Genomic DNA, 71,883 nt, shown 5'->3' with positions numbered 1-71,883 from the left:
TACATAACCTTATGAAAATCATTTCAACAAGGCGACAGCAATTAGGCCACTATGCTGGAGAGCCGCTAGAACCCAAAACACACCTCTTTGTGCTTTCGACACCAGGAGTGAAGACAGCTTTCTTTTTCGGGGACCTAAAATGTCCTGTAAGTAGCCTGTCTTGATGACGAGCAGCATACACTACCCTATCTTTATCAAATTTGTCCAGGTTCTGCCACAAACCCACAATGGTCGCAACTTGTTGGTTGGTAAGTGTGAGGCTTGTCTGTGTGCGCAGCTCCACCAGACACTCTGCCAATGCATCCACCTGGTCCATTCCAGGAATGCAGTGCTCGTCAACAGCCTGGAAATATATAACTGTTGGTTAGGTATTTACATGCTGTTAAGTAAGTTTACTGCTTAATGGCAAATAACTAAATGAGTCACAATTCGTATAGAAAAGGAAGTTTTACCATTGCTGAGGGCACTGGTGTATCTAAAGGAGCCTGGACACTGAGCAGTGGTGGAGTCTGGACACTGGGCACTGGTGCAGCTACACTGGGCACTGGTGCAGCTGAAGGAGCCCGGACTCTGAGCAGTGGTGGAGCCACCACACTGGGCACTGGTGCAGCTACACTGGGCACTGGTGCAGGTGAAGGAGCCCGGACTCTGAGCAGTGGTGGAGCCAGGACACTGGGCACTGGTGCAGCTACACTGGGCACTGGTGCAGGTGAAGGAGCCCGGACTCTGAGCAGTGGTGGAGCCAGGACACTGGGCACTGGTGCAGCTGAAGGAGCCTGGACACTGGGCACTGGTGCAGCTACACTGGGCACTGGTGCAGCTGAAGGAGTCTGGACACTGGGCACTGGTGCAGCTACACTGGGCACTGGTGCAGCTGAAGGAGCCTGGACTCTGAGCAGTGGTGGCGCCTGGACACTGGGCACTGGTGCAGCTGAAGGAGCCTGGACACTGGGAACTGGTGCAGCTGGTAGAACTGGTGCACCTGAAAGGACCAAGTCATCTGATGCCACAAGATTTGCCACTGTGGCATCCTCACCAAAGAAATCAATGAAACCCTCATCCCTTTCCACTTGCTCCTCCACATCTATCTCCTCCAGCAAATGAGAGGTCCTCTCAGAGGTAGGGCACATGTCCTCCAGGGGCTGACTATTCTGCCTCAACAAGTACTGCACTCCAATGAGCTCCCCTGAGGAAATATTTGTAACAGGAAACGTTTTTAATGGAAATTATGCAGAAAGGTTTATTCAGAAATGCAGTAAATATTTTTTTGTCCACTTCTGTATGAACAATATATATCTAATTCAGGTGGTATCATAAAAAGACAGGATTACTCTATATTCTACTATGTATTTTATTTTCTGCCCTGAAACCTAGAACACAGAATAATGTACAAATATTCTGGTAGTATAATTTTTCTCTGATATGTCAAAATTACATTATTATTGTCCAAAAGCAATTGTAATTTTAACAAAAACATGCTACATCATGAGCTGCATTTATCAAAATATTTTTACCTGTGTATACTGCAGGTCGAGTGAAGCTTGGGACCAATTTCCTGCCATACAACTTATTGTAGTTCTCATTGACAGAGTAAACCAGCTCCCCTGTGTAAGAGCGCAGAGTTGAACCTTCATCTGCAACAGCAGCTTCAGCCCGGTCCTGATTCCAGCGTAATAAACCTTCCAGGAGATAAATCTGGAAGTTGAGGCTGTTTGCGCTGTTCCCTAGAAAAAGAAATAGAAAGCAAAATATTGCTTTGAGAAAATGCAAAACAGAAAATTTTATCTGCAAATATCTTGATAAACAGGAGTTAGTGGCAAAATGTGGTATATTCTGACATGACAAACCTGGAATAAATCTGCTTAGGTGGCAGTGAAATGATTCCAGGGATGTGGAGCCTTTGGCACAACGATAGGTTTTTAGAACCACCCCACCCTTGTTTGTAGTTCCAGTTTCAGTATAGAGCGGCACATTTGGAGGATCTTGGATACAGGTGACGTGCCGCCTCTGGACATTCCAGATGTGCTGCATTCTCACACTGTCAAGTAGTGGAAAACCAAGAGCATCATTCCCCTTGCCACCCATGAGCTCTCTGATGAGCATATCAAGGAGGCGGATAGTGGTTTCTTCTCCTCGTGTTCTCCTCCTGCAGTGCTGGAGCAGCTCAGCTTTAGTTTAATGATGGTCCAGTTCTGCCTCCGTCAGTGTAGGCCAGCCCTGTTGGATGAGTTGCTCCCTTTTGGTCCGTCTCAGCAGAGTGAGATCCCCTGCATCCCACTCAAAAATACAGGATGACAGCCTAGCCATAAAAGTAGGGTACAACTGGTGGGCATCAGTGGTGCACCCTACTGCCAGACGTCGCATAAAATGCCAAATGTCTAGGCGGACGATGACATTGGTCCAGCCGCTGAACCGCCTCTTCAATTTAGTCTCTCCCACTGTCTTGCAACAATCACAGTCCACATAAATGACAGTGGGAGGATCAACACCAGCACTCCGGTATCGCTCCATGAGCCCTGCAGCCATGAGGTCTAACCCAGCCCCTTCATTCACAGTCAGGACACTCATCAGCACCTGACCTATCTCATTGCCCACTGAGGTAAGCCACTGTGCTGTGCCTTTCGCAGGCCCGCTCAACTTCTTGGTGATCTGAAAGAAACAATAAGCATAGCAAATAATACAACAGGCATCCAAATCAGTTACAATGAAAAAAATAAAGCTCTCTTGGTCTAAAAGTACATTATAGATAAGGGTACAGTCAAGTAAGCAGCTTATCTGACCTTCTTAGTTGAATACATTTTTAAAATTGATCCATACGTGGATGTTATGCTGGCCTTTATGTGATCGAGCCTGTTAAGAATGTCCTGACTGTATACAGTGAGGAGCCATTTGTAGCTGGGTACTGAAGCAAGTGGTGGTGGCTCCTGGAAGTGCACCGGACGCAGGCCACAATTATCAAAAAACTCTGATGTGTACCGAAGCGCACGTTTCAACCACTCCTCACTGTGGTTTTCTCTCAGCTGGCCGATGATCCTCACTGGGCCATTCCCCATGCCCCTCTCACGCAGCAAGCGAAGAACCCGAATGTGGAAAAAAGTATTCTTTTAAGTATCTTATTGTAAGGTATCTAATTATTGTAGGAAATATTTATCAAAAAATGTAGCACATAAGTGAAAATGACTGCAAAATAATTACTTGCATGTGAGGATGACCCTGAATTCAGATCGATGGGCCAGGTCCAACTGCTGCAGCACAGCATGACTCCAGGACAGGTAGCTGGTTCTACACCTGGTGCAGATCAGGGTCTCTGTCACCAGGTTGTAGTATCTGTCAATGTCTAACACCTGTCATACCCTCCTGTGCAGTCCACCACCACACAGCTGTTGTGTGGCACAGGCAGGGTTAGTACACTGGAGCCGCACCTTCCACAGCTTATATTGCATCCAGAGCAAGAGACGCTGTGAAAAAAACCTATCAGGTGTTGGAGCTTGGTGGTACAACAGGGCTGGTGGAGGGGGGTGATACCACAACTGTAGGTTTTCACGCAGCTCCAGCTTTCCCTTTGCACCAACCCTAAAAAGTGCTTCCGACACCCACTTCTGGTCTTGCTGTGGCATTGTCTGTGGCCACAGAAGGGGTAGATCTTCTGGCTGAGATGAGACCTGCTGATATTATCAAAAACACTGGTTTAAATAAAAGCTAAGAGAGCATTAAATGATGAAGACATCTATATATTTTGAATGAGATCTTACTGGGCTCCTCACAACAGTATTCTCAGAAACAGTTGATGGCGTTGCTGTTTCTTTGATGCGTTGTGAACTCTGAGGTGGAGGAAGGAAGAAGGAAGAGGAGGACTGGATGACAGGCTGATGAGGTTTGGGGGATGGAGAAGGATGAGGATGAGAGGGTGGACATGAAACTGCAGCTGAACTGGAGTGCTCTAACATCTGTGGGGTCAAACATTATGATTAATCTATTAAGGGGATTGCCATGTTTTTAATAAATTAAAATTACATAGTAATAAAGTCATGATGTCATTATAAAAGCCTTGATGTCTTTTAATATTAACCTGAGAGGTTTTCCTCTGGGTGCTCAAATTAGGTTTTGCTGCTGCCACATGTGAGCCTCCAAACCTTGACTTTTCAAACTGAAAAGATTTGTCATGGTTAGTGATAACAAAACCCTAACACTATAGTTAAAGGTTGAGATGTTTCAATATCTGCAGTGATGCATGCAATAGTGTGGTCTGCTTACCATTGACAATGTTAGTTTAGCTCTCTTTGCAGGACATGACACATCACTGACAGAGGGTGTGCTTTTGGTCGGGGTGCTCTGTGATGCTTCCACTGTGACTGGTGGATGAACCTGTGACACATGCATACATTTTAGATTTTAGATATAAAGAAATATTGATGTGGCAAACACATCTATCTATTTATGCAACTTGAACCAGGCTAATTCAAGTTACCTTGTGAAATCCATAAATACATGTCTGAGCTTCCTTCAGAAGAGTGGTCTGTCCCCTCATTTGCAGAGGGCACTTTTCTATCTGTGAACATGAATTATACCTCTGACACTGGATCTCAAAACAGCCATAAGTCATCATAATTATATCAATATAACATTGTATTTACATGGTAAGTAATTACTTATCCATACACATAAATAAAAATACCACACTGTATTATCAAAAAGTTTGTTAGTTTGCCCATGAATCTCGCTGCATAACTTACCTTCTGATACAACTCATGCCATCTTTTTTGTCGGGGAGAAGGTCTATTCCCCTGCGTAGATGGCCAAACTCCTGTTTGGGCAAAACTCTCCAGACGCGCAAGCCATTCAGCATTACTCATGCCTTTGTGAGACTTAGATGTGTATGTATGTATGTATGTATGTATGTATGTATGTACAAATATACAAAAAATACATATAAAAAATTATAACAAGAACAAAAGTATAAGAACAATTTATATATAGAGTCTTAACATGTTGTGATAGATCTTTCTATTATGGCTGTATGTCTCAATGACCTAGGCTCATACAACTCGTTTTTGAGTATAAATAAATAAATAAATATAGAGCATTATGGATTAATTTGACTAAAACAAATACTCAGATTAAACATATTGTGCTCTTTCAACTGTGTCCATGTGATAAGGGCATGAACCTGAATGTATAAACTTATTCATTCACTTCTTTTGACTGGTCATACTCATAACATATGTATAAACATATAACATATGTGTAAAAGTTAAACAAAACACCAACATTATCCAAATTTATTTTGTGTGTTGAAATGCCGCATGTGGACAAAGTTATGGAACCTTATGACAATCAGATTAAATAAAAAGCATTTTTTTTTCAGAGAGAAAACTTGTAAATCGGTTAAATTCGACATATTTACAGTTAGTTCGTAATAGTATTTACACATCAGTGACAGTTGACGTTACGTAGTCTATCAAGCGGTAATCATAGGCTAATTTACATGGCCAATCTTGCTATTCGTAAGGTACAAAAATCCTAAACCATTTCATTATCAAGACATAAATAACATACATGAGCGGAATGTAAAAAAGCTTAACGTTACCTGAGCGGAGATTTTGACGGAAAGATGACAAAAATTGACCGTGTGCGGTGATTGGTTTGCCATATAATTGGACGAGCAAAAATAGAAATCGCAACGTGATTGGTTTTTTAAAAGGTGGAAGACGGAACGTGCGTTATTGGTGTATGAGAAATAGACCTTGCCATATAATTGGACGCAGAAAAATAGAGATCGCAACGTGATTGGTTTCTAAAAGATCGAAGTCGAAACGTGATTGGGGTTTAAAAGATAGAAGTCGTACCGTGATTGGTTTTCAAAAGATAGAAGTCGTAACTTGATTGGTTTATAAAAGATAGAAGGATATTGGATTAATTTTACAGACTTGTGGCTGTCAGGTACCGCCATCCGGGCTCTTGTGGAGCACTGGCTTCTCACCTTTTATAAAGCAGCAGTTTTACAACAAGCTGCCCAGAAGAGACGCAGGTGTCACGAGGATGAAAGCTAGAAGCAGTTATGGCACAGAGAGCGAAGGACCATAGAAGGCACAATTACGGTCTCAGAAAGCTAAAGCTATACTGCAAAGCCCTCCCGTAGTCGGCAGGGTTCAAACCTGCACGGGGAGACCCCAATGGATTTCAAGTCCATCGCCTTAACCTCTCGGCCACGACTACGCCTAATGTTAGAAAGCAAGCCCCCTTGTCTGGTGGCGCCCTGCACAGGCCAAGCTTCAGAAACAAAATCACGTAGAAAGATGAGGTGGTAAAAAACTTTCAACATTCCCATATACTCAACGGCAAAGGGTTGCCATGACCTGGATTGGAACTGGGGTTGCTGTGGCCACAACGCAGAGTACTAACCACTAGACGATCACGGCATGCCACTGGCTAACCCAAGACTACCCCTGGAGCCCAGATACAAGAAGCAGCAGCGGCGTGTTTGTCCATCGAAGAGGGACTGGACATTTCGCAAATAAGTGCGAGGACCGTTAAAAATGCATGGATGCTTTGCCTCATGGACTTCAGCGTAGTCGGCAGGATTCGAACCTGTGCGGAGAGAGCCCAATGGATTACTAGTCCATCGCCTTAACCACTCGGCCACGACTACAGGAGTAGACCAATTTCTGCTCAGTTTGTGTCCAACACTGCTGCCTGACCTACTTGCAACCAACCCAGCTCAGTCATCAAGCGGAGATTGCAAGCTAGCCCTGGAAGCGGCTAAAACAGCAGTCCCACTGACGAGAAATCAGGCTGCCTTGTCTCATCCTATGTAATGGGGTTTTTCAGTACTGGCCCTGGGGAACGACAGCACTGCACAAATGGGAGGTCTGTCTTATTCTACTCACTCCATGAGCACTCTTTCCTAAAGGGCTGACCATCAGAATCATGTGTGCCGAACAAGGGAGATACACTGATCCCCGGGAGCAGGAAGGAACATCGCTCTAGTACAGAGTCAGCAGAAGAGATGGACCGTAGTGATAGCAAGCTGAGGCCTACAAAAAGAAGACTGAACTTCGCCCAAACAGGGACTTGAATTAAGCAGACCACCTTCTGCCCTGTTGTGTGTCACATTGCTGCCTGACCTACTTGCAACCTAGCAAGCCGAGATTGTAAGCTAGCCCTGGAAGCGGGTAAAACAGCAGTCACATTGAGGAGAAATCAGGCTGCCATGTCTCATCCTATGTAATGGGGTTTTTCAGTGCTGGGCCTGGGGACCGACAGCACTGCACAATTCGGAGGTCTGTCTTATTCTACTCACTCTGTGAGCGCGCATTCCTAACGAGCTGACCATCAGAATCAGGTGTGCCGAACAAGGGAGTTGCACTGATACCCTGGAGCAGGAAGGAACACCGCTCCAGTACAGATTCAGAAGAAGAGATGGACCGTAGTGAGAGCAAGGTGACACCGCCAAAAGCAGACATACCTTCACCCAAACAGGAACTTGAACCCTGGACCCTCAGATTAAAAGTCTGATGCTCTACCGACTGAGCTATCCAGGCTCTTGTGGAGCACTGGCTTCTCACGTTTTATAAAGCAGCAGTTTTACGACAAGCTGCCCAGAAGAGATGCAGGTGTCACGAGGATGAAAGCTAGAGGCAGTTATGGCACAGAGAGCGAAGGACAATAGAACGCACAATTACCGTCACAGAAAGCTAAAGCAATACTGCAAAGCCCTCCCGTAGGCGGCAGGGTTCGAACCTGCGCGGGGAGACTCCAATGGATTTCAAGTCCATCGCCTTAACCTCTCGGCCAAAAACAGGGCAAAAGGGACTGCTACAAGGGGGAAAGAAAGGGAAAAGAGAAGGAGAAAGAGGGGAAAGCAAGAAAAAGAAAAAAAATTATCCATCAAACTTCATGAACACTCACAAATGATTTAAGTAAAGTGTTTGATTGGTTTTTGACTATATTTTTAATAAAAAAATTAATTATAATAATAATAATCTGACAAACACACCACACACTCTTGCCAGGACTTGCACCTGGAATCTTCCACCCAAAGGGTGGATGTGTTACTATTACACCACAAGAGTTGTGTCTTTCTTTTTTTTTACAAACACTGCAAATTAAACACTGGAAACAGCAACTAAAAACAAAATGTTCACAGCACAACACACACACAGCACAACATATGCAACTATATAAAAACCTAACTATATACATTACTATATACACCAATGAAAAAAAAATCAAAGAACTCCCTGTACATTCTCCCTCCACTGTGCAACAGAGAGGCCTGAGGCTGGACAATACCACCGGCCCTTCAGCTGAGTGTGGCCAGTTGTCTTATTTTTTGCCAGCCCACACTGCTTGCAGATATAGTGATATATATCCTTTGCTAGTCGTTTCCGTGGTGGTTCACCTCTAGCCACTCGCTCCTCATCCTCTTGGGCAGCTTTCTGCCTTCTCCATGTGCGCTGCCTGGGCTGAGTAGAGGGACAAGTTTGTGATGGCAATGTATTAGGCTGCTGGAATTGGGGAGGGGGCTGGAATTGGGGAGGCAGCTGGAATTGGGGAGGTGGCTGGAATTTGGAAGGTGGCTGGAATTGGGGAGGGGGCTGGAATTGGGAAGGTGGCTGGAATTGGGGAGGGGGATGGAATTGGGTAGAATGAGGCAGTGGTAGACCTGGTTGGTAGCTGGGAAAGGGTGGGTAGGACCCAGGGGGGAATGCAAAGTTTGGTGCTGGTGGGTATATGGGAAATGCAGAGTAAGATCCAGGAGGAGGGGTGGGCATTGGGCACCTGTTGGAGATACGCTTACGAATGAAGGCCTCTCCCTCATGATTTGCTGAATCCTGAAATACCATGGCCTCATGCCCATGCTGTGCAGGAACAGCTGGAAGTTCGCGCACTTCAGGAAGAGCCTCCTTTGCCAAATATACTTGTTTGGGCAGTGCAGTACCCTGCAGAAGCATGTCTCTGTCTACACGTTTCTGTCTTTTTAGTAGCTTGCAAGAGAAACATTCTTCATCTTAAATTAGCAATTTAAGTGAATAAAAGCCCATTGTCTTTACTTCCTGTAGCATCATTTTTAAAAGCATGTACAAGAAGGTTTTATAAGTACAATCTTGATATACTACTGTGATTGTGCAAAAGTATCGCATAAAACAAGACTCACCACGAGGAGACAGTAGTGGTGTTTATCGGGACCAGAACAAGGTTAGTCTGTCCTAGAACCTCTCTGCTGTCCTCCATCAGCTGTTTTAAGTGGCTGTATACCACCACAATAGATTGTGGAATTGGCAGAGTTTTTCCTTGTGTGTCCCTGGGCCTGTTCCGTGCTTGCTGAAACTCTTTCAAAAGCCTTAGGCAAACACATTCACAGACCCTGTGGACTTCAGGGTCCTGAGCTGCCTGCCCATGAGTCATGAACAATCTATGGAAACGAAAGATGATATAATCTGAACTGTATACTGGGTTATAAACTAGTGACGATCCAAATAGTCAAATTACCTCTCTGCTGCCTGCTGTCCTGGAGCAGAGCCACTCTGCTTCCTGGATGCTCTCCAAGGTCCTGTCAAAGCCTTCTTCTTAACCCTCTGGCTATATTTTGATGGTACCTTGTCCATGGCATGCAGAGCCATGTACAGCTGGACTATGTTGGCCTCCTCTTGTGATGACAAGGCAGTGATCGTTCGGTTTAGGCCAACCAAATAGGCTGCCAGGGCATCAACTGCCTCCCAGCCCAAGACACCTCTGGAATCACACTGTGTACTCTGGAAATTGAGAAAAATGCCAAACACAGTCCAATAAACATATACGGTGTTGTAATAATTATTTTGCATTGTACATGCATATATTTTAACTTTACACATTGGTGACAATAGGCGTTTTGCACTGTACCAGATAAAAAAATTTTAAAGTAAAAAATAGTACAGGATAGCAATATTACCTGGCTTGATGTGCTAGGACTTGCAGTGTCATCCTCCTCTTCCTCAGTGACCTCCTCATCTGGGGATTTGGGTTCAGTGTCACCCACCTGACTTGTCACCTGGGCCTGCACGACAGCTACTGGAGAGTCATCAGCCCTAAGGTCAGCTGCATGGCACACAGTCGTGTCAATTTCACTATCCTCTTCGGGCTCCTCTGGGGGGACTTCAGGCATATCATTGTGGTGTGCAATCAACTGGTCGCCTCTATTGGACTGGGCCAACAAGTACTCCACTGCAATGCGCTCCCCTGCAATAATTTGTACCACATTGTTAATGGGGAGAGGACACACACACTCACACACACACACAAACAAACACAGGAGAGAGAGAAATACTCCAATGCTCAGCATTTTCCTGTGAGATATCTTACCAGTGGGTTTTCCTGGAGGGGTAAATTCTGGCATCAAAGCCCGACCAAGGACCCGTTGGCTCATGCTGTTTAAATGAGACATTGTGCAGACATCAAATGTCCTTAGGGTTGAGGCCCCCACCACAGATACAGCTTCTTTTGCCCGGCTCATGTTCCACCTCGAGGCCCCCTCTAACATGTACATTTGTGTGTGCATGGCATTGCATCTCCATCCTAAGAATGAAAATGCACAGATTCAGTCAGCAATTATTTTAAACTGAGGACATACAAATTTAATGACACAGTTATAGAACAGTAACACATAATAATGAGACTGATAGTAAATTCCATGAAAACAAGCCAAATCCAGGTAGCACCCAGGGTTCTGTTGTTGACACAATAGCGATCTTTTCAACGTAAAAATCTACAAAACATACTGCAATTTAATATTCAGAATTTACCAGGAATGAAGGCACACTGGTGGCGGTGAAAACTCTCCAGCGATTATGACCCCCTGCCACACCTAAGCACGTTTAGGACTTTGCCACCCTTCTGGAGTGTCCCCGTCTTTGTGTACAACTCTACATGTGGAGGGTCCTGGATGCACTCGAGGTGTTTTTGTTGCATCTCCCAGACATGGTGCATGCTGTCAGGGTTAACCAGGCGAAACCCTGTAGTGTCAGTTAGCTCCCACACTGATTCCAGCAGCCCTGAAATCATGGCCCGGATCTCCTCAGACCTGCATGTCCGCCGCCTACAGTGCTTCGCAAGTTCACCTGGGCTGATGCTGGCCATGAGCTGAGCCTCAGTGGGAGCCTTTCCACCATGGCTGCACTTCCACTCCCCTCTCTTGGCAGCCTTAAGTTCTTTCACATCCTCCTGATCCCACTCAAAGATACAGGAGGAAAGTTTTGAACAAAAGGTACCATAGAAAGGGTGGTGCTCTGTAGTAAGGCCACAGTTGAATCTTCTCATAAAATGGAAGATATCTAGCCTTACAATAGACTTCCATGGTCGAAAAAGTTTTAACACTGAAGATGCACCTGTGGAGGAGAAAAAATAAAAAACATGCATTTGATTTAATTTCAAACATACTTTTCAGTCAATATAATTTATTACAATTTTTAATACACTGGCTGTAAAAATAATACTAATTAATTACCATCACCAATAGGGAAAGGGGAACCTTTTTTTACACCACTGTTAATTTTATAAAATATATTGCAGTGCACATTTGATAAAGTAGTAATTTGAAAATCTCACCTGACTGACTGCAGCAATCCCGGTCAACATAGATGACCTCGGGCTCTTGCTTGCCAGCATTCTGGTAGCGTTTGACGACACCCTGGCAAAGCTCCTCCAGTCCTGCGCCTTCAGCTGTTGTCAGAACACTGTTCAGAACCTGGCCGAGCTCATTGCCAATGTTGGTCATCCATGCCGCCGTGTCCCCAATGCCACCAGCCAGCTTTTTGGTGATCTGAAAAACAAAAAGAAGGAAAAATAAAGACATTCTGACAAGCTTAATTATACATTTTCTTTGATTTGTTATGGTACATTATAATATATATATAACACAAATGTATATAACACAACATTTTTCATCATGTTGAAATTCTTTCTGGCTGAAAATAAACCTCATGCTGAAACCTTCATGTATTGTACCTTCTTTTTAGAATCCATCTTCAGGATTCGGCCATAGGTGGAGGTAATCACCCCCTTCATCTCGTCCAAATGGCTGAGGATATCGTTGGAGTGGACAGTCTCAAACCACTGGGCGAGTGGAAGTGGCCTGAAGGGTGCGGGTGCAGAAAAGGCAGGTGCCGTTGCAGATTGGACCAGGGTAACCTTTCTCAAATGATGCTCACAATCAGAGAGGTACTGGATGGTGCGTCGTGCCAGCTCCTCACTGTGGGCTTCCTCTACTGCTGACTGGAAGTAGGAGGAACTGTTACCACTGGTCCTTGGCCTGAGTAAAGTCACACATTTCCTGTCCAGGGCTAGCTGAGTGGTCAGCACCGCTGGAAACATGGTCCTGTGTGCCACATCCAGTTGTGAAAGGATGTCCTGGCTCCATGGGCATACTGGCAACTTGCATGCACTGCAGCGTGGATAGTCCCCACCCACAAGGTAATAGCGGCTATCCATGTCAATCACCTCCCTGACCTTCGGGTAAATTCCTGAATGGTGCATCTTCCGGCCACACTGTGGGCATTTAAGAGGATTGTCCCACATCCTCATTGGTGCCCACAAGAACATCCTCTATCGGAAGTACCACCCGGGCTCATGAGGACATGGCTTGGGCTGCATCGATGGATAAAACCAGTTCACCTGGATCTTCTGTCTCAGCTGCCCTGTGGGCTCATAGAGGCACTTGGCAATCCACACCCAATCTGCTGGCTGGAGGACTCTCTTGAACTGACTGGGAAGAAAGCTCTCCCAGTCAGTAATAGCCTGAGGCAGAGATGGTGTAGGCTGCAGTGAGGGTACTGGATGTGAGGATGGAGTGGGCTGTGGAGATGGAGAGCACCGTGGAGGTGGTGGTGAGGGCTTTGGAGCTGGAGAGTGGTGTGGGAATTGAGTGGGCCCTGGGGATGGAGACACTGGTACTGGCATTGGAGACGGCAAGTGCTGTGGAGGTGGAGGCAGCCATGGAGATGGTGAGGGGCAAGGAGATGGTGTGGGATTTTTTGAAGGGCTGACACATGGAGCCAGTAGAGCCCCATAATGGCTCGACTCAATGTGTTGGAGGAGTCTGACGGCACCCTGGACCCTGACCCCACAGCTGTCACACCTCTCTTCAACGTGGTGGTCAGAGAGGTTCTCGGAGAACTTCTCTGCCTCCACAACCACACTACACAGAGAACATTTCACCCCATGTACTTCCTGTGATGTCCCGGTCTCCTCTGAGCTGCCGCCTGCCTTTACCTTAGGCCCTGACTCAATCAAGACCTTATCTGTTGACTGGGAGAAAATTAATATTAGGAACAAAAGAAGGTCTTACTATTCATGTTAAATAATTACACCAATTACTCTGCAGAACTGTACTGAGAATATATTCTGAGAATATATCAGGGGTTGGTGCATAAAATAGTGTATTACACGATACAGGGACTTATCATGCCTTTGATATATTATATCGTATACCTACCTTATGGAACCCACAAGTGCACACTATGTGCCTGCCAAACAGGTCCACCTTATTCCCCCTTTGCAGGGGACAGGCATCAATCCGCTCCAGGACCTCCTTCCATTTTCTGCTTCCAGGCCTTTTTCCTGTACTGAACTGGAAGGTGCCCTGGGCATACCTGTGGCAGATGTCGTTCCAATAAGCAGAGGATTTGCCTGTTTTGGTCATATCTGAACAATAATGGGGAACAAATCAATGTGGTTAAATATGTGTTAATATAGCAACAGTAGAAAGGAGTTTATTGGAGTTTTATATTTATATACACACACACACACACACACACACATATACAGTATATATATATATATATATATATATATATATATATATATATATATATATATATATATATATATATATATATATATATATATATATATAAAGAATCACATCAAGTATACAAAAGCAGACATGTTGAGTGGTGAAATATGTGGCAGGTTAATAGTTTTCTGCAGTAAATATGTTCCTACCTGCAAAAAATTGCAAATAGCTTTTGATGTATAATTATAAAACTGTGTTTGTATATAAAGTAAGAAAGGGGGAAAAAACTAGATATTTAATGAATACGTGGAATAGTAAAAGATTTAAATACATTCAGTAAAGAATCACTCAGTCATGACTGAAATAACATAGGGAATGGATACTTGGAATACTGAATGATGAAATGAATTCTTGCAAAGATATAGAAAATAAAAACTTGTTATGAATCGAAGGCTTAACAAGCATCAGTTAGCGACACGTTAAGTTAGCTTGCCTTGCTACGCAAGCGTAGAACGATCAGAATAATCTTTATTCCAAATCATGAATTAATGTTTGAACAAATAGGATAACACTGATGTCACGGATTTGTATTGTGATAACGCTTACCTTGAATCTCCGCATAGCAGATGTCCAGTGAGTTACAAACAGCTGGAATATCACGAAACTCATTCAGCCAATCAGCGGCGAGATTGACATGTCAACTTGCTGATTGGCAGTTTCCTTTCAGTAGGAATTGATTGGCTCCTTTGCCCCATCTGTTCGAAAGTTTCGGATTTGCGTTAGGAACTGTTCGGATTAATTTAGGATGTGTTCGGACTTTCGTTCTGACTTTGTTAGGAATTGTTGTGACCTTGTTCGGAAGTATTCAAATGTTGTTAGGAAGTGTTAGAAAGTGTTAAGCCGTCCGATCGCTGGAAGGTACGGCCACGACTACGCCTAATGTTAGAAAGCAAGCCCCCTTGTCTGGTTTCGCCCTGCACAGGCCAAGCTTCAGAAACAAAATCACGCAGAAAGATGAGGTGGTAAAAGAATGAGGATTCGAACCTGCGCCGGGAGACCCCAATGGATTTTTAGTCCATCGCCTTAACCACTCGGCCACGACTACGGGAGTATACAAATTTCTGCTCAGTTTGTGTCCAACACTGCTGCCTGACCTACTTGCAACCAACCCAACTCAGTCAGCAAGCGGAGATTGCAAGCTAGCCCTGCAAGCGTGTAAAAAAGCGGTCCCACTGAGGAGAAATCAGGCTGACAAGTCTCATCCTATGTAATGGGGTTTTTCAGTACTGGCCCTGTAGACCGACAGCACTGCACAATTGGGAAGTCTGTCTTATTCTACTCACTCTGTGAGCACTCTTTCCTAAAGGGCTGACCATCAGAATCAGGTGTGCCGAACAAGGGAGATGCACTGATCACCGGGAGAAGGAAGGAACATCGCTCTAATACAGAGTCAGCAGAAGAGATGGACCCGTAGTGATAGCAAGCTGAGGCCTCCAAAAAGTAGACTGACCTTCGCCCAAACAGGGACTTGAATTAAGCAGACCACCTTCTCCTATGTTGTGTGTAACACTGCTGCCTGACCTACTTGCAACCTAGCAAGCTGAGATTGTAAATTAGCCCTGGAAGCGGGTAAAACAGCAGTCCCACTGAGGAGAAATCAGGCTGCCATGTCTCATCCTATGTAATGGAGTTTTTCAGTACTGGAAAAAAGAATGAATGAAAAATAGGCGGAAAATAGTTTATTTGAATTTGGCGCTCTCTCCTGAGAGCTGGTGACGCGCTCTGACGCACCGGTCAGCTGATGGAGGTGGAACTTACAGCGATTGCAAATTCCTGTCTTTCTTTTTATTTTAGAGAGTTTTTATATATGTGAGAGTGTGTTTTATGTTGAATGTTAATGTATGTGCATGATTACCATCTGTTTGAGTGCAAATCAGCCCAAATCAGCTCGCTATTACTGAATGGTCACGGCTATCAAAGTGAACGCGCACGGAACATTTTGTTATTAACACATGTTATTTTGTAACATGTGTTATTACCATCTGTATAAGTGGCCATCAGCACATCATTACTTATTTGCATCGTAATTCATTGTAAAATATGCATCTCTAGCAATCTCAGGATGTTTTATATTGGCAAACAATGTTAAATATTTTTTTATTTTTCTTATTATTCTTATTTTTCTTACTCAAATTATTCTTATTGTATTTTTCTACTGCTCAAATAAATCATTTATATGATGTCTAAGTTTATGTCTAGTGTTTTATAATTGAAAAAAACTATGCAGTGGTATGTTTACTGACTAAATAGTTTGTAGAAGTCTTCAATACTATTGGGAAATAAATTTTCTTATATTTGGGGGGGTGGGGGGTGTAGACATAGTCTCAGAAAAATATTTGCAGGAGTCTCATTTTTCATTATATTTTATTCAGATTTGAAATAGAAACTCATGAGACATGTGGCTTTCAACCCATTACTTTTCTAGATTGCTCCAGGACTTATTTCATGTATTTTTATATCAAATAAAAAAATATTTAAGAGTGGTAAAAAAAATTCAAGGCACTTTAGTGTCTATAACTTTTAATATTTTTGAGCATTATCAAATCTGGTTGATAAAAAGTGAAGCCCAAAGGGTCTTCTTTCTAAAGACACCACAATTATGTTTGTAACACACTGAAGTAGGAAACTATTACAATTATAAGTTAGTTAGAGCACTTTCAGCTGTGAGTCCCATAATGGGGGGTGCTGGCTAACAGGTTAAACCTCAGGTGGACACATATCTCACTTGCCATTTATTCATATTGGATGTACACCAAATTTGGGGCACCGTATCTCCGCCTCCCGGGGGTTCAGGGACTTGTGGCTGGTGGTGTCGGATAGAGGTCCCCCTGGTCTGACTTTGACCCGATTTTAGGTGCAGTTTGGCCCCGTTTTGGCGGAGTTACAGCTTGGCAAAGTGTGTGACATTTTGGTTAATATTCACCACATGTGGTGAATATTGAATATACACATTTTTTCTATGCATATTTCTACAGTGTTATGGGATAAAACTTACAAAAATGGATTCCTGGGAGCTAAAATTTATCTGTCCACGGAACCATTAGGAAGGGCGTGCTGAATAAATGGTAAATGGGAGGGTTTTTTAAAAAAATGTCCATTTACAATTTATTCAGCGGGACCTCCGTAGTGCTCCCGTGGACATAATTTTTTTATGCATAATTTACATTATTATTGGATAAAACTTACATGAATGGATTCCTCTGAGTGTCCTGAGTACAGTACAGGTGTTTTCATTAACCATATTGCAAATTTACCTCCTGACCACTATGAAAACAGATCCCGATGCAGTGTTATTTTCTGCTAAAAGGTTGCAAGCTATAGCAGTTTTAACACATGGCCAGTCTTCATTATTACGTGATAAAACTTACATGAATGGGTTCCCCTTGGTGTCCTGAGTACATTACAGGTATTTTCATTAACAATAACACACATTTGAAATAAATAAAGTTAAATACAGTTGCTATTTAATGAACAGTGAGATACGCACCACATGTGGTGCACATGTGTGCCAAAATTCAACGCTCATTTTTATGCAAATTCTACAGTATTATGTGATAAAACTTACATGAATGGATTCCTCTTAGTGTGCTGAGTACAGTACAGGTGTTTCCTCTAGGCCTCATCCTAAGATTTTTCTTCCGACTTCCACCCCCCTCGAGCTGCCTTCTCTAGCCGGGGAGGGTGCACCCTGGCCGGCATGGATGAGTACTTGCGAGGGGGTGGATGGTACTATTTATTGCTAATATCTCCGCGAAGCAGTGGACTTCGGGGCTGAAATTCAGGGGATCCTTAGAGGGTCGAGGGGCCAACCGTATGCGGCAACCCTCGAGTTCCTGGGTGGTCCGGTTCCTGGGTTATAACGGTTCAAATTCCACATTTTGGGGGGCCGTAACTCGGACCCCCGGGGTCATAGGAACATGGGGCTGGTGTCATCGGATAGAGGTCTCCAAGGTCTAATTTTTTTGTCCAGAGTTTGGTGTTTTTTCCCGTCTTTTTGGGTGAGTTATGGCCGGTCAAATTTTGGGACCTTTTGCATTTGCGGGCCCGTATCTCTGGCCCCTGGGGGTCTATCGACTTGGGGGAGGTGGCTTCAGAGAGGGCCCTTCGAGGGCTATCACGTCACCGAGTTTCAAGTCACTAGGTCTCTTCCTTCCATTTGACTATCAAAAATGTGGGGGGCCATAACTTCGCCCCCCGGGGTGTTATGGATGGGGGGCAGCGGTGTTCGGTAGGCCTTCTGGAGGTCTTACTCTGACCCGAGTTTGGTGCAGTTTGGCCCCGTTTTGTCGGAGTTACAGCTTGGCAAAGTGTGTGACATTTTGGTGAACATGCACCACTTGTGGTGAAAGTAACCAAATTCCAAAAAGTTTTTTTCTATGCATATTTCTACAGTATAATGGGATAAAACTTACAAAAATGGATTCCTCTGAGTGCCCTGAGTTAGACGTCTTCACGTTTCCAAAAATTTGTGCCCAAACCCGAAAGAGACCCGTAATGTACTACACCGAACCGACCCGGACCCGTCTAATATTTCAAAAGCTGGACCCGGACCCGTGTAGATCCGAGAAATGCCTACCCGGACCCGACCCAGACCCGTATATTATTTGAAATCTGGACCCGAACCCGCTGGGAAGACACAGACCCGACTGGACCCGACGTTCACATATTCCACCATAAAATTGCTATTACAAATCAATAAACCTGTTGCGAAAAATACAGCTTTTTGTCTTACCTAATTTAAAGAGCCGTAGTCTCTCCTCCTTGTACCTGACTGCCTGTGATGCATTACAATCCTCCGACAAGAAAGTTATTCATGTTATTCCTCTCGTTATTCCAAGTCCAAGCTGAATCCACTCATTATTTCAGTTTCAATTTTTTTCTATGCATATTTCTACAGTATAATGGGATAAAACTTACAAAAATGGATTCCTCTGAGTGCCCTGAGTTAGACGTCTTCACGTTTCCAAAAATTTGTGCCCAAACCCGAAAGAGACCCGTAATGTACTACACCGAACCGACCCGGACCCGTCTAATATTTCAAAAGCTGGACCCGGACCCGTGTAGATCCGAGAAATGCCTACCCGGACCCGACCCAGACCCGTATATTATTTGAAATCTGGACCCGAACCCGCTGGGAAGACACAGACCCGACTGGACCCGACGTTCACATATTCCACCATAAAATTGCTATTACAAATCAATAAACCTGTTGCGAAAAATACAGCTTTTTGTCTTACCTAATTTAAAGAGCCGTAGTCCCTCCTCCTTGTACCTGACTGCCTGTGATGCATTACAATCCTCCGACAAGAAAGTTATTCATGTTATTCCTCTCGTTATTCCAAGTCCAAGCTGAATCCACTCATTATTTCAGTTTCAAAAGTCCACTTGATGTCACGGTGACGGATGACAAATGCAACTGTGCATATGTACATTCTGACTTGAGTTAATTCGCATAATAACTTAGACTGGTTGCCCTTTTGAACTATAATAACGATCGCTCGTGCAATGCCATGGCCGCTGACGTTATTTATTTGCTATCATCTGATCTCTGTGCTCTCTGATCTGCATCGAGTCTGAATCTGAACCACTAAAATTTTAAGATTAAACGGTTCATTTATAATATTATAAAAATGTTTATAATAAAAAATTTATAATATAAGAAAATGTAAAACGCGATTTGGCGGTTGAAGTGTCCCTCACTGAAACATGAAATGCGCTCGAGACTGCACATGCGTGCTAGCTGTATCAACCGAAAAAGCTTTAACGCAGTTTGAGCGTCATAGAAAACATTCATGTGACAGTTCACCTCAGATTGTGTTGCTGATTTGAAATATATTAAATATGAGTGTGTCATGTCTGCAAGCATTATTACCGTGCGTGCACTTGTATTAACTCTGAGTCTGCACGCTCTGCTTCTAAAAGCAGTGAGAGAGAGAGATCACTTTTTTTGGCTCCCTCTTTTCTTTTCCTAATTTTACAAGTTGCAAGTTACAAAAAACACAAGCAGTCTTTGATCATGGCAGGGTGTTCTCCGAGTCCAATGACTCCGATCGCACAGGTATTACACACAATGTTAAACAGACCCGGGTCCCGAGGTAATAGATTCGGACCAGACCCGGCTGATGATTTAAAATATAGACCCGAACCCGTACGGGTCCCGGGTCGGGTCCGGGGTCGACGGGTCTCGGGTGCACTGTGAAGACCTCTACCCTGAGTACAGTACAAGTGTTTTCTTTAGGCCTCATAAAAAAATTTTCTTCTGACTTCCACCCCCCTCGAGCTGCCTTCTCTAGCCGGGGAGGGTGCACCCTGGCCGGCATGGATGAGTAGGTGCGAGGGGGGTGGATGGTACTATTTTTTTGCTAATATCTCCGCGATGTGGTGGACCCCGCGGCTGAAATTCGGGGGATCCCTAGAGGGTCGTGGACACGACGTGGACACGACTCCCAAGAGTCCGATCGGGCCGAATTTTGGATATGTGTCTCGAGGGGATCCCCTCGACTGGGCACAGAAGTCTGGTGGCCCTACCACCTTCTTTAGGGGTCAAACGGTCACAGAAGGGACCCCACGTCCACAAAAGCGTTACGCGTTTTGATGGGAGGTGGGACGTCCACAGTTCGGAGACGATAGGTCGTAGGGCCTCCAGATTTGAGATTCTGGCATCTCAGGGGACCCTCACCCAAGGCCCCGAAGCACGTAGTCGTAGGACTAAAGGGAAAAAAGTGCATCGCACTAGGGCCCCGCGCTTTTGACTGCATGATCCAGGGGCCCCAAAGATGCACCGTTCTGAATTTCGGGCCCCTGGGACTTTTCTAAAAAAAACCCACCTGCCATTTATTTGAATGTGTTCAGCATAGCGGGTTCGTGGACACTGATTGCAAGGGCTCTTGGGCCCCGGGCCTTCATAAGCTTACTGGGGGAGGCCCCAGGAGCCACCGTTCCAAGTTTTGGGCCCCAGGGATGTCTCAGAAAAAAATGTCCAACCGAGGCCCTTTTCTAACGCTAATGGTCAAATGGACAAATATTGGGTACGTGGGACCCGGGGGTGGGGTCCGCAAATGTTCCGCATGTGATCTGGGCTCATTCCGTGAACATAATGGTCAAATGGACAAATAGTGGGTTCGTGGGACCCAGGGTGGGGGTCCGCAAGTGGTCCGCAGATGATCCGCAGTCATTGTGTGAACATAATGGTCAAATGGACAAAAAGTGGGTCAGTGGGACCCAGTGTGGGGGTCCGCAAGTGGTCCGCAGATGATCCTCAGTCATTGTGTGAACATAATGGTCAAATGGACAAATAGTGGGTTCGTGGGACCCAAGGTGGGGGTCCGCAAGTGGTCCGCAGATGATCCGCAGTCATTGTGTGAATATAATGGTCAAATGGACAAATAGTGGGTTCGTGGGACCCAGGGTGGGGGTCCGCAAGTGGTCCGCAGATGTTCCGCAGTCATTGTGTGAATATAATGGTCAAATGGACAAATACTGGGTTCGTGGGACCCAGGGTGGGGGTCCGCAAGGGGTCCGCAGATGATCCGCAGATGATCCGCAGTCATTGTGTGAATATAATGGTCAAATGTACAAATAATGGGTTCGTGGGACCCGGGTTGGGGGTCCGACGGGGGTCCGCACCAGTTCCATGGTCATTCTGTAACTTTAAAGGTCAAATGGACAAAAATTGGTTTCGTGGGCAAAAAAATCGTCCACCCCCCATTCGGGTAAATGCCACTGTTTTAAACCTGAGGTGTACTGCTCCGTGCGCCACACTGTGGAGAAGTGCTGTATGGCATTTAGGGGCCTCAAATTTGGGTAAGCTTCCGCGAGGCCCCTTGGGGGACCAGATCCTCCCGCCGGTCAAGGGTCTCCCGTGGGCCAGCGCAGTCCGGCAAACATTGACACCGCGTCCGGCAAAAATTTTTTGGGGTCAGCGCGCAGTTCCCCTTAACCCACGTACACGAGCCCTCAAACTTATACCTGAATGGACGCTCCAAAAAAAAATGGACTTTATGGACACTCTTTCCTAAAGGGCTGACCATAAGAATCAGGTGTGCCGAACAAGCCAACCAATTTCTGCTCAGTTTGTGTCCAACACTGCTGCCTGACCTACTTGCAACCAACCCAGCTCAGTCAGCAAGCGGAGATTGCAAGCTAGCCCTGCAAGCGGGTAAAACAGCGGTCCCACTGAGGAGAAATCAGGCTGCCATGTCTCATCCTATGTAATGGGGTTTTTCAGTACTGTCCCTGGGGACCGACAACACTGCACAATTGGGAAGTCTGTCTTATTCTACTCACTCTGTGATCACTCTTTCCTAAAGGGCTGACCATCAGAATCAGGTTTGCCGAAAGAGGGAGATGCACTGATCCCCGGGAGCAGAAAGGAACATCGCTCTAGTACAGAGTCAGCAGAAGAGATGGACCGTAGTGATAGCAAGCTGAGGCCTACAAAAAGAAGACTGACCTACGCCCAAACAGTACTTGAATTAAGCAGACCACCTTCTGCCATGTTGTGTGTAACACTGCTGCCTGACCTACTTGCAACCTAGCAAGCCGAGATTGTAAGCTAGCCCTAGAAGCGGGTAAAACAGCAGTCCCACTGAGGAGAAATCAGGCTGCCATTTCTCATCCTATGTAATGGGGTTTTTCAGTGCTGGGCCTGGGGACCGACAGCACTGCACAATTCTGAGGTCTGTCTTATTCTACTCACTCTGTGAGCGCGCTTTCCTAACGAGCTGACCATCAGAATCAGGTGTGCCAAACAAGGGAGGTGCACTGATACCCTGGAGCAGGAAGGAACACCACTCCAGTACAGATTCAGAAGAAGAGATGGACCGTAGTGATAGCAAGGTGACTACGCCAAAAGCAGACAGACCTTCGCCCGGACAGGGACTTGAAGCCTGGACCCTCAGATTAAAAGTCTGATGCTCTACCAACTGAGCTATCCGGGCTCTTGTGGAGCACTGGCTTCTCACCTTTTATAAAGCAGCAGTTTTACAACAAGCTGCCTAGAAGAGACGCAGGTGTCACGAGGATGAAAGCTAGAAGCAGTTATGGCACAGAGAGCAAAGGACCATAGAAGGCACAATTACAGTCACAGAAAGCTAAAGCAATACTGCAAATCCTTCCAGAAATGGGAAGAGTTCAAACCTGAGCAGGGAGACCCCAATGGATTTCAAGTCCATCGCCTGAACCTACCGGCCACGACTACGCCTAATGTTAGAAAGCAAGCCCCCTTGTCTGATGGCGCCCTGCACAGGCCAAGCTTCAGAAACAAAATCACGCAGAAAGATGAGGTGGTAAAAAATTTTCATCCTTCCCGTATACTCAACGGCAAAGGGTTGCCATGACCCGGATTCGAACCGGGGTTGCTGCGGTCACAACGCAGAGTATTAACCAATATACGATCACGATGTGCCACTGGCTCACACAACAACCCCTGGAGCCCGGATACAAGAAGCAGCAGCGGCATGTTTGTCCATCGAAGAGGGACTGGAAATTTGCAAATAAGTGCGAGGACCGTGAAAAATGCATGGACGCTTTGCCTCATGGCCTTCAGCAAACAGCGTAGTCAGCAGGATTCGAACCTGACCATCAGAATCAGGTGTGCCGAACAAGGGAGATGCACTGATCCCCGGGAGCAGGAAGGAACATCGCTCTAGTACAGAGTCAGCAGAAGAGATGGACCGTAGTGATAGCAAGCTGAGAACTACAAAAAGAAGACTGACCTTCGCCCAAACAGGGACTTGAATTAAGCAGACCACTTTCTGCCATGCTGTGTGTAACACTGCTGCCTGACGTACTTGCAACCTAGCAAGCCGAGATTGTAAGCTAGCCCTGGAAGCGGCTAAAACAGCAGTCCCACTGAGGAGAAATCAGGCTGCCATGTCTCATCCTATGTAATGGGGTTTTTCAGTACTGGCCCTGGGGACCGACAGCACTGCACAAACGGGAGGTCTGTCTCATTCTACTCACTCCGTGAGCACTCTTTCCTAAAGGGCTGACCATCAGAATCATGTGTGCCGAACAAGGGAGATGCACTGATCCCCGGGAGAAGGAAGGAACATCGCTCTATTACAGAGTCAGCAGAAGAGATGGACCCGTAGTGATAGCAAGCTGAGGCCTACAAAAAGAAGACTGACCTTCTCCCAAACAGTGACTTGAATTAAGCAGACCACCTTCTGCCATGTTGTGTGTAACACTGCTGCCTGACCTACTTGCAACCTAGCAAGCCGAGATTGTAAGCTAGCCCTGGAAGCGGCTAAAACAGCAGTCCCACTGAGGAGAAATCAGGCTGCCATGTCTCATCCTATGTAATGGGGTCTTTCAGTACTGGCCCTGGGGACCGACAGCACTGCACAAATGGGAGGTCTGTCTTATTCTACTCACTCCGTGAGCACTCTTTCCTAAAGGGCTGACCATCAGAATCATGTGTGCCAAACAAGGGAGATGCACTAATCCCCGGGAGAAGGAAGGAACATCGCTCTAATACAGAGTCAGCAGAAGAGATGGACCCGTAGTGATAGCAAGCTGAGGCCTCCAAAAAGTAGACTGACTTTCGCCCAAACAGGGACTTGAATTAAGCAGACCACCTTTTGCCCTGTTGTGTGTCACATTGCTGCCTGACCTACTTGCAACGTAGCAAGCCAAGATTATAAGCTAGCCCTGGAAGCGGGTAAAACAGCAGTCCCACTGAGGAGAAATCAGGCTGCCATGTCTCATCCTATGTAATGGGGTTTTTCAGTGCTGGGCCTGGGGACCGATAGCACTGCACAATTCAGAGGTCTGTCTTATTCTACTCACTCTGTGAGCGCGCTTTCCTAACGAGCTGACCATCAGAATCAGGTGTGGCAAACAAGGGAGGTGCACTGATACCCTGGAGCAGGAAGGAACACCGCTCCAGTACAGATTTAGAAGAAGAGATGGACCGTAGTGATAGCAAGGTGACTCCGCCAAAATCAGACAGACCTTCGCCCGAACAGGGACATGAACCCTGGACCCTCAGATTAAAAGTCTGATGCTCTTCCGACTGAGCTATCCGGGCTCTTGTGGAGCACTGGCTTCTCACCTTTTTTAAAGCAGCAGTTTTACCACAAGCTGCCCAGAAGAGACGCAGGGGTCACGAGGATGAAAGCTAGAAGCAGTTATGGCACAGAGAGCAAAGGACCATAGAAGGCACAATTATCGTCACAGAAAGCTAAAGCAATACTGCAAAGCCCTTCCATAGTCGGCAGGGTTCGAACCTGCGCAGGGAGACCTCAATGGATTTCAAGTCCATCGCCTTAACCTCTCGTCCACGATTACGCCTAATGTTAGAAAGCAAGCCCCCTTGTCTGGTGGCGCCCTGCACAGGCCAAGCGTAGGAAACAAAATCACGCAGAAAGATGAGGTGGTAAAAATTTTTCAACCTTACCGTATACTCAACGGCAAAGGGTTGCCGTGACCCAGATTTGAACCGGGGTTGCTGCAGCCACAACGCAGAGTACTAACCACTGTATGATCACGGCGTGCCACTGGCTCACCCAAGACATTCCCTGGAGCCCGGATACAAGAAGCAGCAGCGGCGTGTTTGTCCATCGAAGAGGGAAAGGACATTTCGCAAATAAGTGCGAGGACCATGAAAAATGCATGGACGCTTTGCCTCATGGCCTTCAGCAAACAGCGTAGTCGGCAGGACTCGAACCTGCGCGGGGTGACCCCAATGGATTTCTAGTCCATCGCCTTAACCACTCGGCCACAAGTAGACCAATTTCTGATCAGTGTGTGTCCAACACTGCTGCCTGTCCTACTTGCAACCAACCCAGCTCAGTCAGCAAGCGGAGATTGCAAGCTAGCCCTGCAAGCGGGTAAAACAGCACTCCCACTGAGGGGAAATCAGGCTGCCATGTCTCATCCTATGTAATGGGGTTTTTCAGTACTGGCCCTGGGGACCGACAGCACTGCACAATTGGGAAGTCTTTCTTATTCTACTCACTCTGTGAGCACTCTTTCCTAAAGGGCTGACCATCAGAATCAGTTTGCCGAACAAGGGAGATGCACTGATCCCCGGGAGCAGGAAGGAACATCGCTCTAGTACAGAGTCAGCAGAAGAGATGGACCGTAGTGATAGCAAGCTGAGGCCTACAAAAAGAAGACTAACCTTCGCCCAAACAGGGACTTGAATTAAGCAGACCACCTTCTGCCATGTTGTGTGTAACACTGCTGCCTGACCTACTTGCAACCTAGCAAGCCGAGATTGTAAGCTAGCCCTGGAAGCGGCTAAAACAGCAGTCCCACTAAGGGGAAATCAGGCTGCCATGTCTCATCCTATGTAATGGGGTTTTTCAGTACTGGCCCTGGGGACCGACAGCACTGCACAAATGGAAGGTCTGTTTTATTCTACTCACTCCGTGAGCACTCTTTCCTAAAGGGCTGACCATCAGAATCATGTGTGCCGAACAAGGGAGATGCACTGATCCCCGGGAGAAGGAAGGAACATCGCTCTAATACAGAGTCAGCAGAAGAGATGGACCCGTAGTGATAGCAAGCTGAGCCCTCCAAAAAGTAGACTGACCTTCGCCCAAACAGGGACTTGAATTAAGCAGACCACCTTCTGCCCTGTTGTGTGTCACATTGCTGCCTGACCTACTTGCAACATAGCAAGCCGAGATTGTAAGCTAGCCCTGGAAGCGGGTAAAACAGCAGTCCCACTGAGGAGAAATCAGGCTGCCATGTCTCATCCTATGTAATGGGGTTTTTCAGTGCTGGGCCTGGGGACCGACAGCACTGCACAATTCGGAGGTCTGTCTTATTCTACTCACTCTGTGAGCGCGCTTTCCTAACGAGCTGACCATCAGAATCAGGTTTGCCAAACAAGGGAGGTGCACTGATACCCTGGAGCAGGAAGGAACACCGCTCCAGTACAGATTCAGAAGAAGAGATGGACCGTAGTGATAGCAAGGTGACTCCGCCAAAAGAAGACAGACCTTCACCCGAACAGGGACTCGAACCCTGGACCCTCAGATTAAAAGTCTGATGCTCTACTGACTGAGCTATCCAGGCTCTTGTGGAGCACTGGCTTCTCACCTTTTATACAGCAGCAGTTTTACAACAAGCTTCCCAGAAGAGATGCAGGTGTCACGAGGATGAAAGCTAGAAGCAGTTATGGCAAAGAGAGCGAAGGACCATAGAAGGCACAATTACCATCACAGAAAGCTAAAGCAATACTGCAAAGCCCTCCCGTAGTCGGAAGGGTTCGAAGCTGCGCGGGGAGACCCCAATGGATTTCAAGTCCATCGCCTTAACCTCTAGGCCACGACTACGCCTAATGTTAGAAAGCAAGCCCCCTTGTCTGGTGGCGCCCTGCACAGGTAAGCTTCAGAAACAAAATCACGCAGAAAGATGAGGTGGTAAAAAATGTTCAACCTTCACGTATACTCAACAGCAAAGGGTTGCCGTGACCTGGAATCAAACCGGGGTTGCTGCGGCCACAACGCAGAGTACTAACCACTATACGATCACGGCGTGCCACTGGCTAACCCAAGACAATCCCTGGAGCCCGGATACAAGAAGCAGCAGTGGCGTGTTTGTCCATCGAAGAGGGACTGGACATTTCGCAAACAAGTGCGAGGACCGTGAAAAATGCATGGATGCTTTGCCTCATGGCCTTCAGCAAACAGCGTAGTCGGCAGGTTTCGAACCTGCGCGGGGAGACCCCAATGGATTTCTAGTCCATCGCCTTAACCACTCGGCCACGACTACGGTAGTAGACCAATTTTTGCTAAGTTTGTGTCCAACACTGCTGCCTGACCTACTTGCAACCAATCCAGCTCAGTCAGCAAGCGGAGATTGCAAGCTAGGCCTGCAAGCGGGTAAAACAGCGATCCCACTGAGGAGAAATCAGGCTGCCATGTCTCATCCTATGTAATGGGGTTTTTCAGTACTGGCCCTGGGGACCGACAGCACTGCACAATTGGGAAGTCTGTCTTATTCAGTGTTGGGGAGTAACTAGTTACATGTAACGGCGTTACGTAATTTAATTACAAAATTATTGTAACTGAAATTAGTTACAGTTACTACAAAAAAATGAGTAATTAAATTACAGTTACTTATGAAATTTTTAACGATTACAAAGGGGATTACATTTGCATGTTTACACGCATCCACATACAGATTTAACTGATTTATTTACCAAATTGCACTGACTATTCTGAGACATACCTCCCTAATAATTTCTGGGATGCGGAAATACAGTCTGGTTCGTAGAATCCAGTCATAAAAATGGAATGCCTAACGCGGATGGATGAATATGCCACATTTTGGATGACTGAATCAAAAGTAGGTCAGTACACTTGAATCAAAACAAGACATGGACTAGTGTCTGTGAATATTAAGCCACAAAAATGCAATATATGACTTGCACATTCTGCGTGTCTGTGGAAATCAGGCGCAGACTGGACACCGGGAGAACCGGGACACTTCCCGGTGACCTGGCAGCCGATTTTGCCCCACTATTTAATATCATTATTGTATAATTGCCTGCCGAATGTACTAAAGTGATCATTTGCGAATCCGCCATTTGAAATCTCTAATAAATCATGAATTGTTAGTCATGACTCTCGCCCTCTCCGCGTCTCCGCCAAACGGTTTGGATCAGACTCAGAGTAATCAATGCGAGAGAGAGAGAGAGAGAGAGAGAGAGAGAGAGACTATGGAAGCGCACAGCTGGAGCAGAGAAGCAGAACTACTGTTCAGGGTTTCAGGTCAGTTTCATCTGTAAAGATGCTTTTTTGTCTTTTTTTTATTTTTAAACAAGCAGCACGTTGCTCATCAGTCATCACTCAAAATACTATATAAAGGACATCATTATTATCAGTTGTAATGTTACAGTAGTAATTTAGCTGAAAAAAAATCAGATTTTTTTTATAGGTTTAGGGGGAGCTCAACAGACAACACAACCCTTATGAAAATTAACATTTTAATATTTAACTATAAATCCAGAGAAAATGGTTACTATGTAAAATTATTTTACAAATGTATTTATTTAAAAATAAATACAAATCCATTTGCAAAAAAAAAAAATTAAACAAGGTTATTTTACTTTTATATAGGCTAATAAAAGATTGGTTAATTTTTGTAAGGGAAAAATATGACTCGTGTACAGTATTAGGATTTTTCTATAAAGATATTGTAGTATTGTAGAGTATTGTATTGTAAAGTATAGTTTTGTTCAATCTTGAGTATTAAAGTCATGAGAGAGATGGATAACGGCGCAAAATAAAGAAACTGAAGAGAAAATTGAAAGTGAAGGTGCAGTTCAGGAGAGAACTTTTAATTATTTTGCATGTCCCCAAATTAAAGATTTAAAATAGATAAAAAATAGTTGTGTCCATGAATTTGTTTGTATGAGTTTTCAACCCCTGCCGCCTCAATATAGGAGTAAACGAGCACATAAACACAATTTCTAGAACTGCTCTGTGTCACTTCATGTGCATTTTACTTATTTTGAGAAAACTATCATCATATACAAAGAGACAGCAAAAACACCAATGTTTAGGAGTTTATTACACAGAATACGTCACATGCTTATTAGATAACTGTATTTAAGTTGATGTATATGCTTTTATTTATTATTCTTTAATTTTCACAAATTTAGAAAAGTACTCAAAAGTAATTAGTTACATTACTTTAATAAAGTAATTGAAAAAGTTACACTACTATTACATTTTAAACAGGGTAACTTGTAATCTGTAACCTATTACATTTCCAAAGTAACCTTCCCAACACTGGTCTTATTCTACTCACTCTTTGAGCACTCTTTCCTAAAGGGCTGGCCATCAGAATCAGGTGTGCCGAACAAGGGAGATGCACTGATCCCCGGGAGCAGGAAGGAACATCGCTCTAGTACAGAGTCAGCAGAAGAGATGGACCGTAGTGAGAGCAAGCTGAGGCCTACAAAAAGAAGACTGACCTTCGCCCAAACAGGGACTTGAATTAAGCAGACCACCTTCTCCTATGTTGTGTGTAACACTCCTGCCTGACCTACTTGCAACCTAGCAAGCGGAGATTGTAAGCTAGCCCTGGAAGCGGCTAAAACAACAGTCCCACTGAGGAGAAATCAGGCTGCCATGTCTCATCCTATGTAATGGGGTTTTTCAGTACTGGCCCTGGGGACCAACAGCACTGCACAAATGGGAGGTCTGTCTTATTCTACTCACTCCGTGAGCACTCTTTCCTAAAGGGCTGACCATCAGAATCATGTGTGCCGAACAAGGGAGATGCACTGATCCTCGGGGGAAGGAAGGAACATCGCTCTAATACAGAGTCAGCAGAAGAGATGGACCGTAGTAAGAGCAAGCTGAGGCCTACAAAAAGAAGCTAGACCTTCACCCAAACAGGGACTTGAATTAAGCAGACCACCTTCTCCTATGTTGTGTGTAACACTCCTGCCTGACCTACTTGCAACCTAGCAAGCGGAGATTGTAAGCTAGCCCTGGAAGCGGCTAAAACAACAGTCCCACTGAGGAGAAATCAGGCTGCCATGTCTCATCCTATGTAATGAGGGAGATGCACTGATCCTCGGGGGAAGGAAGGAACATCGCTCTAATACAGAGTCAGCAGAAGAGATGGACCCGTAGTGATAGCAAGCTGAGCCCTCCAAAAAGTACACTGACCTTCGCCCAAACAGGTACTTGAATTAAGCAGACCACCTTCTGCCCTGTTGTGTGTCACATTGCTGCCTGACCTACTTGCAACCTAGCAAGCCGAGATTGTAAGCTAGCCCTGGAAGCGGGTAAAACAGCAGTCCCACTGAGGAGAAATCAGGCTGCCATGTCTCATCCTATGTAATGGGGTTTTTCAGTGCTGGGCCTGGGGACCGACAGCACTGCACAATTCGGAGGTCTGTCTTATTCTACTCACTCTGTGAGCGCGCTTTCCTAATGAGCTGACCATCAGAATCAGGTGTGCCAAACAAGGGAGGTGCACTGATACCCTGGAGCAGGAAGGAACACCGCTCCAGTACAGATTCAGAAGAAGAGATGGACCGTAGTGATAGCAAGGTGACTCCGCCAAAAGCAGACAGACCTTCGCCCGAACAGGGACTTGAACCCTGCCACGACTACGCCTAATGTTAGGTAGTACACATAATTGGTTCGTGGAAAAAACCCCATTCATTTAAATTGCCATATACCGCATAATGGTTCGAAGGGATTGTACTGTCAATTTGGATCCATTTTCTCCTTTAGAAAACTGGCCAACGGGACGAGTCGGCTTACCCCCCTTTTCCGTAGGGAATCTGCAGTAAACCAAGTATTGACACCTCTAGGGGGTGATGTTGACCACCAGAAGAGCCCCCCCACCTCCCACGAACCCTATAAAGGTCCTTTTGCCATCGTTCTGCTGGCCGTTGGAGGTATTCGCTCCCAGGACCCTATTATTTGGCCTTTCTCCCATTAAACGAATGGCCGGGGCTGTTCTAGGGTGGGCTTCGCATCCCAGCGCGCCGCGTTTTGTCCACCCGCCATATGGGTCCGCTGTGTGCACCCCCGTTACCCCCTGAGGCCTACAAAAAGAAGACTGACCTTCGACCCTCGAGCCCCGAGGACCTCCGACCCGGACCCCCGGTCCCACGGAACCACTATTTGTCCACTTTTCCACTATTTTTACGGAACGTTCCCAAAAGGGTCCCAGAGGTGGGGGGTGGGCAGGTCCTCGCGCTTTTGACAGTTCTAGGGGCCCTCAGGAGCCACCGTTCCAAATTTCAGGCCCCTAGGACGTTTCTAAAAAAATCCCACCTGCCATTTATTCCCATGCGTTCGGCCTAGCGGATTCGTGGACACGACTCCCAAGGGTCCGATCGGGCCGAATTTTGGATATGTGTCTCGAGGGCATCCCCTCGACCGGGCACAGAAGTCTGGTGGCCCTACGACCTTCTTTAGGGGTCAAACGGTCACAGAAGGGACCCCACGTCCACAAAAGCGGTACGCGTTTTGATGGGAGGTGGGACGTCCACAGTTCAGAGACGATAAGTCATAGGACCCCCAGATTTGAGATTCTGGCATCTCAGGGGCCCCTCAACCAGGGCCCTGAGACACGTAGTCGTAGGACCCAAGGAAAAAAAGTGCATCGCGCTAGGTCCTCGCGCTTCTGACAGCACGTTCTAGGGGCCCTCAGGAGCCACCGTTCCAAATTTCGGGCCCCTAGGACGTTTTTAAAAACATCCCACCTGCCATTTACCTGAATGTGTTCGGCCTAGCGGTTTCGTGGACACGGCTCGCCGGAGTCCGATCGGGCCAAATTTGGTATGTTTGCCTCATGGGACCCCCTTGACCGGGCAGAGAAGTTTGGTGGCCCTACGACCTTCCTTAGGGGTCAAAAGGTCAAAAAAGGGAGCGCTTGTCCACCAAACCGGTACGCGTTTACATTGGAGGTGGGACATACGCCCTTCGGAGGTGATGGGTCGTAGGGCCCCCAGATTCGAGATTCTCGCACCTCAGGGTCCCCTCTCCCATGTCCCCGAAGCACGAAGCTGTAGGACCTTGAAAAGAAATGCCCGTCCTGCACCCTGAACTCTCTCAAAAGGTTCTGATCATGTAAGAGTCAGAGAGGGCTGAGGGAGAGATTTTGTCCAGGAGGTTTCGAATTTTTCTCTCGCCTTAGGGTCCCGCGCTTTCGGCAGCTCACTCGGGGCGGCCCCTGGACCCACCGATCCGAATTTAGGGCCTCTGGGACGTTTCTAAAAAAGTCCCACCTGCCATACATTTGAATGGGGTTCAAATACATTGCGGGTGGACATGGACCACATGTGGTGAAATTAACCAAAATCCATAAAACATACAAAAATGGATTCCTCGGAGCTCAGAGAGTACAGCTGATGAGACTTCAACCACGAAATCGCTAAAATTTATCTGTCCACGGAACCATTAGGAAGGCCATGCTGAATAAATGGCAAATGGGAGTTTTTTTTTTTTTAAATGTCCATTTACAATTTATTCAGCGGGACCTCCGTAGTGCTCCCGTGGACATTAATTTTTATGCAAATTCTACAGTATTATGTGATAAAACTTACATGAATGGACTCTGCTGATCGTGCTGTGTACAGTAGAGGTGTTTCCATTAACAATATTGCACTCATTTGAAATGAATCAAGTTAAATAGACTTGCTTTTTGATAATCTGCAAGTGGACACATATGCCGTCAAACAAATTGAGGGTGGATATGCACCAGATGTGGTAAATTTAACCAAAATCCAACATTTTTTCTATGGAAATTCTACATTATTATGGGATAGATCTTACATTAATGGACTCTGCTGAGATGTCTGAGTACACTGCAGGCATTTTGATCAACAATATTGCATGTATTTAATTAAATCAAATTGAATAGAATTGCTATTTGTTAAACCTAAGGTGGACACATATCCCACTTGCCATTTATTCATATTGGATGGACACCAATATTTGGAGCACCATATCTCCGCCTCCTGGGGGTTCAGGGACTTGGGGCTGGTAACATCGGATAGAGGTCCCCCAAGATCTAATTTTGACTAGAGTTTGGTGTTTTTTCCCCCCTTTATGAGTGAGTTATGGCAGGTCAAATTTTGGGACTTTTTGCATTTGCGGGTCCGTATCTCTGGCCCCCGGGGGTCTATCGACTTGGGGGAGGTGGCTTCAGAGAGGGCCGTTCGAGTGCTATCTAGTCACCCAGTTTCAATTCGCTGGGTCTCTTCCTTCCATTTGACTATCAAAAATGTGGGGGGCCATAACTCCGCCCCCCGGGGATTTATGGATGGGGGGCCAGTGGTGTTCGGTGGGCCTTCTGTAGGTCTTACTCTGACCCGAGTTTGGTGCAGTTTGGCCCCTTTTTGGCAGAGTTACAGCTTGGCAACATTTGTGACATTTTGGTGAACATGCACCACATGTGGTGACATTAACATCTTTTATATGCATATTTCTACAGTGTTATCGGATAAAACTTACAAAAATGGATTCCTGGGAGCTTTCAGAGTACAGCAGATGAGACTTCAACCACGAAATTGCTAAATTTTATCTGTCCATGGAACCATTATGAAGGACGTGCTGAATAAATGGCAAATGGGAGGTTTTTCAAAAAAATGTCCATTTACAATTTATTCAGCGGGACCTCCGTAGTGCTCCCGTGGACATTAATTTTTATGCATATTTTACATTATTATTGGATTAAACTTACATGAATGGATTCCTGAGTACAGTACAGGTGTTTTCATTAACAATATTGCAAATTTACCTCCTGACCACCATGAAAACAGATCCAGATGCAGTGTTATTTTCTGCTAAAAGGTTGCAAGCCATAGCAGTTTCTAACACATGGCCTTCATTATTACGTGATAAAACTTACATGAATGTGTTCCCCTGGGAGTCCTGAGTACAGTACAGGTATTTTCATTAACAATAACACACATTTGAAATAAATAAAGTTAAATACAGTTGCTATTTAATGAGCAGTGAGATACGCACCACATATGGTGCACATGAGTGCCAAAATTCAACGCTTATTTTTATGCATATTCTACAGTACTATGTGATAAAACGTACATGAATGGATTCCTCTGAGTGTGCTGAGTACAGTACAGGTGTTTTCTCTAGGCCTCATCCTAAGATTTTTCTTCCGACATCCACACCCCTCGAGCTGCCTTCTCTAGCCAGGGAAGGTGCACCCTGGCCGGCTTGGATGAGTAGGTGCGAGGGGGGTTGATAGTACAATTTTTTTGCCAATACCTCCGCGAAGCGGTGGACCCCAGGGCTGAAATTCGGGGGATCCCTAGAGGGTCGAAGGGCCTACCGTATGTGACCACCCTCGAGTTCCTTGGTGGTCCGGTTCCTGAGTTATACCGGTTCAAATTCCACAATTTGGGGGGCCATAACTCGGACCCCCGGGGTCATAAGGACATGGGGCTGGTTTGTCGGAGAGAGGTCCTCAAGGCCTGACGTTGACCCGATTTTGGTGCAGTTTGGCCCCGTTTTGGCGGAGTTACAGCCTGGCAAAATCTGTGACAATTTGGTGAACATGCACCACATGTGGTGAAATTAACCAAAATCCATATGCATTTTTTCTATGCATATTTCTACAGTATTATGGGACAAAACTTACAAAACTGGGTTCCTTGGAGCTTGCAGAGTACAGCAGATGAGACTTCAACCACGAAATCGCTAAAATTTATCTGTCCACGGAACCATTAGGAAGGGCATGTCAGGAGAAAGCAGGCTGGATTCAGGTGTCACGCCCCCGACAACAGGCGCTCCTGCTTCTGCCGTGGTGTAAGCCGTAGATGACCCAACTGTATGGGCTCCTCCTCCGAGGGCTGTCGGCTGGCTAAACTGGCTGAAGAGGACTTTAGGTGGTGCCACGGGGTGGGTGTTTGCCGTTGTTTGCGGCGCCAGCTGAGACGACCCTCAATGCAGAGCGCGAGACTAATGAGCCTATACAATTCCCGCGGGAGCTCTATGGCCGCGAGTTCATCCGAAATGGCGAAAATCCAACCCCTCAAGAAAATGAGCGCGCAGCGCGCTCTCATTCCAGCCGCATGCAGCAGCTAAAGTCTGGAACTGGATAGCATAGTCAGTGATGGTGCTCCTCCCCTGAGACAGTCGTGATAACTGGGCCGCCGCCTCGTCACCCTGGGCAGAGTGATCAAACAATTTGGCCATCTCTTGACTGAAATCCGCGAAGGTGGCACAACAGGGAGCCCGCGATCTCCAAACGGCGATTCCCCATTCACGGGCACGTCCCGAGAGGAGTGTAAGGACGTAAGCCACCTTGGTCTCTTCATTAGCGTAACGCCGGGGCTGCAGAGAAAACACCAGCGAGCATTGGGAGAGAAACGCTTGACAGGCGTTAGGTTCGCCATCGTAGACCGGCGGATTGTTGGCATGGGGTTCGGACTCGTGTGACATACCGGTGTTAGAAACGGGACCCCGGCTCGTTGCCTCTTGCTGAAGATCGTCCACCCGTGTGAGGAGTTCGGAGACTCCTGGGCATGCTGCCCTAACAACACTCCCTGTTGAGCGAGAGCCGAGCGAAGCGGACCAGATCCCGCTGAATCCATAATCTGGTCAGACTGTGCTGTCAGGAGAAAGCAGGCTGGATTCAGGTGCGGGTAAACTCAAGGCTTTATTCACAAAGCGGAGACAGAGAAGAAAGAGTCTCGTTCCACAGGTTTCACTCGCAGTGACAGGATGAACAGCAGATGAGTCACGTCTCACAGGTTTCACTCGCAGTGACAGGATGAACAGCAGATGAGTCACGTTTCACAGGCTTCACTCGCAGTGACAGGACGAACAGCAGAAGCTACTAGGAGCTCTGGGCTTGTAAGAACTAGAGCAGAGAAATTAGCTAAACACACTTGAGCCTGAGGACAAGACACGACAGGGTGAGTACAAAGAGCTGCTAGATGATCGGAGCTATTGGAACGAATAACAACAGTCTGACAATAGACAGAGAAACACAGGGAATAATAAAGGGGAAAAAATTAGAAGGACATAGAGAACAGGTGGCGAGCAATTACGGTTAACAACGGGGAACAAGGGAGGCGGGGAAAACACAAACAGGCAGAAGTGGTGAGCTGTCAAACCATCCCAACACACACACACACCCACACCAAAAAGACAGGTGATTAGCCCCGAGACCCGACAGGGCGTGCTGAATAAATGGCAAATGGGAGGTTTTTTTAAAAAGAAATTTCCATTTACAATTTATTCAGCGGGACCTCCGTAATGCTCCCGTGGACATTAATTTTTATTAATATTCTACAGTATTATGTGATAAAACATACATGAATGGACTCTGCTGAGCGTGCTGTGTACAGTAGGGGTGTTTCCATTAACAATATTGCACTCATTTGAAATGAATCAAGTTAAATAGAATTGCTATTTAATTATCTGCAAGTGGACACATATGCCGTCAAATAAATTATGGGGTGGACATGCACCATATGTGGTGAAATTAACCAAAATCCAAAATACATTTTTTCTATGGAAATTCTACATTATTATGGGATAGATCTTACATTAATGGACTCTGCTGAGATGTCTGAGTACACTGCATGCGTTTTGATCAACAATATTGCCTATATTTAATTAAATCAATTTTAATAGAATTGCTATTTGTTAAACCTCAGGTGGACACATATCCCACTTGCCATTTATTCATATTGGATGGACACCAAATTTGGGGCACCGTATCTCCGCCTCCCGGGGGTTCAGGGACTTGGGGCTGGTGGCGTCGGATAGAGGTCCCCAAGGTCTAATTTTAACCAGAGTTTGGTGTTTTTCCCCCTCTTTTTGGGTGAGTTATGGCCGGTCAAATTTTGGGACCTTTTGCATTTGCGGGCCCGTATCTCTGGCCCCCGGGGGGAAATGCGCTCGAGATTGCACATGCGTGCTAGCTGTATCAACCGAAAAAGCTTTAACGCAGTTTAAGCGTCATAGAAAACATTCATGTGACAGTTCACCTCAGATTGTGTTGCTGATTTGAAATATATTAAATATGAGTGTGTCATGTCTGCAAGCATTAATACCGTGCGTGCACTTGTATTAACTCTGAGTCTGCGCGCTCTGCTTCTAAAAGCAGAGAGAGAGAGAGATCACTTTTTTTGGCTCCCTCTTTTCTTTTCCTAATTTTACAAGTTGCAAGTTACAAAAAACACAAGCAGTCTTTGATCGACGGGTCTCGGGTGCACTGTGAAGACCTCTACCCTGAGTACAGTACAAGTGTTTTCTCTAGGCCTCATAAAAAATTTTTTCTTCCGACTTCCACCCCCCTCGTGCTGCCTTCTCTAGCCAGGGAGGGTGCACCCTGGCCGGCATGGATGAGTAGGTGTGAGGGGGGTGGATGGTACTATTTTTTTGCTAATATCTCCGCGATGCGTTGGACCCCGCGGCTGAAATTGGGGGGATCCCTAGAGGGTGTTGGACACGACGTGGACACGACTCTTAAGAGAATCATCAGAATCATGTGTGCCGAACAAGGGAGATGCACTGATCCCCGGGAGAAGGAAGGAACATCTCTCTAATACAGAGTCACCAGAAGAGATGGACCCATAGTGATAGCAAGCTGAGGCCTCCGAAAAGTAGACTGACCTTCGCACAAACAGGGACTTGAATTAAGCAGACCACCTTCTGCCCTGTTGTGTGTCACATTGCTGCCTGACCTACTTACAACCTAGCAAGCCGAGATTGTAAGCTAGCCCTGGAAGCGTGTAAAACAGCAGTCCCACTGAGGAGAAATCAGGCTGCCATGTCTCGTCCTATGTAATGGGGTTTTTCAGTGCTGGGCCTGGGGACCGACAGCACTGCACAATTCGGAGGTCTGTCTTATTCTACTCACTCTGTGAGCACGCTTTCCTACAAGCTGACCATCAGAATCAGGTGTGCCGAACAAGGGAGGTGCACTGATACCCTGGAGCAGGAAGGAACACCGCTCCAGTACAGATTCAGAAGAAGAGATGGACAGTAGTGATAGCAAGGTGACTCCGCCAAAAGCAGACAGACCTTCGCCCAAACAGGGACTTGAATTAAGCAGACCACCTTCTGCCCTGTTGTGTGTCACATTGCTGCCTGACCTACTTGCAACCTAGCAAGCCGAGATTGTAAGCTAGCCCTGGAAGCGGGTAAAACAGCAGTCCCACTGAGGAGAAATGAGGCTACCATGTCTCATCCTATGTAATGGGGTTTTTCAGTGCTGGGCCTGGGGACCGACAGCACTGCACAATTCGGAGGTCTGTCTTATTCTACTCACTCTGTGAGCACGCTTTCCTAACGAGCTGATCATCAGAATCAGGTGTGCCGAACAAGGGAGGTGCACTGATACCCTGGAGAAGGAAGGAACACCGCTCCAGTACAGATTCAGAAGAAGTGATGGACCGTAGTGATAGCAAGTTGACTCCGCCAAAAGCAGACAGACCTTCGCCCAAACAGGGACTTGAACCCTGGCCCTCAGATTAAAAGTCTGATGCTCTACCGACTGAGCTATCCAGGCTCTTGTGGAGCACTGGCTTCTCACCTTTTATAAAGCAGCAGTTTTACAACAAGCTGCCCAGAAGAGATGCAGGTGTCACTAGGATGAAAGCTAGAAGCAGTTATGGCACAGAGAGCGAAGGACCATAGAAGGCACAATTACCATCACAGAAAGCTAAAGCAATACTGCAAAGCCCTCCCGTAGTCGGCAGGGTTCGAACCTGCGCGGGGATACCCCAATAGATTTCAAGTCCATCGCCTTAACCTCTCGGCCTAGCAGGTTCGTGGACACGACTCCCAAGGGTCCGATCAGGCCGAATATTGGATATGTGACTCATGGGGACCCCCTCGAATGGGCATAGAAGTCTGGTGGACCTACGACCTTCTTTAGGGGTCAAACGGTCCCAGAAGGGACCCCACGTCCACCAAATCGGTACGCGTTTTGATTGGTTGTGGGACGTCCACAGTTCGGAGACGATAGGTCGTAGGGCCCCCAGATTTGAGATTCTGGCATCTCATTTAAATTGCCATATACCGCATAATGGTTCGAAGGGATTGTACTGTCAATTTGGATCTATTTTCTCCTTTAGAAAACTGGCCAACGGGACGAGTCGGCTTACCCCCCTTTTCCGTAGGGAATCTGCAGTAAACCAAGTATTGACACCTCTAGGGGGTGATGTTGACCACCAGGAGAGCCCCCCCACCCCCACCCCCACCTCCCACGAACCCTATAAAGGTCCTTTTGCCATCGTTCTGCTGGCCCCTATTATTTGGCCTTTCTCCCATTAAATGAATGGCCGGGGCTGTTCTAGGGTGGGCTTCGCATCCCAGCGCGCCGCGTTTTGTCCACCCGCCATATGGGTCCGCTGTGTGGACCCCCGTGACCCCCTGAGGCCTACAAAAAGAAGACTGACCTTCCACCCTCGAGCCCCGAGGACCCCCGACCCGGACCCCCGGTCCCACGGAACCACTATTTGTCCACTTTTCCACTATTTTTACGGAACGTTCCCAAAAGGGTCCCAGAGGTGGGGGGTGGGCAGGTCCTCGCACTTTTGACAGCACGTTCTAGGGGCCCTCAGGAGCCACCGTTCCAAATTTCAGGCCCCTAGGACGTTTCTAAAAAAATCCCACCTGCCATTTATTCCCATGCGAAATCTCTCAAAAGGCTCTGATCATGTAAGAGTCAGAGAGGGCTGAGGGTGAGATTTTGTGCAGGAGGCTCCAAATTTTCCCCTCGCCTTAGGGCCCTGCTCTTTCGGCAGCTCACTCTTGGCGGCCCCTTGACCCACCGATCCGAATTTCGGGCCCCTGTCTCTTTTCTAAAAAAGTCTAAAAACGGTCAAAGAAGTGACCCCACGTCCAGCAAACCGGTACACGTTTTGATTGAAAGTGGGACGTCCACAGTTCAGAGACTATAGGTCGTAGGGTCCCCATATTCAAGATTCTCTCATCTCAGGGGCCCCTCTCCCATGTCCCCGAAGCACGAAGCTATAGGACCTTGAAAAAAAATACCTGTCCGGCACCCTGAAATCTCTCAAAAGGCTCTGATCATGTAAGAGTCAGAGAGGGCCGAGGTAGAGATTTTGTTTAGGAGGCTCCGAATTTTTCCCTCGTCTTAGGGCCCCGCGCTTTCGGCAGCTCACTCGGGGCGGCCCCTGGACCCACCGATCCGAATTTCGGGCCCCTGGGTCTTTTCTAAAAAAGTCCCACCTCCCATATACGTGAATGTTTTCGGCCTAGCAGGTTCGTGGACACGACTCCCAAGGGTTCCGATCGGGCCGAATATTGGATATGTGTCTCATGGGGACCCCCTCGAATGGGCATTGAAGTCTGGTGGCCCTACGACCTTCTTTAGGGGTCAAACGGTCCCAGAAGGGACCCCACGTCCACCAAATCTATATGCGTTTTGATTGGTGGTGGGATGTCCACAGTTCGGAGACGATAGGTCGTAGGGCCCCCAGATTTGAGATTCTGGCATCTCAGGGGCCCCTCAACCAGGGCCCCAAAACACATAGTCGTAGGACCCAAGGAAAAAAAGTGCATCGCGCTAGGTCCTCACGCTTTTGACAGCACGTTTTAAGGGACCTCAGGAGCCACCGTTCCAAATTTCGGGCCCCTAGGACGTTTTTAAAAACATCCCACCTGCCATTTACCTGAATGTGTTCAGCCTAGCGGTTTCGTGGACACGGCTCGCCGGGGTCCGATCGGGCCAAATTTGGAATGTTGCCTCATGGGGACCCCCTTGACCGGGCAGAGAAGTTTGGTGGCCCTACAACCTTCCTCAGGGGTCAAAAGGTCAAAAAAGGGAGCGCTTGTCCACCAAACCGGTACACGTTAACATTGGAGGTGGGACATACGCCCTTCAGAGATGATGGATCGTAGGGCCCCCAGATTCGAGGTTCTCGCATCTCAGGGGCCCCTCTCCCATGTCCCCGAAGCACGAAGCTGTAGGACCTTGAAAAAAAATGCCCGTCCGGCACCCTGAAATCTCTCAAAAGGCTCTGATCATGTAAGAGTCAGAGAGGGCTGAGGGAGAGATTTTGTCCAGGAGGCTCCAAATTTTTCCCTCGCCTTAGGGTCCCACGCTTTCGGCAGCTCACTCGGGGCAGCCCCTGGACCCACCGATCCGAATTTGGGGCCTCTGGGACGTTTCTAAAAAAGTCCCACCTGCCATATATTTGAATGGGGTTCAAATACATTGCGGGTGGACATACACCACATGTGGTGAAATTTTTTTTCTATGCATATTTCTACAGTATTATGGGACAAAACATACAAAAATGGATTCCTAGGAGTACAGCTGATGAGACTTCAACCACGAAATCGCTAAAATTTATCTGTCCATGGAACTATTAGGAAGGCCATGCTGAATAAATGGCAAATGGGAGGTTTTTTTTTTTTAAATGTCCATTTACAATTTATTCAGCAGGACCTCCGTAGTGCTCCCGTGGACATTAATTTTTATGCAAATTCTACAGTATTATGTGATAAAACTTACATGAATGGACTCTGCTGATCGTGCTGTGTACAGTAGAGGTGTTTCCATTAACAATATTGCACTCATTTGAAATGAATCAAGTTAAATAGACTTGCTATTTGATAATCTGCAAGTGGACACATATGCTGTCAAATAAATTGAGGGTGGACATGCACAATATGTGGTGAAATTGACCAAAATCCAACATTTTTTCTATGGAAATTCTACATTATTATGGGATAGATCTTACATTAATGGACTCTGCTGAGATGTCTGAGTACACTGCAGGCGTTTTGATCAACACTATTGCATGTATTTAATTAAATCAAATTGAATAGAATTGCTATTTGTTAAACCTCAGGTGGACACATATCCCACTTGCCATTTATACATATTGGATGGACACCAGTTTTTGGGGCACCGTATCTCCGCCTCCCGGGGGTTCAGGGACTTGGGGCTAGTGTCGTCGGATTGAGGTCCCCAAGGTCTAATTTTAACCAGAGTTTGGTGTTTTTTCCCCTCTTTTTGGGTGAGTTATGGCCGGTCAAATTTTGGGAACTTTTGCATTTGAGGGCCCGTATCTCTGGCCCCTGGGGGTCTATCGACTTGGGGGAGGTGGCTTCAGAGAGGGCCCTTCGAGGGCTATCACGTCACCGAGTTTCAAGTCACTAGGTCTCTTCCTTCCATTTGACTATCAAAAATGTGGGGGGCCATAACTCCGCCCCCCGGGGTGTTATGGATGGGGGGCAGCTGTGATCGGTAGGCCTTCTGGAGGTCTTACTCTGACCCGAGTTTAGTGCAGTTTGGCCCCGTTTTGGCGGAGTTACAGCTTGGCAAAATGTGTGACATTTTGGTGAACATGCACCACATGTGGTGAAATTTTTTCTATGCATATTTCTACAGTATAATGGGATAAAACTTACAAAAATGGATTCCTCTGAGTGCCCTGAGTTAGAGGTCTTCACGTTTCCAAAAATTTGTGCCCAAACCCGAAAGAGACCCGTAATGTACTACACCGAACCGACCCGGACCCGTCTAATATTTCAAAAGCTGGACCCGGACCCGTGTAGATCCGAGAAATGCCTACCCGGACCCGACCCAGACCCGTATATTATTTGAAATCTGGACCCGAACCCTCCGGGAAGACACAGACCCGACTGGACCCGACGTTCACATATTCCACCATAAAATTGCTATTACAAATCAATAAACCTGTTGCGAAAAATACAGCTTTTTGTCTTACCTAATTTAAAGAGCCGTAGTCTCTCCTCCTTGTACCTGACTGCCTGTGATGCATTACAATCCTTCGACAAGAAAGTTATTCATGTTATTCCTCTCGTTATTCCAAGTCCAAGATGAATCAACTCATTATTTCAGTTTCAAAAGTCCACTTGATGTCACGGTGACGGATGACAAAATGCAACTGTGCATATGTACATTCTGACTTGAGTTAATTCGCATAATAACTTAGACTGTTTGCCCTTTTGAACTATAATAACGATCGCTCGTGCAATGCCATGGCCGCTGACGTTATTTATTTGCTATCATCTGATCTCTGTGCTCTCTGATCTGCATCGAGTCTGAATCTGAACCACTAAAACTTTAAGATTAAACGGTTCATTTATAATATTATAAAAATGGGAGAAAATGTAAAACGCGGTTTGGCGGTCGAAGTGTCCCTCACTGGTTGCCACAGAAACATGAAATGCGCTCGAGGCTGCACATGCGTGCTAGCTGTATCAATCGAAAAAGCTTTAACGCAGTTTGAGCGTCATAGAAAACATTCATGTGACAGTTCACCACAGATTGTGTTGCTGATTTGAAATATATTAAATATGAGTGTGTCATGTCTGCAAGCATTATTACTGTGCGTGCACTTGTATTAACTCTGAGTCTGCGCGCTCTGCTTCTAAAAGCAGAGAGAGAGAGAGATCACTTTTTTGGCTCCCTCTTTTCTTTTCCTAATTTTACAAGTTGCAAGTTACAAAAAACACAAGCAGTCTTTGATCATGGCCAAGTGTTCTCGGAGTCCAATGACTCCGATCGCACGTGTATTACACACAATGTTAAATAGACCCGGGTCCCGAGGTAATAGATTCGGACCCGACCCGGACCCGGCTGATGATTTTAAAATATAGACCCGAACCCGTACGGGTCCCGGGTCGGGTCCGGGGTCGACGGGTCTCGGGTGCACTGTGAAGACCTCTACCCTGAGTACAGTACAAGTGTTTTCTTTAGGCCTCATAAAAAAAGTTTTCTTCCGACTTCCACCCCCCTCAAGCTGCCATCTCTAGCCGGGGAGGGTGCACCCTGGCCGGCATGGATGTGTAGGTGCGAGGGGGGTGGATGGTACTATTTTTTTGCTAATATCTCCGCGATGTGGTGGACCCCGCGGCTAAAATTCGGGGGATCCCTAGAGGGTCGTGGACACGACTCCCAAGAGTCCGATCGGGCCGAATTTTGGATATGTGTCTCGAGGGGATCCCCTCGACCGGGCACAGAAGTCTGGTGGCCCTACCACCTTCTTTAGGGGTCAAACGGTCACAGAAGGGACCCCACGTCCACAAAAGCGTTACGCGTTTTGATGGGAGGTGGGACGTCCACAGTTCGGAGACGATAGGTCGTAGGGCTCCCAGATTTGAGATTCTGGCATCTCAGGGGCCCCTCACCCAAGGCCCTGAAGCACGTAGTCGTAGGACTAAAGGGAAAAAAGTGCATCGCACTAGGGCCCCGCGCTATTGACTGCATGATCCAGGGGCCCCAAATAGCCACCGTTCTGAATTTCGGGCCCCTGGGACTTTTCTAAAAAAAAAACCACCTGCCATTTATTTGAATGTGTTCAGCATAGCGGGTTCGTGGACACTGATTGCAAGGGCTCTTGGGCCCCGGGCCTTCATAAGCTTACTGGGGGAGGCCCCAGGAGCCACCGTTCTAAGTTTTGGGCCCCAGGGATGTCTCAGAAAAAAATGTCCAATCGAGGCCCTTTTCTAACGCTAATGGTCAAATGGACAAATATTGGGTACGTGGGACCCGGGGGTGGGGTCCGCAAGTGGTCTGCAGATGATCCGCAGTCATTGTGTGAACATAATGGTCAAATGGACAAATAGTGGGTCAGTGGGACCCAGGGTGGGGGTCCGCAAGTGGTCCGCAGATGATCCTCAGTCATTGTGTGAACATAATGGTCAAATGGACAAATAGTGGGTTCGTGGGACCCAGGGTGGGGGTCCGCAAGTGGTCCGCAGATGATCCGCAGTCATTGTGTGAATATAATGGTCAAATGGACATATAGTGGGTTCGTGGGACCCAGGGTGGGGGTCCGCAAGTGGTCCGCAGATGTTCCGCAGTCATTGTGTGAATATAATGGTCAAATGGACAAATACTGGGTTCGTGGGACCCAGGGTGGGGGTCCGCAAGGGGTCCGCAGATGATCCGCAGTCATTGTGTGAATATAATGGTCAAATGGACAAATAATGGGTTCGTGGGACCCGGGTTGGGGGTCCGACGGGGATCCGCACCGGTTCCATGGTCATTCTGTAACTTTAAAGGTCAAATGGACAAATATTGGTTTCGTGGGCAAAAAAATCGTCCACCCCCCATTCGGGTTAATGCCACTGTTTTAAACCTGAGGTGTACTGCTCCGTGTGCCACCCTGTGGAGAAGTGCTGTATGGCATTTAGGGGCCTCAAATTTGGGTAAGCTTCCGCGAGGCCCCTTGGGGGTCCAGATCCTCCCGCGCCGGTCAGGGGTCTCCCGTGGGCCAGCGCAGTCCGGCAGACATCGACACCGCGTCCGGCAAAAAATTTTTGGGGTCAGCGCGCAGGTCCCCTTAACCCACGTACACGAGCCCTCAAACTTATACCTGAATGGACGCTCCAAAAAAAATGGACTTTATGGACACTCTTTCCTAAAGGGCTGACCATAAGAATCAGGTGTGCCGAACAAGCCAACCAATTTCTGCTCAGTTTGTGTCCAACACTGCTGCCTGACCTACTTTCAACCAACCCAGCTCAGTCAGCAAGCGGAGATTGCAAGCTAGCCCTGCAAGCGGGTAAAACAGCGATCCCACTGAGGAGAAATCAGGCTGCCATGTCTCATCCTATGTAATGGGGTTTTTCATTACTGGCCCTGGGGACTGACAGCACTGCACAATTGGGAAGTCTGTCTTATTCTACTCACTCTTTAAGCACTCTTTCCTAAAGGGCTGACCATCAGAATCAGGTGTGCCGAACAAGGGAAGTGCACTGATACCCTGGAGCAGGAAGGAACATATGATGGACCGTAGTTATAGCAAGGTGACTCCGCCAAAAGCAGACAGACCTTTGCCCGAACAGGGACTTTAACCCTGGACCCTCAGATTAAAAGTCTGATGCTCTACCGACTGAGCTATCCGGGCTCTTGTGGAGCACTGGCTTCTCACCTTTTATAAAGCAGCAGTTTTACAACAAGCTGCCCAGAAGAGATGCAGGTGTCACGAGGATGAAAGCTAGAAGCAGTTATGGCACAGAGAGCGAAGGACCATAGAAGGCACAATTATCATCACAGAAAGCTAAAGCAATACTGCAACGCCCTCCCGTAGTAGGCAGGGTTCGAACCTGTGCGGGGTCCCCAGGGCCAGTACTGAAAAACCCCAATTTCTGCTCAGGTGACTCCGCCAAAAGCAGACAGACCTTCGCCCGAACAGGGACTTGAACCCTGGACCCTCAGATTAACCCTTTAGGCGCCAGAGGTTTTTTCCTAAAACGTTCGATTTTGACATCTTAATTTCAGAAGGCTATATCTTAAAATTTATAAAAGATAGAGACTTTCTGTCAATTATACAAATATTAAGGATGACCCAATGTTTATGTAGGGATTTTATTTTCCCATCTAATTAGCATATTATGACGTCATATGGGGTGGTCATCTTGAATTATAGAATTTTCATGAAAAGTCACATGTTTAAATAATAAAATGCAGCACTTCTTTCCCCCCAAAAATGTCCCTCGCCTTCTGTGTGCTATATTGCACAATACTGAATGCTCAGGTAAATAGTAAGTAGTAAACAAACTGTGTAAACCATTACTAATAAATGGTAGAAACAAACCGAATGCATGTAGCAGTTGGGATTTTCAATTTACTACATACAGCAGGCACTCTGATTCCATGTATGGGGCACATATATATTTTTCATATGACACACAAACACAAGTAGACAAGACTGTTTAGTTCAAAAGCTATGCCCCGTGTCACATCGCCTCTGCTTCTGCAATGAGCTGCGCGGCCAGATCTGCCTCGCGCACGCGCCAAGTGTGCACAGCTCGGACTACTGTCAGTGTCATTGCGACTCCCCACCTTGCCTCCTAACTGTCCTATGAATAATTCGACCTCGTCTAACATACCCAGTGGCATTAGACAAAGTCTCCACTACAATACTGTCGCCGCGATTGTGGAGAGGCGCGGTCAGAAGACAAATATACATGTCTAGCGCGGTAAAAATCTCCCGCCTCGTCCCCGCAACAATAACATGCCTGCTAATTTCGCGATGAACACTCTGACCCCGGCAAACATTGTTCACACCTCTGACATTTGGCAAAGGACCATTTACATTAGGCAAAGGATTCACCGTTTGTGCTTGGTGAAGGGCTACTTTCACTTTCAGTATCACCGGCATCTTCTGAATGCAGATATTTCCCCTTCAGAATCAGTGTCCGCGAATAGAAGTCCCAACACCTCATTGCGGCTTTATTGAAGCTTTATTGATGCCATTAGATAATAATAATAATGATTATAATAATAATCTAATGCCAATACAATAATGACGTTGACAATATTGGTCAGATAAAATGGCTCAGTCTCACACTAGCTCCGCTTTTGTTCGCACTGATTCAATACGCTCTAGCTCGAATATTTTGTATAAGAGCATGACGTTTTTTTGAGTCAGAGATGAAGTATTACATGTCTGCTATCTGGTGCAGGGGAGGTTGCATGAAATTTGACACCCTATTTGACAAAATCGGCCGTTTTATTCAGTGCCGCATCTTGTCGAGTAAACTCGACCGTGGCGCCAAGAGGGTTAAAAGTCTGATGCTCTACCGACTGAGCTCTCCGGGCTCTTGTGGAGCACTGGCTTCTCATGTTTTATAAAGCAGCAATTTTACGACAAGCTGCCCAGAAGAGACGCAGGTGTCACGAGGATGAAAGCTAGAAGCAGTTATGGCACAGAGAGCGAAGGACCATAAAACGCACAATTACCGTCACAGAAAGCTAAAGCAATACTGCAAAACCCTCCCGTAGTCGGCAGGGGTCGAACCTGCACGGGGAGACCCCAATTGATTTCAAGTCCATCGCCTTAACCTCTCGGCCACGACTACTCCTAAAGTTAGAAAGCAAGCCCCCTTGTCTGGTGGGGCCCTGCACAGGCCAAGCTTCAGAAACAAAATCACGCAGAAAGATGAGGTGGTAAAAAACTCTCAACCTTCCCGTATACTCAAAGGCAAAGGGTTGCCGTGACTCAGATTCGAACCGGGGTTGCTGCGGCCACAACGCAGAGTACTAACCACCATACGATCACGGCGTGCCACTGGCTACCCCAAGACAACCCCAGGAGCCCGGATAAAAGAAGCAGCAGCGGCGTGTTTGTCCATCGAAGAGGGACTGGACATTTCGCAAATAAGTGCGAGGACCGTGAAAAATGCATGGACGCTTTGCCTCATGGCCAGAGGTGGGTAGTAACGAGTTACATTTACTTCGTTACATTTACTTGAGTAATTTTTTGGGGTAACGAATACTTTTCGGAGTATATTTAAAGATGGGTAGTTTATACTCTTACTTGAGTAAATTTTTGGGGAAAAATCTGTACTTTTACTTCGTTACTTTGGGCGACGCTCCTCTCGTTACTTCATCTTAATGCAATAAATGTTAGGTGCTTCAGTTTATTCCAAACGCGCCGTCTACTTTTCTCTGGGCAATGAGCGATGCCCATTCGCGAATGATTCATTCTTTTGAGTCAATTCTGTTCAAAGGCTTGATCAAACCAATTGGCAAACGAGTGAATTGGTTCATGAATCAGTTTGAATGATTCGTTCAGTTCCCTGCCGCACGCGCTGAGCGTCTGAAGTGGTTCACTCGGAGTTGTAACGTTTAAAAACAGAATGAGCGTTGAAAACGTGGCTGGAACTGTACTGAATTTTGAGCTTATTAAAGCATTGGCCAATCATTGGCCAATCAGAGGTGTTCCGATGAGTCATCGATAAAATGCCGGTGCTTCCTTCACTCGCTCACTGACTAAATACCTCTTTCTGGCGAATTCTCTCGTCAGAAACAACAAAGTGCAGATGTGTGTGTACGAATCTATAATTAAGATATTGATTTCACAGTGTTAACAGTTTCAGTGATTTTAATGGGAGTTTCTGAGAGTGATTGAAATCTAGACTGTCTGTGAAAATTATCTTTAATAATGTAAATGTTATTTGCTCTCTTTCTGAACAATGAAAGATTAGTAGCAATATTTATATCACATTAACTTTCAATGTTAAATTCACATTTAATATAAAGTCAGTCATATTAAAAATATGTTATGGTATGACACCTATATCTGTTACTTAAGTAAACAGACAGGGTTTTATAATAAATTACATAAATTGGAGTAAAGGCTGATGAAATATATACATTTATACACGCACACATACATTACATACATTTTATCTATATATCTAAATAAAAATAGGCTCAGTATATATGACCCAAAGTAACTAGTAACTAACTACTTGAGTAGATTTTTTATCCGATACTCTTTTACTCTTACTCAAGTAACTATTCAAGACTAGTACTTTTACTTTTACTTGAGTAAATATTTCCAGAAGTACTTTTACTTTTACTTGAGTACAGTTTTTGGGTACTCTACCCACCTCTGCTCAAGGCCTTCAGCAAACAGCATAGTCGGCAGGATTTGAACCTGCGCGGGGAGACCCCAATGGATTTCTAGTCAATCGCCTTAACCACTCGACCACGACTACAGGAGCAGAATTTCGGCTCAGTTTGTGTCCAACACTGCTGCCTGACCTACTTGCAACCAACCCAGCTCAGTCAGCAAGCGGAGATTGCAAGCTAGCCCTGCAAGCGGGTAAAACAGCGGTCCCACTGAGGAGAAATCAGGCTGCCATGTCTCATCCTATGTAATGGGGTTTTTCAGTACTGGCCCTGGGGACCGACAGCACTGCACAAATGGGAGGTCTGTCTTATTCTACTCACTCCGTGAGCACTCTTTCCTAAAGGGCTGACCATCAGAATCATGTGTGCCGAACAAGGGAGATGCACTGATCCATGGGAGAAGGAAGGAACATCGCTCTAATACAGAGTCAGCAGAAGAGATGGACCCGTAGTGATAGCAAGCTGAGGCCTCCAAAAAGTAGACTGACCTTCGCCCAAACAGGGACTTGAATTAAGCAGACCACCTTCTCCTATGTTGTGTGTAACACTGCTGCCTGACCTACTTGCAACCTAGCAAGCCGAGATTGTAAGCTAGCCCTGGAAGCGGGTAAAACAGCAGTCCCACTGAGGAGAAATCAGGCTGCCATGTCTCATCCTATGTAATGGGGTTTTTCAGTGCTGGGCCTGGGGACCGACAGCACTGCACATTTCGGAGGTCTGTCTTATTCTACTCACTCTGTGAGCGCGCTTTCCTAACGAGCTGACCATCAGAATCAGGTGTGCCGAACAAGGGAGGTGCACTGATACCCTGGAGCAGGAAGGAACACCGCTCCAGTACAGATTCAGAAGAAGAGATGGACCGTAGTGATATCAAGGTGACTCTGCCAAAAGCAGGCAGACCTTTGCCCAAACAGGGACTTGAACCCTGGACCCTCAGATTAAAAGTCTGATCCTCTTCCGACTGAGCTATCCGGGCTCTTTTGGAGCACTGGCTTCTCACCTTTTTTAAAGCAGCAGTTTTACAACAAGCTGCCCAGAAGTGCAAGCGGGTAAAACAGCGGTCCCACTGAGGAGAAATCAGGCTGCCATGTCTCATCCTATGTAACGGGGTTTTTCAGTACTGGCCCTGGGGACCGACAGCACTGCACAATTGGGAAGTCTGTCTTATTCTACTCACTCTGTGAGCACTCTTTCCTAAAGGGCTGACCATCAGAATCAGGTGTGCCGAACAAGGGAGATGCACTGATCCCCGGGAGCAGGAAGGAACATCGCTCTAGTACAGAGTCAGCAGAAGAGATGGACCATAGTGATAGCAAGCTGAGGCCAACAAAAAGAAGACTGATCTTCGCCCAAACAGGGACTTGAACCCTGGACCCTCAGATTAATAGTCTGGAGAAGTCAGTGGAGCACTGACTTCTCACCTTTTATAAAGCAGCAGTTTTACAACAAGCTGGCCAGAAGAGACGCAGGTGTCATGAGGATGAAAGCTAGAAGCAGTTATGGCACAGAGAGCGAAGGGCAAAGGACCATAGAAGGCACAATTACCCTCACAGAAAGCTAAAGCAATACTGCAAAGCCCTCCTGAAGACTCGCCGTTTAAATCGCAGACTATCGACCTACGGCAATGGATGGAAATGTAGCAACTCCTTAGATTTTGTGTGAGCATTAATTTGTATCTTATGATGAAATAAATAAAAGCCGATAAGAAATATAATGGTTTAAGCTTTTTTATTTATACGTCAAACATGTCTGCACACAATGAACGCACGATAACATTTTATCATTATAAACATGCGGTCACGTGGTTATAGTCGCGACCTCGGGCTAAATGATATAGAAAAAACACACAGTGCTGTCCGCAGGTATCCGATGAATAATCCTGGACGCGTCTGTCGGAATATAATACGTCGACGTCGTTGACGTCTAGAAAGTTATTGATGCTGATTGGAAAGCGGCGGCTGTCGGGCGGATTGCCGAAGCTGTCGAAAAAACAAGCGGTCCCCTCTCGGGCTAAATAAACGGCTAACCAATGTTCGCCCGGCAATCGAGCCCGGTGGGTATTAACGACGCAGAACGACGGTAAGATCCTCAACGTTTTTTTGTGTAGTTGATCGCTCGGTAGAACTCCGAGAAGATGAGTCCCACATGCTATTTTATCCACGATAGCTGTGAGTTGTAGCGTGTTCATCTCTCAGTAGTGATCGATCAGTACCTGTCTGCGGTTAGACACTTCAATGAGGCTGTGGAATATGGCATAAATTATTAAATTAATGGTATTCGGCAGCGCTTGTCTGAAACGAGCTTCGACTCTGATGTTCCCGGACTTGATGAGGGAAATGTGCTGACCGCAGTCCTCCTCCGGCGTCAGGTTAAATGCGTAGAGCATCTATCCATTCAGGAAATCATTCCTGCCGATACAGAGCGGTCGATCTTTAAGGTGTCTCCCGGTCGTCATCGCCAGCTGATAATATTCACGCACCGCCAAACCAGCATCGAAATTAGGTTGTAGAGGCTTGGCGGGAAATTGTTGACCGTCCACGTAGACTGCTAGTGTAACCCATATGAAACATAGGGCTACTAAACCCATATATGTTGTTTAGAGGTGTAGTTCTATGTTTTGCCCACCAGAGGGTGCAATTCATTAGAGAGTCATAAACAGAGTGTATCAGGATTGGTAGAGAGTGCTACGCGTAGTTTTCATGTTTTGGTAGATCTCTTCCTGAAAACGCGTGTAAGCTGTGAACAATTGCTGGTATGTAACGCAACATAATAGTGTGAAACTTTGATTATATACACGTATATACACTGATAAGCTCCTTTATTAGTAGAGCATCAACTGTGAACACGAGAGGAGCAGCCTCAGTCGGGTTGTTGCTGTTTGAAACTCCGGTGAGTTTAAACATTTATTTTGCTAGCCTGTTGCTAACCTCAGTGAGCAGAAAAAAATCCCTGTAAAGTCCAGATACTAAACATAAAAACCAATCGGGGTTATAAGACATGTTGTCTAATGTTTCAGTGTACTTTGGTGCATATTGTATCATTGTATTTATGCTCTCAAAAGATCGTTAGCTAATCGCTAACCATTAATCATTGATGGCTAAGTGCCAAGTTAATAGTTTGCATTGTATTAAGGAGGATTTATAGCTTGGTTGAAGTGGTTGAAACTAAAGTGCAATACATTCATTTTTGTTGGTATTAAAACATTTAGTTAATGGAGTTAAATACTAATGGCACACTAATGATTTGTAGCCAACTACAGTGTTTGATTTGGTTTATTACAATGTTAAATGTGTTAGCACTGATAATTTAATTCAATTCATGTTGTAAAGCGTTAATATTAAAATGTGTGTTACCCTAAAAAGCAGCTAAGGAAAAAGGATGTTACATATAAATGTGATGATAAATAATTAATTTGTCAATGTTAAGTGCAAATTGTGTTGTATAGAAGTTCATGTATTTAGTGCTAAAATCCCAGTTGCCATTACATGTGGTAATTCATTTCACAGTAAGCAAGGTATGTCTTTAGCCATTGGTCATACACTGTAAAATGCACTAAATGACAGAAATAAGTTAATGAGATCTCATGTTGGAAATGGAGGAATAGAACAGAATAACTTACTACTTTACACTGCTTGTGTAGGTTGTTTTTTTTGTGTTATTTTGATCACTACGAAAGAAATAGACGAATCAAAGATGGCGAGCCCAGCCCAGAGTGACGGTGGATGGTCGTGAGAACGGTGTGGCCAGCCGTGGGACCAGCCACCGAGGACGTCGGACTAGTTTCGTTCAGACAGGATACAGATAAGAATACACTTACGCTATTAACTCTACCCGGGTAGTAGTACTGAACTTTATACACACACACAAAAGGACCAGGAACTGAACTCTGAACTCAATTTCATACTCCTCAACTTAAAGGAGCATTGAGCTGAAGTGTCAGCTCACACGGACATTTTCTTTTTCTTTTATTACTGAAAGCTCTGTTTTTGTTTTATTTTACCTTCATTCTTGGTACATTATAGTACTGTGATCATTGTTGTGTTTCCAGATGCAATAAAACCTGTCAACTGTTCAACTCAATACTAACTCTTTTGTGAGTCACTCAAGGCAGACCACACCTCGGACCTAGATAGATGTCAGTTGCCCTGTTCTGGTATTGGTAAGCACTAGGGGGCGCTACACAAAACTTGGCGAGCCAGCCAGGAGTGGTTTTGAGTCCTTATTAAGTGAAAGTTGAACAGTTTGGCACTTCTATTGCATTCCACACTGGTAATTTGCCTGAATTTATCTTGCTGTCCAAGGGTAAATATGGATGTAATTCAGTCCCAAAACGTAAAAGTACCTGATTCTGTCTTAGTAGGAGGTGTTACTGGTGATGAGGCAGACAATGAAGTTATGGAGTATTTAGGGCAGTTTGGTTCAATTGGAAGGATAATTCAGGTGACTAGCTCTGAGCCCCAGTTTAAAGACACAGCCATTGTGGAATTCAAGTCAGGCGAAGCCGTTCAGTTCCTTCGGGAAACCTTGCCGTGTAAAAGACCCAGTAGTAATCCAAATGTTGTCCACCATATTTGGCTTCTCTCTGAGCTGTATGCTGCTGACAAAAGTTCAAGCTTAACCCAGTCTTACTTAACTGAGCTGAGGTATATTGCTAAGCTAAGTGGAGCAGACTTTGAGAAGGTTTTGATAGATGAGCTGGTTAGAATTCAGGAGTCTACCCAGAGACATGACACAACTGAATTAAATTTGCCAAATGTTAGCCAGGAACCCCAGCCTGCTAGTAGCCCAGACCAAACTGAACCCCCTGCCAATGTTGACCAACCTCCTATGAAAAAAGATGGTGATCTGATCCACCCCCTTGCACATGTCTCATTTCCATTTGCTGCCGGTGCAGGGGCATCACCATCACCCTCACAGGGGAACCGAACCCTCTACTTACCTTCAGAGCAGCTCATCACTCCGGAAGTGCAGAAGGTAGTGGTCGAACATGTCATTAAGAATAGCGACATGTCTTCTCGGTATCATGGTCATACCAAACTCAGACCGTTCTCAGGAAAGGTCCCTTGTCCCTATTTAGAGTCTGACTATGACACATGGCACAACAATGTTGAGTTCCATCTCACAGATGCCACCGTGCCTGACAAACACACTGTCAGGAAGATAGTGGAGAGCCTTCTCCCGCCTGCTGCTAATGTGATTAAGCACCTTGGGCCTAATTCTACTCCCCATGACTACCTTTGCCTTCTCGACTCCGCCTATGGTACTGTTGACGACGGGGATGAACTCTTTGCAAAATTCCTGAACACCAATCAGAACTCTGGTGAAAAGCCTTCTGGGTATCTGCAACGTCTGCAGACAGCCTTGAGTCAAGTAGTCAAAAGAGGTGGCATTGCAGCCAGCGAGTCAGAGCGTCAACTGCTCAAGCAATTCTGTAGAGGTTGCTGGAATAACAGCCTAATCACAAGTCTCCAGCTTGAACAGAAGAAAAACAACTCACCCCCGTTTTCTGAGTTACTTCTTTTGCTACGTACTGAGGAGGACCGGCAAGCTGCTAAGTCCAGCCGCATGAGACAGCACTTAGGGGTTCCTAAATCCAAAGCCCAGTCAAATTCTCTCTCAGTAGGAGACCATGTCACTGATGACATAGACATAGAAACTGCTGCAGATAGGACATCCCCCATCCATGCACCTAAGCTGGAAAAGCAACTTGCAAAGCTACAGGCCCAAATAGCTTCTTTGAAAGCATCTTTAAGCAGCAGCTCAAGACCAGCTTCTGCTAAGCCAAGCCAGAGGTCTAAAACCAAGGCCTCAACTGAGGAAAAATCCTCATCCTCAGGTGAGTCAAAGCTCACAAGAAAGCCTCGCCCAGGATACTGCTTCAAGTGTGGCGAGGAGGGCCACATTGCATCCTCCTGCAGTAACAAACCAAATCCTGAGCTAGTTGAGATAAAACGTAAAGAGTTGAGACAAAAACAACAAGCCTGGGAAGAACAAAACAGGCATGATTTAAACTGAACTCAGTTTCTGAGGAGGGACTATCAGGAACTGAAATAAAGTATGAATGTCCCAAAGCAAAACCCTTGACTAAAGCCTGCAACAACCCTCACAAAGTGGAGCGCCAAATTAAGCTACCTAAAGGACTTGTAGGACAGAAATGTACAGCTGATGTTATTGTGTCAGGGGTTAACTGTAATTGCCTCCTTGACACTGGGTCTCAAGTGACCAGTGTATCTGCTTCCTTCTACAACAGCAATCTGTCAGAACACCCCATTCAGCCCATTGACGGTCTGGATGTTGAGGGTGCTAGTGGCCAAAATGTTCCGTACTTGGGCTACGTACCTCTCATCCTCAAGTTTCCAAAGAGCTTTGTTGAATCTGAGCCTGAAGTTTCTACTTTAGCGCTAGTAGTTCCAGACTTACGCATTAACTATGACTTAGCTGTACTGGTTGGGACAAATGCACTTGATGTCTTGTATGATGAACATTGTCACGGAAAAAACCCAAACAACCTTTCTTCTGTCTATGGCTATAAACAACTCCTTCGCACACTTAAGCTCAGGAGAGAAGTGAGCTCTTCAGGGAGAATGGGTTTAGTGACCCTTAACAACAAAGTGCAGCCAGTGATACCTGCTCAAGGAAGAGTCCTTCTTGAGGGCAATGTCAAGGCTAGTTCCTTTGAAGAATGTGCAGTAGTTGAACAGCCAACATTATCTATCCTGCCGGGTGGGATCTTTGTGGAGTGCTGTCTTGTCACCTTGCCTAAGCAGAACCCCCACAAATTACCTGTGTGGATTAGGAATGAAACTGAGCATGACGTGACACTCCCCTCCAACTGTGTCCTTGCAGAGCTTTTCACTCCTGAGGAGATCTATGACAGCTTACCTGCTTTAAACAAAAATGTTGATCCTGTGGAATATTGCACTGCCGCTTCTCAGTCAGTCAGTGAACCTACCAAGGAAAAACTAACATTTCACTTTGGTGATTCCCCTCTCCCAAAAGAGTGGAAGGATAGGATAACCCAGAGTCTACACGCTTATGCTGATGTTTTCGCCCAACACGACCTCGATTTTGGACACGCATCCAAAGTGAAGCACCACATAAACCTGAAAGACGAAACACCCTTCAAACAAAAGTCCAGACCAATTCACCCAAACGATTATGAGGCAGTATGGAAACATCTGAAAACACTCCTGGATGCAGGAGTGATTCAAGAATCAGAGTCCCCTTACTCATCGCCAATCGTGGTGGTCCGAAAAAAAAATGGAGAAGTCCGCCTTTGCATTGACTATCGCAAGCTAAATGCGTTGATGATACGAGACGCATATGCTCTCCCTAACCTTGAGGAAGCATTCTCAGCCCTTGCTGGATCCAAGTGGTTTTCAGTAATGGATCTCAAGTCTGGTTATTATCAGATTGAGATGGAGGAACGTGACAAGCCTAAGACTGCTTTTGTGTGCCCTTTGGGTTTTTACGAGTTCAACCGTATGCCCCAAGGCATCACCAACGCTCCTAGTACTTTCCAACGATTAATGGAGCGGTGTATGGGCAGTCTCCATCTGAAGGAAGTACTTGTATTCTTGGATGACATCATTGTGTTTTCAAGTACATTAGAAGAACATGAAACCAGACTTTTACATGTCCTTCAGCAATTGAGAGAAAATGGCTTGAAACTTTCTCCAGCAAAGTGTCGGTTCTTCCAAGGCTCAGTGCGCTATCTAGGGCACATTGTTTCCAGAAAAGGGGTGGAGACTGATCCCGAAAAAGTCAGTGCACTCCGCACTTGGCCAAGACCACAAACCCTCAGCGAGCTCAAGTCCTTCCTAGGCTTCGCAGGGTATTATCGCCGGTTCATAAAGGACTTTTCCAAAATAGTCAAACCCTTGAATGACCTCACCGGGGGTTACCCACCTTGCAGGAAGGGTAGAAAAGTAACACCATGCCCTGGGAGGTTCTTCAACCCCAAAGAACCCTTTGCCGACCGGTGGACACCTGCTTGCCAAGAAGCTTTTGTGGCGATTATAGACAAACTCACCTCCTCACCAGTACTTGGATTCGCTAATCCAAAACTACCATACGTTCTTCATACAGACGCAAGCACTTCTGGTCTTGGAGCTGCCCTGTACCAAGAACAGGATGGTGAAATGAGAGTAATCGCCTATGCTAGCAGAGGGCTTTCGCCAAGTGAAAAATGGTATCAAGCCCACAAGCTGGAATTTCTAGCTTTGAAGTGGTCCATTGTGGAAAAGTTCCAAGACTACCTCTATGGAAACACATTCACGGTTGTAACAGACAACAATCCGTTAACATATGTGCTAAAGTCAGCTAAACTTGATGCTGCCAGTTATCGCTGGCTAGCCTCACTTTCCACCTTTGACTTTAACATAAAGTATCGGGCTGGGAAAAGCAACCAAGACGCAGACGGCCTTTCCAGGCGGCCATGTGACACTCTGGCCGATGACCATGTTTCTCTCGAGGAGAGAGAGCGAATTAAACAATTTGCTTCTCACCATCTGGCTTCATCTCCTGCCCAAGCAGACATTCCAGCTGACACAGTCAATGTCTTGTGGCACCGCCATCTTTTAAGTGAGGCTGACAACAACCTACCTTCTATCCCCTTGGTAGAGTCCCTTGCCCTTCACACAGACGCAGTGCCTGACATCTACGCAGATGAGGAAGCGGTAGGTTGTTCTACCATACCTACGTACAGTGAGGCAGAACTCCAGCAACATCAGAGGTCTGACCCAGTCACTGGTCATGTTGTCAACCTGTTGGAGGTTGGAGATGAAGCAAACCCCAATCTCAGTCCCGATTCTATGGAACTTAAGTTAATGCTTAAGGAATGGAAACGCTTGGAGATGAGAAATGGTCTTCTTTACAGAACCCGCCGATCAGAAGACGACATAACTTACCAGTTTGTGGTTCCAGAGCCCCTAAGGTCCGCTATTCTTACATGCCTCCACGACGATATGGGACATATGGGTCTGGAAAGAACTCTCGACTTGGTCCGATCAAGATTTTATTGGCCTAAGATGGCCACTGATGTGGAGAAAAAGATCAAGTCATGTGGACGTTGTGTAAGGAGAAAAACACCACCTGAAAAATCAGCACCTCTTGTGAATATCCAGACAACTCGTCCCATGGAATTGGTATGCATGGACTTTTTATCTTTGGAGCCGGACAGTCGCAACACCAAAGACATCTTGGTTATAACAGATCACTTTACCAAGTACGCTGTTGCCATACCAACCAAAGACCAGAAGGCTACCACAGTTGCAAAATGTCTTTGGGAGCAGTATTTGGTGCACTACGGGTTTCCAGAGCGTCTGCTTAGTGATCAGGGCAGGGATTTCGAGTCTCGACTCATCAAAGAGCTCTGCACCCTAGCCAGCATTACCAAAGTACGCACAAGTCCCTATCATCCGAGGGGAAACCCGGTCGAACGATTCAACCGAATACTGCTAGGCATGTTAGGAACCTTGAGAGAAAAGGATAAAAATCACTGGCGTGATTATGTAAAACCCCTAACTCATGCCTATAATTGCACCAAGAACGAGGTTACTGGCTTCAGTCCGTATGAGTTGCTGTTTGGGCGCCAGCCAAGGTTACCAGTGGATATTGCCTTTAGCTTACCTGTAAAAGATGGTGCTCCTAAATCTCACTCCCAGTATGTGAGAAACCTGAAAGCACGCCTTGAGGAGAGTTATCAGATCGCCATCAGGAATTCACAAAAGGTTGCTGAGAGAAACAAACGTCGCTTTGACAAAGCAGTAAGAGAATCAACGCTAGAGGAAGGTGACCAAGTATTAGTAAGGAACTTGCGGTTGAGAAACAAACATAAGCTTGCAGATAAGTGGGAGCCCACTATGTACAAAGTTCTGAAAAAGATGGGCGACTTACCTGTGTACACAGTACACCCACTGAATGGAGATGGTCCCAGTCGCACCTTACATAGGGATCTCCTACTCCCTTGTGGTGATTTAATCGAAACAGAGGAAACGGAACGGCCCGAACCAAAGGCCCATCGGCCAAGAACTAGGCATAGTCAAACTCAGCCACTTGAAGAGCACTCGGAGTCTGAGGATGATTCACCCTTTTGTCCTACCCAGCGGTCTGTCATTCCTGAGGATAGGTTCTTTCAAGTGTATGAAGTTCCCAAGAGGCAGCAAACCACTTTAACTCCAGCCACAGGGGGTAACAATTTACCAGTCATGCCAATGACCTTCTCAAACTCCCAGCCTCAGGATGAGCCTATTGAAGGCAGTCCTCCTGAGTCACCTGCAGAACCTGATGGGACACCTCCTGAGATGATTGAAGGAAATGAGCCAGAGATTAGGGATGAGCAAACTGCTACCGGAAACGATGTAACTTCACCGGGCGTGACGAATGTAATTCCAGCGGTTATTGAGTATGACAGTGATGTTTCGCCTGTTAGTCTAGAGGACCCTGAAAATGGAGAAGCTGTTGTTGAAGTTCAACAAAACGAGTTGCCTCAAACACAAACCTCTGAGACAACTGAAAACACAGAGAAAAGTGAAACTATTGAGGATGGAGAAACAGATGACCCTACACGCAAATCTGAGAGGTCACGGCGGCCACCAGACCGGTTCCAGTACATTCAATTGGGGAAACCCTTAATAGCCCTTGCACAGAGTCTTTTAGAGAGCTTTAACCAAGCACTTGACATCGTTGGGGGTAATGATAGTTTCCAAAAGGACCCCATATCCAAGCATGAAGGGACCCATGCAGAGTCAAGGGGGGAGGGTATAACCCATATGAAACATAGGGCTACTAAACCCATATATGTTGTTTAGAGGTGTAGTTCTATGTTTTGCCCACCAGAGGGTGCAATTCATTAGAGAGTCATAAACAGAGTGTATCAGGATTGGTAGAGAGTGCTACGCGTAGTTTTCATGTTTTGGTAGATCTCTTCCTGAAAACGCGTGTAAGCTGTGAACAATTGCTGGTATGTAACGCAACATAATAGTGTGAAACTTTGATTATATACACGTATATACACTGATAAGCTCCTTTATTAGTAGAGCATCAACTGTGAACACGAGAGGAGCAGCCTCAGTCGGGTTGTTGCTGTTTGAAACTCCGGTGAGTTTAAACATTTATTTTGCTAGCCTGTTGCTAACCTCAGTGAGCAGAAAAAAATCCCTGTAAAGTCCAGATACTAAACATAAAAACCAATCGGGGTTATAAGACATGTTGTCTAATGTTTCAGTGTACTTTGGTGCATATTGTATCATTGTATTTATGCTCTCAAAAGATCGTTAGCTAATCGCTAACCATTAATCATTGATGGCTAAGTGCCAAGTTAATAGTTTGCATTGTATTAAGGAGGATTTATAGCTTGGTTGAAGTGGTTGAAACTAAAGTGCAATACATTCATTTTTGTTGGTATTAAAACATTTAGTTAATGGAGTTAAATACTAATGGCACACTAATGATTTGTAGCCAACTACAGTGTTTGATTTGGTTTATTACAATGTTAAATGTGTTAGCACTGATAATTTAATTCAATTCATGTTGAAAAGCGTTAATATTAAAATGTGTGTTACCCTAAAAAGCAGCTAAGGAAAAAGGATGTTACATATAAATGTGATGATAAATAATTAATTTGTCAATGTTAAGTGCAAATTGTGTTGTATAGAAGTTCATGTATTTAGTGCTAAAATCCCAGTTGCCATTACATGTGGTAATTCATTTCACAGTAAGCAAGGTATGTCTTTAGCCATTGGTCATACACTGTAAAATGCACTAAATGACAGAAATAAGTTAATGAGATCTCATGTTGGAAATGGAGGAATAGAACAGAATAACTTACTACTTTACACTGCTTGTGTAGGTTGTTTTTTTTTTGTTATTTTGATCACTACGAAAGAAATAGACGAATCAAAGATGGCGAGCCCAGCCCAGAGTGACGGTGGATGGTCGTGAGAACGGTGTGGCCAGCCGTGGGACCAGCCACCGAGGAAGTCGGACTAGTTTCGTTCAGACAGGATACAGATAAGAATACACTTACGCTATTAACTCTACCCGGGTAGTAGTACTGAACTTTATACACACACACAAAAGGACCAGGAACTGAACTCTGAACTCAATTTCATACTCCTCAACTTAAAGGAGCATTGAGCTGAAGTGTCAGCTCACACGGACATTTTCTTTTTCTTTTATTACTGAAAGCTCTGTTTTTGTTTTATTTTACCTTCATTCTTGGTACATTATAGTACTGCGATCATTGTTGTGTTTCCAGATGCAATAAACCTGTCAACTGTTCAACTCAATACTAACTCTTTTGTGAGTCACTCAAGGCAGACCACACCTCGGACCTAGATAGATGTCAGTTGCCCTGTTCTGGTATTGGTTAGCACTAGGGGGCGCTACACTAGGAATTCCAGATTGTAATGTTTGAACACGAATGGATTTTTCTCGTAGGAACCGGTGAATGCTTCGTTATCGACCATGCCGATAACGATAGACTTTGGCAGCGTTCCTAAAAACAGATTTTCTTGATTGGAAACGCGAGAGCCGGTGGGTATGGTGAATGATTTTAGACAGACCCTATCGATGGGGTACTTGGCCGTGGTCGAGAGCAGCGTCTGGGCGTGAGCCAGTCTCACCGGGGGTGATACAGAAACTTTTTTGACAAATAGGGATGCCGCCGCTATATGTAATTTGTAAGCCACGTCGTCGGACCTCATCAGACAGAATTCATACTTTGCCTGTATGAACCGTAATATTAAATCCAATCCATTAATTAAAAGTTTCTCTTATATATAATATATATCGCTGTGTATGGGGGCGAGCAGTTCCACCTCACTGCTTCGGCTGGTGTAGAGCAATCTCTTCGTAAACCCCTCGTTACGCCCCGCGGGGTCATTTACATCCATGTGACCGGCTGTGTCTTTGTGAAACAGCCCGGCGGTGAAAATAGTTTCCAGCGTATTTTTACCGTAGTTGAGCAGACTTTCGATGATGCAGCGATACAGATGAGTTCCGGAGCTCTGAGATATCAGGCGGTCGCCGAGGGTTACGTCGACCTGTGAAAACATGGTAGCTGCCAGGTAATTTATCGGCCCCACCTTAGCCGGGTGAGCGATAACCGCTGCGTCAGGCCCCGTGATTTTCACCCGTAGATAGAGCATCGTGTTATTAAGATCCAAATAATCGTCGCCGTTGCCGGCGATAAAAAATTCCAACGGTCAAGAGTCCGATATGACCGATAATGGGGCTACTTCTAAATAGCCGTTTTTCAACTCGGACTTGATGCACTCCCCCGACATGCGGTGCAATAACGCCATGTTAGAAGATGGTTTTTGCGACTCTCTTGATCGATGTCTTTCGTCTAAGAGCTGCCTTATGCTTTCTGTGTACGACTGAGAGTTCCTTTGGTCCAAGCGTTGTTTTCTTCTTTCCCCACTGACCACGCCTCCTCACATCCGGTGGTTTAGACATCCTCTTACGGGCCATGACCATCAGACCGGATCTGTCTTGAGCTTTATCATTATGAGGCCACGTCAATACGTTGGAGACGACATCGGATACTATATTTTTAGCGGCCGATTTTAGATGGGGTTTCGCGATGCTAAAACCTCTTTTTAACAGAGGTATAGCCATCCTGAACAGGCCTCTGAAAAGACCCCCTAAGCCCGCTCCATACATAACCCCTCCCCCGGCATAGCCCGGCAAATCCACGCCGGCCTGATTTCGGTAGTAGCTGACATAGTCGGCGGTCTCTCCGGGTCTATAATAAACCATTTTTTGGTTTAAAGTGTAGTTTTACGATGACTTTCCCGTAAGAAAATGGTACTCGGTACTCGATGTCGGTGATGTGATCCTTGCTGATCGATGCGTAATGCGGGGTGTCGTATCTAGCAATGACCGAGTCGTTACTTTTACCCGATATATGTACGCATCTCAAAAGAGGGACGTAAGAATCACCGACCGTTGGATATTGGATAATGTCCATGTAGGCGTACATCGTGTAGAACCCCCCGTTTATATCGCATTGATGAGGGGCTTACATGACAGCGTTTACTGTAAAATCTGTTTTTTATGATAGTTTAAACCTCCTAAAGGTTTTAGCGCCATTCCTATAATAGTGACTAGTCTCCCTCGAAAACTCATCGAAATAATGGGTTTCGTGGTCAGAATCACCTTGTTTTTTAATTCGTCGTGACTCAATACAGCCGCTGGTGCGGTAAGTTGATTTATAGCACGCAGGATTGTACGAATGTTTGCGTAGTACCCGCCGCTTATGTGTAATTTCGTAATTACAGAAAAACCGATATACGAGTCTTTGGAGGTCTTGCTATCCGGGGGTTCCGGGCTGTATGTAGGATGAAATGAGCGTCTTCGTCATTAAAGTTGTACCAACTTCTAGGATATTCGATTTCGGCGAGTCCGACTTCCCATTGTCCATTCAAATCTATAGCTTTTGCTAACCTGGTCGTATAGGAGGATATGCGATTTTCAGGATAAACCGACGACGACGCATTGCACAGTAACGTGACGTAGAACGGATGATCTCATCCGTTAAACGTTGGGGTGTTTTAAGTCCAGCAGAGTTTTTTTATCTATGTACCTATTAAATTTTGAAGGCCACCCTAGCCATTTCACTAAAACGAGCGTAGATTTCCCTTGTATTTTTCTGGCCTAAAATCTTTTCCACCTTAAAAGATTTGTTTTTACTCACAATCACAATTATTTTTTGCAGCTCTTTTTCGTAAAAAAACCCTCGATGACATCGCCGTCGTAATCGGTGAGTCTGTAGACAGGGGGTTGACGCGGAATATGTGAGGATACGGTGAAAAATTCCTCCGTGTAGTTCTGCTCATAACCTTTGACGAACGGACCTCTCACTTTAGAAATCCTGATGACGTCGCCGACTTTGAAATTAAATACGGGTCTCTCGGTCTTCTTTAAATCGCCGTACAAGTTTTGAAACACTTGATCCTCGTTTACTTTGCTGACGTCCACGGGTCTCATTCTGATACTTCGATGATAACTGGTGTTGTACCCCTGCATGATGTCTTGTAAAACATCTATGTATCGACGGGAATTTGTAGCCGTTAAAAATCTCCACATACGACTTTTTAAGGTTCTGTTAAATCGTTCCATGACGCTGGCTTTCAAATCGGTAGCGGTAGCGAAATGATTAATGTCATGCTTTTTCATCACATCTTGAAATTGTTTGTTAAAAAATTCCTTTCCCTGATCCGTCTGCAATATCTGCGGCACGCGGCCCTCTTCGAGGATAGACTCGAACGCTCTAGTGACCTCGAGACCGCTCTTATTCTTCAACACGCGAACCCAGGCGTACTTGCTAAATACGTCTATGCACGTCAGCAGATATTTATGACCATCATTATCCTTAGCGTAGGCGATCATGTCGACGGGATCGGCCTGGAACTGAGTATCGACCCCGTACACGGCCACTCTGTTTCGTTTGTATTTTATAGGTGCTGGTTTGTGTAATGTGTAAGCATCCTCACCAGCCAGCCATTCTGAAACCTGTTTATTGCTTAGACGGACCCCGCTGTCTTTCAAGACGGCGTCTTTTAATCGTTTTTTACCACCTAAAGAGGTTGGAGGGCGTATAATAAGCCTCTTTCATGAGCTCCGACATGATGCCGTCGCAGCCGTTGGAAAAGAATGACGCGTACAAGCGGTTTGAATCAATCTTTTATTAAAAAACGTTACAGGATATAATACGAGTAAAATGGATATAATAAAAGATAGTAAACATGGATATAATAATAAGATAGAAATAAGATAGTAAAACGGATTTATTAGAGGATAGAAAACATACATACTTTAAGAAAAAATTGATAAAATACAAAACATACATACAGAGACTAAGTAAAATGGTATTAATACAACATGTAAAAATACACACTCTAAGTAAAAAAATGGGATTAATATGATTCAACATGCAAAATGGATATAATGATGTTACATACACAGACTAAAAAGTAAAATGGTTATAACAGGGATGTTACAGGATACAAAATGGATTTATAATACCGTCAGTGGTAATCTAACCAGAAAAGAAAATCGCGGCAGGCCATCATGTTTTTGTCTAGGATGTAATCAACGTACATTACGACAATTTTGACTACATTTTTAATCACTTCGATGATTTTGACAACGTTGTCCTGATCATCGGAGTCATATTCTTTTGATTTCTTCATTAGCTCGGTACAGACATCCGCCACATACGTACAAGTACACAGCAGATTGATGATCCCGAGCGGGGATTGTGATTCACACAGCATATCTAGAACCTGTTTTATAATTACAATGGGTGGATCGTTACCGTCAACACATTTGTCCATCATATAGTCCCATGAGCTAACCAGTCCTCTTATATACACCATATTTTTCTTGAGATTTGCCTCGCGCACGGTATCGTGACACGGAGTATCGGGGTGGGATGCGTCCATAATAATCTTGCTCATGAGATCGGTCATCTGCTCTCTGTAATGCTCTTTAAACAATAATTCCATACAGCACTTTAGGCTACAGGCTGCACCCATGTTGGAGGTGGTTTGGTCACTGGCCATTCGCGTTGGGGAGATTTTCCCTGAGATCAACGAAGTCGCCTACTATTTCCTTGCAGAGTTTGTCCAGAAGTCTCGCCCTGATTTCTTCCACCTTGGCGACGATGAATGGTTCGTCTTTTAATTCACTCAGAATAGTCCCGACTGTTCCTTGAATACGATGGGGTTGAGATTTTTACCCGCACCGCTCCAGGAGGGTAGTGATGATGGAATGAAAAGAGGGTTTAAACAGCTTGCCTGAAAGTTTGTCAAAGTGTGTGTCGAAATAGTAGTTGGGAGGGTCAAACAGACAGGAATGTTGCAGCTGGCTAGGAAGGTTAATCGCACAGCCCTCGCACTCATCCTTCTGCTTGTCGTTGATGAGATGTTGCAGCAAAACCACGGTCGCGGCTTTTACGATTTTGAATCCGACGTCGCTGAAACATCCGTCTGTGGCGTCGAAGCCAGGATTAGAATGAGGAAGGGTCCGGTTGAATGTAGATGAGTTGTGCAATTGAACCCCTAAACTTTTATCCCCTCCGTGGGGGCAGGCATTCCCAAACATCGGATCCGAGTCTAAGCTACGTTTGATAGCTGGACCAGAGTCGTTTTGGAGGTCCGAGGGTTCTGGGGTGACGATGTTGCCGGGAGCCCAATCGTTTTCAAAGCACGATTGCAACTCTATGCGCCGTCTTACCGTTTTAGCCGAGACCCAGTCATTGTGGAGGCCCGATGGACCGCAGGCATCAGTCGGAGTATGTAGGGTTGCGTCGTCGTCGGGAGGGTCGAGAATGCTGCCAAAAGAGATACCGCAGCTGCATACGTGGTCTTCAGCCATGGTTTATAAATGATGCTTGGAAGGGTTGGGTCGCTGTATTTTATGATCGCTGCGAAAAAATGGGTGGGGGCGTTGGAGCGCTTCAGCCTTGATTTATACACGACGCTTGGTGAGGTCCGACCGCGAAGCTTTAGGATGGGTGTAGTGAATGGGCGGGGACAGCGCTGTGTATGTGCTGCTCCACGCACATCTCTCAGGGTGGAACAGTTGCACTTTAATTTTGTTGTATCCGTCATGCATGTCACACCATTTGAACATTTTGTTGATAATTGAAAAAACCCTATTCAGTAGATCCAGATCGCACCACTTGAACAAAAATTGCATTTCATACAGATCGTGATGCTCGTTAGGCAGGATGCGCCCAAACCGTGCATTGTTGAGCTTTGTCTTGTCTTTACAGCAGAATATGTAAACAGAATCATTCGGCCTCTTTTGAGTATGGTCACCCACCACACGGTACCGGACATTCGGGGTCACCCTGTCCCACTCCGCCACGTACAAAGGCTCCTCGCCGCAATCATTCAGATCCTTCCAGACATGTTTGTAAAATAGAGACCAGTCTTTTTCAGGAAATACCAGACACTCGTCTTCCCCAACCTGAAACTCCCCGAGGCCGTCGGTGGTGTAGAGCGTAACAACTCGAGTTGGTTTGAGAAATTTGTATCCGAATACGCGGTTACTACGCATCATAAATTCACCTTTAGTCCATTCCGAAATTTCATGGAGAAAACTTGTCAAACGGATGTGTCCGAAAGGTTTTCTCGGCGCCATAGTCAGACTATCCGCTATCCTGTTGCTCGGCCCCGCATCTGCTGATTGAGGGGAGGATAAACCATCCATGCTCATGTAGCTCATGTTTCCCTTTCCGGTAGTGCATGTAGAACACACCAATCCCATTTATATACTGCTCATGAATGTAATGAGTGGGAGACACACACACACACACGCAAAACCCGTATAACTGGGACAAAGTTCAAACAAGCTAACTGGGACAAAGTTCAAACAACCGGCAAATAGCTTCTGTCAAAACCACATGATCGATGCATGTGGAGTGTTTTCTATACCGTAAAACTACCCGTCAAAAACCATGATTTAGAACTACCTAGGTAAATAGAGTAAAACCTTCTGTCAAAACCACATGATCGATGCGTGGGAAGGGTCATAGGTTAACCCATGAACTCATTCCGGAAGTTCAGCCCATCCATCATAAGGTTACCGGAAGTTCAACCTGTCAAAAGGTCAAAGGTCAAAATCGTAAATCATCTTGACACATAGTATAGTATAAGCACTACTCACGTGATATATATTAAATCTCTGATTAATTTGTCAGAACCAGATCAATTACACTACTGATAACAGTCCTGTTAGCATGTATTAATTTTTAAACCAACTCATATGAATATAGCTTGCTATTAATGACTTGCTTTTAATAATGGATGCATTTAACATTTAATTTTACAGCATCTTTGCAGAGGATGCTTTCATGGTCTAAAAAATTATGTATAAGTAATGTATTAGTTAAAGTATATAGTATTGTATAAGTTGCATGTAATGAAATAATATTTACTTTCTTTCTGTCTTACAGGATTGTTTGCAGATAATGCTGTTCTTCTTTTTCAGAAGTTTTTGGTGAGCCGACCCTCACACACCTTCGTAAAAACTAAAAGAGCGATTACTGTGTCTCAGCGAATCTTGCCATGATCAGATCTTCCCAGGTACATTTGTTTAGAAAGTGACGTGACATTCAGCCAAGTATGGTGACCCATACTCAGAATTTGTGCTCTGCATTTAACCCATCCAAAGTGCACACACACAGAGCAGTGAACACACACACACAGAGCAGTGAACACACACCCGGAGCAGTGGGCAGCCATTTATGCTGCAGCACCCAGGGAGCAGTTGGGGGTTCAATGCCTTGCTCAAGGGCACCTAAGTCGTGGTATTGAGAGTGGAGAGAGAACTGTACATGCACTCCCCCCACCCACAATTCCTGCCAGCCCAGGACTCGAACTCACGACCTTTCAATTGGGAGTCCGACTCTCTAACCATTAGGCCAAGACTTCCCACCATTTTTGAATATTTTTGAATCAACATTTACTCATCAAATGCTCTGGTCTGAATCTTACTTTAAATTAACTTAATTATATGTTTAATGAGTAAGTAGAGCTTATCTTGTTTTTCAGAAGATAAGGAAGACCAAGGAAATTATTTGCTCAGGATGAGGAATGAAGATGGCCATCTTGTGCTCAAACGAACAGAAGTCCTCTGGTATGTGTGTTGAAGCAATGCTGTGTTATGTGTTACAGGACTTTATGATGATCTCTCACAGGGCTGGTCATGTCAGCCGTGATTATTCTTCCCAATGTTTTTATATTTATTTTATTTTATTTGATACAGCTATTATAATTATAGCATGTTAGCAAAGTGTGACTGGAACATTTTTAATCTTAAGTTTTAAAAAACACCACCTGTTTTTCTTAAAAGCATACAAGTGACATAAAAGTGGTTTAATTGATATATACACCAATTGACATTATTTCATTGTTTTGTAAATGTTGTGTTATAAATTGTAAATTGATAGTTGATTGGTTTGATGCCAGGCCTTACACTGCACAGACTAAAACACATTTGTGAGAGAAGTCAGGAACTTTGGAGAAAGATTCTAGAGGAAGAAAACACATTTACTGCAACATTAGATCTATTCTAGAGTCTTTGAGAACTACAAATGCTAATGGAGTCTCATGAGCAAGACCTTTGCCTCTGTAATTTTTTCTTAATTCTTGCATAATTAAATTATTTATTCCAGTATTTTAACAATTTTACTTTGTACAGATGGTCTCATCAGCCAAATGAGGGGTTTTGAGCAAGTGATGCTCTTGAAAGGAGTGAAAGAAGAGGATGTGGTAAATTGTCTTCAGAGAAAAAGCTTCTCAAAAGGTCTTAAAACAGCTTGAAGAATGGTAAGTGTACAGTACTACAAGGGTCATAGTTGCTCACCCTGCTAAAATCATGCAGAACATAAGCTGAGCTCTCTGTCCATTAAACAACTTCATCTGGATTGTTTGTTTCACTTTGACCAGGTCTGGGATCTTAGGACTGAGAGATCCTCTGGCTGAGAAAAAGCTACACCACATCAGTGCTGGATATCAACCACAAACTGTTTCCAGACACGAGAGAAGAAGATCACAATGGGGAGATGAAACCAGTTTAGATGTGATGATAAGGAATCATTATTTTCTGAAACAGTATCACATGTCTTATATGTATCACATGATCTGTATCACAGTTGACTGGATGGGATTGTGTGACTTTTAAGGACATTTCATCACTCATCTGTGTGAACTGATTAATATATGAGGTTAATGTATTTTGATGATAATTATTTTCCTTGAATCTCATTTGTCTTGATGCTACTTTATCAACTTTATAGTCTATGCTCCAATAAAATGAATATGGTGAATATTGTGTTCTGAAGATTCTTGGTAAACACATCATTTTACTAGGTAGGCTCATATGTGTTTATTTTAGACTTGGAAAAACTACATATTATTAATTATCGGGATTATTTTTTACTTAAGACATAAAAATATTTGATCAGATTAATGACATCTGGGACATTAATACACCAGAAAGTTATTATTGTTTAAATTTAGTAACAAATGCCAATTGTTTTGTGAAAGAAAGGGAGTTACAAGTTTAATTATTTTACAAGATGGTGCCATGGGCTTTATTGTTACAAACACTTGAGGGATAACTGAGAATGTAGCAGGAATGATCAATGTGGATCTTGTACTGTATTCAAACCAATAGCATGCACATTACTGATGTCTAGCACCTGCGGAGCAAGATACGGGGGTGAGGAGGACATTTTTACACAGATTTTTGCTAATTAGTTATATATATATATACATATATATATATGAATGAATTTGTCCTTGTGTAATAGTGAAGTATCACAATGTGTATACATTGTCCTTGATTACAGCTTAACAGTGGGGAATAGATAATGGCATGTTGTTGCAGGTTCATCCATTATATTTATTTCTGTTTACTTCAAAAATCAAATTAATAATCTATTATTTTTATTATTAAATCATTTCTTTATAATTTTTCCATGTTTCATCAGTGTGACGAAGAGGCTGAGGCGGTCGGATCCATCTGCAGTATTTTATTATCACAGGTAAGCCAGCAGAGATAGACAGTCATAGAACTCAAGGAGACCAGGCAAGGCCAGTATAAATTACACAAAACAGCACACAGGGCAATCCAAGAATCGTAACTCAAACAGGCGTGGGTCAAAGGGCTGGTAGCTTAGGTTCACAAACGAGATTAGAGTCCAAGTCAAAATCACAAGAACAAACACAAGAAACAAGTTAGAGGCAGAGTATGGGTAAATTAAGACTTCACAAATGAACGATCAGCAGAGCAGTCCAGATAAAGGGGAGCTGAGGGTCCACAGGTGATAATCATGCAATGATAAGGAGAAGTGAGGACCTGGCCGATGGCGGGGTCTACCACGGGGTCTTGGAGCAGGTCGATCTGGGTGGTCTCGGTGAAAAGCAGCAGTTAATGTGGGATCCAGGATGTCCTGAGACCTGACCCAGAAACGCTCCTCGGGACCGTACCCCTCCCAGTCGATAAGGTACTGCAACGCCCCACCATGACGTCTGGAGTCCAGGACCTCTGGCACCCGGAAAGCCTCCGCGCCATCCACCTCAATGGGGGGAGTCTGCACAGGAGCGACCTCCTCCCGGCTCCTCTCTCTCCTGGGGGTGACAGCGGGTCTGAAAAGGGACACATGAAATGTGGGTGAGATCCTGTAGTGA

General features: G+C 45.5%; 1 protein-coding gene, 1 long non-coding RNA gene and 8 other non-coding genes across 10 annotated transcripts; 1 reads left to right on the top strand and 9 right to left on the bottom strand.

Annotated features, from left to right (window-relative positions):
* Positions 1-3,656: 3,656 nt before the first annotated feature.
* LOC132091966 (uncharacterized) lies at positions 3,657-4,864 on the bottom strand. Its single transcript, XM_059498025.1, has 5 exons — positions 4,734-4,864; positions 4,469-4,549; positions 4,255-4,365; positions 4,070-4,147; positions 3,657-3,947 (listed from the first exon to the last, which is right to left on the bottom strand). Exons 1-5 carry the CDS (start codon positions 4,851-4,853, stop codon positions 3,711-3,713), a joined length of 627 nt encoding a protein of 208 aa, XP_059354008.1. The 5' UTR covers positions 4,854-4,864; the 3' UTR covers positions 3,657-3,710.
* A 1,270-nt stretch (positions 4,865-6,134) lies between these two features.
* Positions 6,135-6,216, bottom strand: trnas-uga (transfer RNA serine (anticodon UGA)). The gene has a single exon. It is a non-coding gene; the product is annotated as a tRNA-Ser (tRNA).
* Positions 6,217-6,567: 351 nt separating this feature from the next.
* trnat-agu (transfer RNA threonine (anticodon AGU)) lies at positions 6,568-6,649 on the bottom strand. Its single transcript has one exon. It is a non-coding gene; the product is annotated as a tRNA-Thr (tRNA).
* A 16,045-nt stretch (positions 6,650-22,694) lies between these two features.
* trnak-uuu (transfer RNA lysine (anticodon UUU)) lies at positions 22,695-22,767 on the bottom strand. Its single transcript has one exon. It is a non-coding gene; the product is annotated as a tRNA-Lys (tRNA).
* A 2,020-nt stretch (positions 22,768-24,787) lies between these two features.
* Positions 24,788-24,860, bottom strand: trnak-uuu (transfer RNA lysine (anticodon UUU)). Its single transcript has one exon. It is a non-coding gene; the product is annotated as a tRNA-Lys (tRNA).
* A 2,614-nt stretch (positions 24,861-27,474) lies between these two features.
* Positions 27,475-27,556, bottom strand: trnas-aga (transfer RNA serine (anticodon AGA)). The gene has a single exon. It is a non-coding gene; the product is annotated as a tRNA-Ser (tRNA).
* Positions 27,557-38,737: 11,181 nt separating this feature from the next.
* On the bottom strand, positions 38,738-38,809 carry trnak-uuu (transfer RNA lysine (anticodon UUU)). The gene has a single exon. It is a non-coding gene; the product is annotated as a tRNA-Lys (tRNA).
* Positions 38,810-46,084: 7,275 nt separating this feature from the next.
* On the bottom strand, positions 46,085-46,157 carry trnak-uuu (transfer RNA lysine (anticodon UUU)). The gene has a single exon. It is a non-coding gene; the product is annotated as a tRNA-Lys (tRNA).
* Positions 46,158-48,032: 1,875 nt separating this feature from the next.
* On the bottom strand, positions 48,033-48,114 carry trnas-uga (transfer RNA serine (anticodon UGA)). Its single transcript has one exon. It is a non-coding gene; the product is annotated as a tRNA-Ser (tRNA).
* A 21,132-nt stretch (positions 48,115-69,246) lies between these two features.
* LOC132091965 (uncharacterized) lies at positions 69,247-70,484 on the top strand. The gene is made up of 3 exons (XR_009422179.1): positions 69,247-69,325; positions 69,890-70,017; positions 70,138-70,484. It is a non-coding gene; the product is annotated as an uncharacterized LOC132091965 (long non-coding RNA).
* The last annotated feature ends 1,399 nt before the right edge of the window (positions 70,485-71,883 follow it).

The sequence above is a fragment of the Carassius carassius genome, chromosome 18, assembly GCF_963082965.1.
Source record: "Carassius carassius chromosome 18, fCarCar2.1, whole genome shotgun sequence".
Lineage (NCBI taxonomy): Eukaryota > Metazoa > Chordata > Actinopteri > Cypriniformes > Cyprinidae > Carassius > Carassius carassius.
The sequence above is the reverse complement of the archived record's forward strand: the minus strand, read 5'-3'. Positions and strand labels throughout refer to the sequence as shown.

Bases quoted from the DNA above. Each gene is read 5' to 3' on its own strand.
- LOC132091966 (XM_059498025.1), bottom strand. From the start codon at position 4,853: ATGAGTAATGCTGAATGGCTTGCGCGTCTGGAGAGTTTTGCCCAAACA. The intron at 4,550-4,733 runs GTAAGTTATGCA...TCATGTTCACAG, and splicing joins GGCATGAGTTGTATCAGAAG to ATAGAAAAGTGCCCTCTGCA. The intron at 4,148-4,254 runs GTAAGCAGACCA...AAATCTTTTCAG, and splicing joins CTAAACTAACATTGTCAATG to TTTGAAAAGTCAAGGTTTGG.